A 72,089-nucleotide genomic window follows, 5' to 3' on the forward strand; every position below is an offset into this window, starting at 1 on the left:
TATGAGGAAGTTTGATGGCAAGAATCCATAAATTGGATACTACAGATGGAGCAATATTTTGATCTGAATGGTGTACAATTGTTACAAAAGGTACATATTGAATCTTTATATCTAGAACCAAATCAAGTTTTATGGTATAAAGGGCTTTGTTCTCGTAAAGCACTTGTCACTTGGTCAATTTTCACGGAAGAAATGATAGAACATTATGAGGATACAAAGAGTAACACTTTCTTTAACCAATTGATAAATCTCAAACAAAAGGGTTCAATGGCAGAGCACATTGAGGACTTCCAAAAATTGAATATAAGGGTAAATGATATTCCAGAGAAGCAAAGAATTGATGTCTTCATAGGGACTTTAAAGGATAACATTCAACATGAGATTCGTCTTTGGGAACCTAATTCATTGGAGAAGGCATTCAGGTTGGCAAGAAAAATTGAAAGTGGAATTATGGAAAGAATTAATCCTACCACTCACAACTATAAATATGGAAGTGTTTTTTCTCCTTGCCTTCCACAACCTACAAGGTTTACACGACAACAATTGGAAAAAAAATAGAAAAAGGGCTTTGTTACAGTTGTGATAGCAAATACACTAAAGGTCATAAGTGTGCTGAAAAGAAACTATTTTACATAGATTGTGAAGTGGAGGAAGAAAAGGATCAGGAAACGTCAAAATAAGAGGATATGCACCAGGAACCAACCCTAGAGAAAGAAGAAATGAATCCAACCATATCTTGTAAAGCATTGGCAAGAATTACCACTCCTCAAACTCTCAAGATAGAAGGACATATCAAGAAGAAAAAGGTTCAAGAAGCAAAAGATCACATCGAGCATCAAGAAATGAATCTGACAATATCTTGTAATGCATTGGCCGGAATTACCACTCCTCAAACTATCAAGATAGAAGGACATATCAAGAAGAAAAAGGTAATAGTGTTGATTGATTCGGGCAGTACCCATAATTTTATTCATTGTAAGATAGCCAAGGAATTGAATTGCTTCCTATATCCAGCACCAGAGTGTCAAGTGATGGTTGCAAGTGGAGGAACCATAAATTGCTCTAGAAAGTGCCATAATATCAAGCTATCCATGGGAGAATATGTATTGAATATCCCAAAGCTTTCCATTCCAATGGGTGGTGTTGATGTTGTACTAGGAGTCCAATGGCTACAATCCTTGGGTACAATAGCTTTTAATTTTCAAGAACTTTTGATGAAATTTTCTTCAGAAGGAAAGGAAGTTGAATTAAGGGGTATCATAGGGAAACCAAGAAATATAATCATCTCTAATGGAATGACAAAGATTTTAAAGAAAGAACAAAGAGGTGTAATTGCACAATTATGTTCGCTAGAGGTTCCCACATTGAAATCATATAATTCTACAGATCCTCAAAGAGTCTTGGACAATCATTCCAAGGTATTTGAGACTCCCAAAGGCCTCCCACCTATTTGTGATCATGATCATGCTATTCATTTGATTCCAGGAAGTGTTCCTCCAAACATTAGGCCTTACAGATATCCATATGCCCAAAGGAGTGAAATTGAACGTATGGTTGCCGAAATGCTAGAGGTTGGTATAATTATCCAACCAAATTCGATAAATGAAGCAAGGGATGAATGGAAGAATGATGAAGCAGGGTGGGAACTCATTCAAAAGTTGCAGAAGATCCCAGTTCAAACAATATTGCGAGAACTTGACAAGGAAGGAAAAATCATATTGGAACCTGAAGTAGTCACAGAACCGAGAAATCGATAGCTACGAAATCGATCAATTTCAGAGTATCTCATCAAGTGGAAGAACTTACCTGTTGAAGATTCCACATGGAAGGATGATAATTTTATACAGAAGCATCCAAAACTACTCAAGCGTTGAGGACAACACTTTTTGAAGGAGAGGGGCATGTTAGGTCCCTATACTACTATTGTAACCCCTTATTGCTATTAGTGCAACCCCCTTATTATATTGTTGTGCCCATGTAGTACCCATATTGTTATTATTGTGCCCCCATAGAAGCTCACTATTGTTATTGTTGTGCCCTTACATTATTATTTTATGTCAGCTCTGACTATATTATGACCCCTTAGACTCCTATATATAGAAAGGAGGTCTTGTCATTTGTATCATCAAAGAATTGTTCATTTGTGTAATGTAAAGGAGGTTGCCCTCTCAAAGAGGCTGATTTCTAGGGCGTTGATCTATTTTTTCTATATTTTTGTGAGCTGGTTTCATAACAGACTCCATCACCCAAGTAGGGAAAGGCATTGGGAATCTTCGTGGTGGTCAAAAATATTAAACTTTATATTTTTCCTTCCTAGCTATTTTTCTAAGTCATTTAAGGAAAGCCATTAGGGCTTAGGGCCAAACTCATCTAGGGTTTTTAATTGATGGACATTGGGGTTTTAGAAGCTTGAATTCACCTTGGATAATCCTTTGCACTCAAAATCTAAAAAAAATCATAGTTAAATCACCCCTAATAGGGTTGATGTCATCAAACTTATGTAATTTGCTCCCTAACAAAGCCTAATCTTACTTGAGGCTTCAACTCGGGGCTTAAATTAAAGGCTTTTCCTCTCTTTTTGTTGATTTCATCATTTGCAATCCTTTTCCTTGTGCTTGTATGCATAGACACTCATTTATTGAACTACATCTTGAAACCCTAGCTGCCAATTTCCCTTCAAGGGTTTTGCAAATGGTACATTGCTCTTACACAGATAATTGTGTCCTTTTCCATTAAATAGGTACCTTGATTAGCTTTTGATTCATATCACCTTGACTTAGAATAACCTTTAAGTGAAAATTGGGAAGCCTCCCATGTGGTGAAAAGGGTAGGAGGACGATTATTGAGGTGACAGTAAGTTTGTCCTTCGCCATGTAAGGCCTCTCACAAGGACTTCAGGATTTTAAGGCAACAAGACCATAAACGTGTAACCCCCAAAGCTCCATCAACCATGGATATTCAACCATGAAGAGGGAATCAAACAATAAGCATAATCACCATCCAAGGAGAAGCGAGACTCTCTCATCCAAAGATCTCCATCAAATAATATGGCACCTTGAAGAAAGAGGGTTCCATAAAGGTGATACCCCCCAAGTTGGCCTAGTAGCTCCATGAAAGAAGAAGCAAATTTCCATCAATGTGATGAAAATCACTAGGTGGAACTTCATAAAGTATGAGGTGTAATAGGTTCCAAGGGTGATAAAAGTTAGCACACAATCTTTGTTGGTTTGTAACACCGTGACAAGAGCTTTCCCACCCTTGCACTTTTTATCTTGAAGGGGCCCAAGCCATTAGAGCCACCCATTGATGGGTGGAGCCCAATAATACCCATTTATATTAATCCACTTGTCACTCATTGGGGAAAGGCCCCTAACAACCACGACCAACCCCTAATGACCACAACCATCTCCCTCATATTGTTGGTCATGTAGTTGGTTAGCTCTTTGTTTTGCACATTGGCCCCTTGTCATGCTTTTTTATTGTTGTTATATGACTATGCCCTAAGACTTCATAATGAGGGGTGTTTTGGCTTCAACCACTCTCATGTTTGATTTTTTTTACATGCTAGTAGAGGCTGTGATGGTGGCATGCTCTTTCTTGCTCTATTTTATGTTAAAGCATGTAAATATTTTGTTTATTAATAGTGTTATATGTAAGTTGTAATTCAAGCAAACATCACCAAGCTAATCTCATATTTAATCCCATTAGATAGATCAATGTGGCAAACTTGAAAGAATTGTTGAGCTACCATCATACATTTTTAGGGTCTCAAGTAGAGATTTTTTTACTAGTGCTTGCAAAGTGACCATAACTTCTCTACGATGTATAGGATGAAACAATGACATTATATTCTCCTTGGCATTCCAAATGATAAGGGGCTAGAGTAGGGTTGGAAAAGTTATAACATGGTAAGACATGATTTTATGTGTATCTTAGGTACATATTTGAAATTGAATCTTCAATTTTTAGTATTGGATTAAATTAGTTAAAAGTAGGGTTTCAAGCTTGTTAATGTGATGGGTATCATTGAACTCATATTTTTGTTGTTGTTGATATAATGGATATTTAATTTAAATCCATTCGTGAACAAGATAAGATATTTTCTAGCCAATTGGCTAGAAGTGGTTAACAACTAACTTGGTGGAATCTTAAGGGTTGTTGTCTAACATATATTCATCATTGAGGTGGAAATTGGGGCATCTTTCATAGGGCAAAGCAATGAATGTACACTTTGAAGCAAATTTAATGGTTCTTGCTAGGATTTAGGCTACCAATTGTAAGCCTTGTTATTAGTTATTATTTTTGAAAACCTCCTAGTAAATTCTCTGTAGGTAAAATATTATATACTTCTCATTTTTGTGATGGGTAGTTTAGTTCTCCATTCCACACAAGTGTAGATTTGATTAAAACAATATGTATCATTTTTTTTGGAGTAAATATCTAGGCAAATCCACCTGAAAGTATCACATCCCGTCGGCTTATGAATAGAGCCTAACCCCATAGATGTTGAGGAGAATTGACATCGTGACCTCCCATTAGCAAGGTGTTTTAGCAACAGGAACTCAACCAATTAAGCTAACCCTTTAGTTTCAAAACAATATGTATAATTAAATTAGTGCTTTTTTATTTGATTTGTGATAAATCACCACTGGATGCACATCTCTAGATCCATTTTTCTTTATAAAATTATTTACAATGATGTAATGATGATCCAGAGGTATCCACAAGATTTGAATCTCATAACAAGCACCCTAATTTACCATTCAACGAAAAAACTAGGGACAATCATGTAGTTGAATGGGTCCATCTTAATTAGCCTCACTAGATGTTACTGGTGTAACTTGGCATTTGAATCTAAACTAAACTAAACTTCAAAATGCTTTAATCCAAATTACTTCCTCCTTCGTTTCCAATTTCTCCACAAAAACTAAAATTTAAATATATATTAAAAAAGGTTAAGGCTTCCATTCTTTGGTTCTTAATCTCTAGAAGAGTGGTGCATCAAGGATGTGATTTGAGAGGTAAATTGCTAGTCACAGGGTAAATTGCCAATTAAATACACCCAAAAAATTTCCACCGTCTATATTATGTAATAAAACTACCAAATTTAATAGGTGCTTCATATTTGAAAATTGTCAAACTTAATAGGTGCTTCAGATTTGAAATTCCTACCATGAATACACCGACACACGTCTGATGATTACAATCACACCCACAGTTTGTTTAATGTATCTGAACACTAAACTGGAAGTCATACTGCAATATTGACCAGCGCATCTATAATTTTGGATTTATTACCAAGGGCATTCTTTGTTTTACTCTTGTATGATTTGTGAGATGGATTTTTCAGGGCTGTAAATGTTGAAGAAAGTGTAACTAGGTTCGGTCTTCATAAATAGAATTTTGATCTTTGTACTTCTAAAGAAAATAATTATTATTTTTTGTAAATTGTAAAAATGAGTTTCTTGCTCATTGCATAGGACAAGCACATGTTTGAGTGCTTCTCGGGAAGTCAAAGAGTCAAATGTAATTATTGAAGACCCATGTCGGCATGTTACACTATGTAAACAAATGTATTAGAGTCAAAGAAATATGTTCAGGGTGATCCTCCAAAGCAAAGACAAGTCTCATCTTCAAAGTCGGCTCAAAAATGAATTTTTGGTACACTTCAAGACATGTCAGTGTCACTAGCTCAAGTCAGCCCAAATAGGAGGGACAGTGTCCTATATATAGGGTAGTTCGACCTCACAAAAGTATCACTACTCATCTCTGAAATCAGAGAAGAAGGAAGGACGAAAAAGAGGTGCGAAAAAGGAGCATTGAGGTGATTCTAGGGCAGCGAAGAAGAAGAAAAAGAAACCGAGTTTGGGAGGGCTATTTTAGGGCCTAATTCTGTCACACATGCAAAGAGAGGGCAGTTTTGCAATCACATCAGATCCACAAGGGCAACAACATAATAGAGTTCGATTGGGCTAAGAAGAGACTTCAAATAGGCCTCCATCTCAACCGAAGGAGGTCCCACATCTAGCGAAGGAAGGAAGAAAGTAAAAAGGTCCATCTCAAGCCCTATATCAGTCACATGTGCAAATAAATCAGATCTGCAGTAGGGTTAAGAGGATTAACCTCTAACTCAGAGATACACCAGAAGGAGAGACACATTACCTAGTCAAGTGTCAAGGAAAAGGAAGATTGCCAAGCAAAGGAAAGGAAGGCACAAAAGAAGAAGGGGTCTCTAAGGAGACCAAGGGTTTTTGCAGTTGCCGGAAAAAGAGCTATTAGTTGCCGAAAGAAGTGCGAAGGAAGAAGATCAAGATGCAAAGTAGAAGAAGGCATTGATTGAAGAACAAAAGGAAGAGAGACTATGTTTTGTGCTTGGAGGATCTACAGGTTAAGGGTCTAGGGTTTGGCATTTGTCAATTGAAGCTTCAATAAGAGAAATTTGCAGAAGGGTTTTCCTCTCTAGGAGAGAGAGGTTTTGCCCTGGCTAAGAGCCAACATATTGTGTTCTTGTCTCTTTTGTTTTTGGTAGTTGTTTGATGAAGAAAGAGATCACACACTAATAATAATAAGAGAAATTGTGTTAATAAGAAAAAGTAAAAAGTGCTTCACAAATAGTTATCATCATCAGAAGCATCTCATTATACCTAGATGCCCTAGATTCTTCAATAGTAAAGCCTTAAAATGAAATCATTTCATTGCTCAAGGTCTATCGTATGCAAATTTGCCACAGAAATAGCAACTTACTAGGCCAGAGAGCGAGCTCTTACTTCAAAATTAGAGGTTTGCTACAATCATTATAGGCATTGGTACCATGAAACATGCCAGTACATGGATAATATCGTCAGTTTTCAAATACAGCAAACGTCTATTAGAAATGGCTTACCGATGTTAAGGTTCATCAAATGAAAGAAACAGCTAGATTCACTTAGGGTCGGTGCCAAAGAGGGTATGTTAATCTCTTGCATAAGTTTTTACATTCAATATTCTCTGCGTGGTTTCAAATTTTATAGGGGACATCTTTGGTTTGTTGTGATAGGGTCCAAGAAGTAGGCTCTCCCATCCTAGTGGAATCTCGGCTCTTGCTAAGTCATAAATTCTTGGTATATCTGGCTTACCGGCTATTGCATATACTCTTGGTGTTCTTGCATAAGTTTTTACATTCAATATTCTCTACGTGGTCTCAAATTTTATAGGGGACATCTTTGGTCTGTTGTGATAGGGTCCAAGAAATAGGCTCTCCCATCCTAGTGGAGTCTCGGCTCTTGCTAAGTCTTAAATTCTTGGTTTATCTGGCTTATAGGCTGTTGGATATACTCTTGGTGTTATAGTGGCAGCTGCTAAATTTGACAATGGGCCTTGCCCAGATGACTCCAACGAATTACCTATTTACGATAGAAATAAAATAAAATTCACATTCAAGCTTTGGCCTGATAATGTGAAGTGTATAATGTACTCTTGTGATCACTAATGAAATATTTGATGCATTTAAAAGGAACTCTTGTGATCACTAATGAAATATTGATGCATTTAAAAGGAATTCTGAGAAACAGTTTGATAAACTGTCTAACAGTTCAAACAGATCACTAGTTGAAAGCATTGCTCAAAGCATACTCAGAATAATACTTGTATTGTTTTGTAGGTAATGAAACATTGGTTACAAATGAAATAATACATTTCTGAGAAACATACTTTTACTTCCAGGAAGATACAGAAGTTTGGCTGCCTCAAACAGCTTGTTTGGTTTGTATTTGTAAGTATTTGTAAACTGTCACACCTGCCATGGCAAACATGCCACATTTACTATAAATATGCTAGAATTCTGCATTTGCTATCTTTCAGTTGACAATTTTTCTTATGATTCAGTATGATATAAGCAGCACAGGCCTTCCACATTTGATGCATGAAACTGTAGTCAGTGGCCACGTCATACTTAAAATTTGGTACAAGAAAGAATACGTGAAGCGCTATGAGACCAAGCCTTAAATGGCAATTCAACACAGGCTCTGTTTTAGCCAGTTTGGAACCTACGAGTGTTTTGTCTTGATTGTGTTCTTTTGTCAAAAGGTGGGAAATCACCTTAAAACAATACTTCTATTTCGAAGTGGCTGAGGTTCTTTAACTAATTGGCAACCAGATACAGAAATAAATCCGCTTCTCCGCAGCTCTCTCCTCTTTTTATGAAACTCTGATTAAATGCAGTGAACTATTTATCATGTTGGAATCATACAGCTGTTTTCTTGATATATACCAAGCGCAGGAAGAAAATGTGAAGAGGAAGGGCAAACTGCTTTCCCAAGCTCTTCAGAACATGACATTCTTTCTTCTAATGTATTTCTGTGAAACACTGAGGGATCTTCAAATGCCACAAATTGTTCAGCAAGAGGTTGAGAGGACTGCAACACCCGCCTCTGTGTGGCTGCTCTGTGAGAAACAACCAACCTCAAGATTTAGATTCCTAGATATAGTACTTGATAGAAGAAAAAATGAAGACTTAAGTGATTAATCTAAATAACAAAATAAATATTGAATTGATGTGTAGTTTCTGTCCTTGCTATCAGGAATCATGGAGGGGAGCCATCTTTCCCATATTGGAGTGTGTAAATCTTGAAACATTTCCCTGTACCGTTTCTTGAACCCTTTTTTGTTTTTCCAGAAAATGTTTTCTAAACATTTTTGGGTCAAGTGTGGGATGCATTTTGAAAGGAAAGGTCCAATCCCCAAATTGAACTTATACTTATTTCAGTTGGATATTTGGTGGTTGAAAATTGTTAGTGAAGAGTGCTGGCTTTGAAGCAAATTAAGAGATTTTAAGAGTTGTCTGTCTTTTTCAGTTTTGGGTTGCCTTGGTAACTTTTCCCAGTTTTGCTGCTATAGAGTCTATACTTCTTCTGGAGGAAATTATTTGCTCTTCACGAGCTGTTAAATGTGATTCAAGTCTGCTTTTTGCTGTTATATTCTTTACTGGTGAAGACTCTTGCTATCAATGGGCTGTTCAGTGCAGTTTATCTTTTAAGTGTACTTTTGGTGCTGTATCAAGTAATTAATTGTACACACATAGTTTCTGTACCTTCTTTTTATATACATTGAAAGGTAATAGCAGGATACCAAAAAGAGGAAGTACAGAGGTAGTTCTAGGTATAAATGATGAAAGATTCCCAAAATGCAGGTTCATCAAAAATGTGATACAATTACTCCTTTATTTGACAAGTCAAAACAGCAATTGCTGGTGTACTCGGGAAGAGCCAGTTACAGGATCTCAGTTTGCCATATCTCTTTCATGCGCAAAAGCAAATAAAAAATAAAAAATGCACTAAATCCTATAGAATAAGAATCGTAGGTAAAAGAAGGAGAAGACTCAGAACTTTGGAATCTTTTGGCAATCTGTGCGAGCCCAACCAATCTGGTTTTTCTCATTGTCATAAACAACAAGGTGCCCTTGCAAAGATATATCTGCAAAATGCAAGACAATTTTGTTAATTTATCTGAATACCATCACCAACATGTAGATTAAGAACATGCCTCAACTGGCTCTAGGTACAAGCAACACCAAGATCATTCATGCCATGATTGTAAAAAATCAGCCTGACAAATACACAACCAAAAAGCAGCAAAATAATATGGAATTTCATTACCTCCCAGAATATTTGTGTCCACATTACCCATCGCAGTACCATTCAGGATTCCCAAGCAGGCATTACCTTTTTTCTATGCATTGAAACTCATTCATCAGTAATTTTTTTATAATAGAAATTGTTAAGCTTAATCAATAAATAGCTTCTGTGGCAATATTTTCTTTGGTAAACTCATAATGCTGATCCTTGAATGTTATGTTACAATATCATCTGTTGGAAAGACACAGTTCTCATAAAGTATGTCAAAGCTTATGCATGCTTACATTGACAACCAAATAACCTTCTGGAGAAATTTCCATCTGTTTTTTGGCGCTTACAAATTTGAGTGTTAACGGCTTAAAGTATGTTGCAGCATCTGCAACAGATCTGATAATTTCACAAAAGTCAGGAAGCATTCAAGATACTAATATCTTGCCAATGGCCATGGTTTTTATAATTTAAACTCTAAATAAGCCTGAGATTGAATTATTGAAATTGAAGTCACACTTGACTTTCAAAACTTAAGTAATGCCCTTACTTGAACCCCTTTTTCTTTCGCCAACAGAGTGGTAGGAATGAATCTGATCTATCTTGATCCAACTGTTTTCCAGATAGGTTTTCTTTAACCTGTCAACATTGCACTATTAGAAGGAGACGAAGTCCTTATAGTAGGAGGGAATGGTCAATTGTGATACTTACAGCTGAGAGGAAAGCAGCATAAGCTTGATTTGTGAAGTATGTGTAGGAGCTACCGCTATCAAATATTATTCCTCCTAGCCTTCTTCCATATACATCTTTGTCAAGGGGTTTGTTTGCAATAATCATCTGTGCAGGCCCCACATTATAGTGTTTTCTGAAAAACAAGAGAACAGTGTGTTAGTAGAAGTTCATAAATTACTTTGAATAACAAATTAAATCAAGAAAAATTATTTTAAAGGGCTTTCAAGTTAATTGCTGAGGTTCTCCTGAAAGGTGGTAGAAGGGCTGTAGCTGGTAAGGCGTCCCTGGAAATCAAGCTGTGTAGGCAATGGGCATACTGTAGTAGGTAACCTCAGGGTGTAGATAAGGTCAGTTCAGTGGAGTAAGGTGTACAAAGAATGAGCTTTGTATGCCTGAGGGAAGGTTGTAACCTCAGAGGACAGCTTGCAGCGGTTTAAACTTTAAAGCTGAAGACATGGGAGTTGTTTTAAACTAGAGGCCAAGCCTAAAAAGCAGGATGGTATTGTAAGTAAATAGAAAACTGGCTTTATGAGGGGAAGATACTTGTCAGGCAATATAATTAATTTGTAGGAAATTCTGGACCGAGCTTCAAGAACAGATCAGAATATATTAAAGCTAGTGATGTACTTTTTCAAGGCTTACACAGAATGGAGTTGTATGTTTTAATGATAATGTTTCTGAAGGAATACAATTGCAATGATGTCTCTTACTTCTTCTTTCCGTTAATACTATATGCCAAACGGTATATGATGATAGCAATTGCAGGTCCTAAAGGAATACAGCTCCCACAAAGTGGATCTCAGTTGATTAACAATCATCTCACAATTAACATAGCCTTACATCTGCAAACAGATCAATATAATGTGGAATGGACTGGAAAGCCAGTTGACAACATTTGTTTAGTATTTTGAACCTAAATTGGATGTTAAGACAGAAGTTCTAGCCACTCATTCTACGTATCTATTCAAATGGAGTAATGGCTTCTTAAGCAAGGATGGTGATAGTTGCAGAGAGGAAAGAGAAGTAGGCTCTATTGGAAACCATTTTGCCTACCAGTTTCCCCTTTTTAACCATGGGAGTGAGCTATGAATGAAATAGACATAAGTAATAATGAATGGATAATAGTTATATATACAGAGTTGGGGAAACCATCATCTTTTGAAATGGGAGTTGCACAATGCATATTCATTATTCCTCATATAGGACTCCAAAAAGAAATCATCTCGGTCACCTGAATGCATTATAGTTTATAGGAAATGATTTATGGTCAGATGGAAACTAAGCACGTAAAATAAATGTATTAATAGGCAAGTGTACAGCATGGAGCTAAAACATTTAGCTATGCAACACTATGCATTAGCTACCTATTTCCATATATCAAGTGGTAGACTAAAAATATTAACAACATGAGCCATGGAAATGGCTGATAATATGAAGGAGAAAAATGCAACTCGCTTGAAAACAACAACGGTTGTTCATATATTCAACATTATGTATATTACAGGGGAAGTAAATGCTGAAGATTTTATCATATTGTTCAAATCCCTTTGGAAAAGATGGTCGAAAAGTTCTGAGATTGTTCTTCTTATTTATGATATCCTAAGATGGTCCTCATCACATCTGATAATCTAACTCAAAATAGTTGGTATGCTTCTCTAAGATAGCTGAGGCAAAGAAATTTTTAAGACTTTCGTTAATTGGAACATTAGATATTTACATCATAATGGTCGCAAAGAAAAAGAAGAACCTTGATGAAGATTAAACCTGCTACGTTGTATGTGAAAAAATAACTGGTTAAGATCTTAAGCTGGAACTAATGTAGACACTTGAATGACAACTAGAAACATGGAATCGAGCTCAGTATCCTTCTCTAGGATAGCATGAGGTGGAGAAATGTCTTAAGACGTTTCGAAATTAGAACCTTAGATATTTATATCAGAAAGGTCACAAAGAAAAGGAAGAACCTTGATGAAGATTAAACCTGTTAGGCTGTATGTGAAAAAACGACCAATTAAGACCTTAAACTGGAACTACTGTAGACACGTGGGTGACAACTATAAACATGGAATCTAGCCTTTGATAACCAACTCATTATAATCTAAACAAGATAAAAGATTGCGGTAAACAATATTTATGAACAGCATCTGCACTAAAGAATGGTTAGACAGAAAATGAGATGCCAATAGTTATGGCACATTCAACATGTAAAAAAAATGAAGGTGGCATTATTTATTTTGGGAAAAGCTAATCTGTTTACAAGTATTTCAAATATTATTATTCAGGGGCATGGAAGGAAACTCGAGGAAAATCAAAGAGAAAGATGTAAATAGGTGATTATTCATTGTGATAATCATAAAAATCCAAGTGATTTGTAGATAAATTGCAGAAGAGGAAGATCTATGGTTTATATGGAAAGTTAAATGTGTGACTCTGAGGAGAAGGTAAGAGTTCATACTATCACCTCTCAATGTACTATTATGTGCATTATTCTTAGCTTGAAATTAATGTAACTATTTTATGTCTATGTGAAATCTCTTTTGTACAAGGGTTCAATAAGAAGCTAATGTTGCTAACGGGGCAACTTGGACTGTTAGATCTATGACAGCATAGGCAGGAAGGCAGGGTTAAATAGCCTCCAAAATCTCTTCCTATACAGATTACTGTGGACACTTAGTGAAGAGAGGGGAAAACATAAAGAAAAAACTATCAAAACTAGTTTAGATAGATGAATAGCACATGCAAAGCAGGAATAGGAACTTTTCAAAGGGAAGTAGGATAATGGTTTTGGGGATAGGTCTCAGGATACAGAAACCAGAATTACAAAAATAACTGCAGATGTGTCTGAGCAGGTTGAAACTCTAGAAGACCAGATTAATCTGTAAAATCAAACACAAAATGAAGATGAAGAACAACATTGTGAATATTCTGAAGCCTAAAGTGACCAGGGTGTGGATCTAGAGGAATTTTGTCCCATTCATATAATCAGGGCTGTAAATGAATAACCTTATCCAGACTCTTTAAGGTTCTTGTACTGAAGCATGTGAAATGAGGGCAAACGGGAGCTCAGACAGTTCACTCAATTTTTGGGTCAATGAAATAATTAGCACAAGTGAATTCAAAACAAGAAGGCTCTGATGAATCAGAGTATTCAAGATTAGCAGTTCAGTGAGACTGAGAAATGATGTTTATTCTATGCCCTTCAGGCTGAAATTAAACATGAATTCTGATATGTGATGAACTTCAATTTGGTGCCTATTATATTGATGAAACTTTTGTGTTGAGGATTATATTTAGGAAATATGTTGAGGAAGATTCTACTTGATTATGCTGAACTTTCAATTGAAAAGATAGAGAGAGGAGAGAAAGTGCATTTATTTTGATCTTACGTGGATGGCTTGCCAAGCATGGCAACCCAACTCATGGCTGAGGATTATATTTAGGAAATATGTTGAGGAAGATTCTATTTGATTATGCTGAACTTTCAATTGAAAAGATAGAGAGAGCAGAGAAAGTGCATTTATTTTGATCTTACGTGGATGGCTTGCCAAGCATGGGAACCCAACTCATGGCTGAGGTGGATACAATATCATCACCAAAGAACATGTATCCCCCATCTCGTCCACCTCCTGAAATACAGTGACCTATCACATTCTTGATGAGGCCTTGCTTTGCCCATTGAGATGGAAGACTCACCATACCACTGCCAATACCCAAAACACCATCCGTGAGTGCAGGGGACGCTTTCAAAGATCCCTGTTGGTCATATCCACACCTGTCACAAAAAACATTTATGAACATCACTGATCACCTAGATTTATTTTTATGCCAGTCATGACCAGTAAAATCTGTTATCAGATTCCACAATTCAGTAATTTTCACAGTTTCAGAAGTTGTTTGAAAGGAAGGAATTCCATCTGACACAAACAGACGATTAAATGAACCAACACATACCCAAAAACAGAATTGGCTGTTAACACAGTTCCATTGGTGAGGACGGTCCGAACACTGTCTCTAACAAGGACGCCCATGGAATAGCCTTGATCAACATACTCAACATCATAATCACACTGTTGAGAAGAAGCACTTCTATGGCCACTCCCTGCCTGCACAGCAGCACACAGAGGATCCTTGCCTAGCACCAGGGAGCCTTGCTTTGGCTTGTACAAGGTATGTGGTACCTGCACAGAAGACATAACCCTCTCATGTAGTCTCAAACTGCAGAACCCGAGATAGAATGAGTTCAAGAAATAGTGTCCACTGATGAACCAAAAAGCTGAGAATGCAGAGAGTCAAATACATCCATTACAGTAACTCAAGGATGTGACTAAGACATATCCAAGAGAGAAATGCAGAGAGACAACTAACAGAACATACAACAAATGCGCCCATGATGCAGATGCTAACAAATAGAAAACAACTTTCATATGCATCAATTGGGTCCTGTCAAGCACCATGTATTCTACCTCAAATACCATGGCGTTCACGAATATCTAGAAACCCAATATGCTAATTTCCAGATTGGAATACATGCATAAACAGGCAGAGATACAAGCAAGCAATGCATCGGCTACTAACCCAATAAATGCGGAGTCAACTCTGAGACTCAGCAGGATAATGACTTGGCTTATTCAAAAATCAGGGAACATAATTCAAAAAATTCAGGGAACATATACTTGATAAAGTGGTGACTGCTTGCAAGTGTGATCGGCCTGCTACCAAACCACAATGCAAAGTCAACTCTGAGACTTAGAAAGCTCAAAACCTGGCTTATTAAAAAAAATCAGATAACACAAACTCGCCAAAGTACTGATCATTGTCTGCAAGTGGGATAGATCTACTACCAACCCAAGATGCAGAGTCACCTTGTAGACTCAGCAGACTCATAATTTGGCTTATCAAAAAATTAGGGAACATAAACTCAAAAAGATCAGGGAATAAAACAGAATTCAGCAAAGTACTGGCAATTGTCCGCAAGTGCGATAGGTCTGCTACCTAACCTTTGTACTGCATGAATGCATCCACAATCAACTAAAATTGCTCAAATGAAAAAGCAATGCATAGACTGGCCTAAGCTGCATACCTTGGCACAACTTTTGCATGGAGCATCGCATTGGAGCCAGGTGAGATCACTACCACTGTCCACATCCAGAAAATATTGCTTTGGAGGATTCCCAATTGACAGAGTAACATAATACAGCCTGCAATTCCACCATAATCAGTTGCATATTCAAAAACAAACCATGAATTCAGAACTGAGAATGAAATTCTGATTGTCTTCTACATTACCCATTTGGAACAATGTTCCCTTTGAGAGGAAAGAGGGTAGTTTTAGCTGCCTGCAACCTCCTGCCAATCCTGTTGGTGTCTCGGCTCACAAAGGAGGACTCGGAATCTCCTTCTTCATTACCATCTGCTGCTTCATATTTGGGGTGCAGACGGTATACGTCGGCCTGTTGAGAGAGGCACATGCATACAGAGAAGAGTACAAATCCAAGGAACAATTTTGTGAATAAACCCATGTTGATCTCAATGCCTTAAGGTGCCTATACAACGCTATTGTGCCTTCCCAATTGCATATAATCAGAATTGCCTATACAACAGAGTTGTGCCTTGAAAATTGCCTATAATCAAATTTATAATGTGGGGGAGAGAGGTGGGGATATCCCAACCCCAAATCATTTACCTACAACTCGAGTTAACAAGGGAATCAATGGGGATACCTTTTACCTGTGAAACTTCCTTCTTCTTCTGCTTTTTGGTCAGCTTAACCTCCCTACTTTTTGGTCAGCTTGCAACCCCTTGCTTTTTCATTTCTTGGTCATTGCCGAGTTGCTTCATATATGGGGAATTATGTCAGTTAGTTATTTATTTGTCAAGGTAGAGTTGTCTTTTAATAAGTTGACCACGGCAATATTTATTCCATTTTATAATAAAACAAAATTAACAAAATACATTTTATAATAAATTAAAATTTAAAATATAAATTTTATAATAAATCAAAACTTAAAAAAGATGTTAAAAACATTGCAAGGAAGGTATTTGCTATAATATTCATTTACTAATAAATATAGTTTGGAATATTTATAATAATTATTGAAATATTATTCAAAATCATTATTTTAGTTTAACTATTTAATAAAAATAACATGATTTTATATATATAGATAGGGTATATTTAGTTTTGTAATATAGTAAAATTATTAAATATTAAATTGAGTTAGATATAATATTAATTATAATAAAATTATTAAATATTAAATTGAGTTAGGTGTAATATTAATTATATATGATGGGATGAAACTAATGGTACATTTTCAATAGGAAGGTATAAGAAAGCATTTTATATTACTTTTTAATAATAATTTCATCATTTTTTTATATAAAAAATGATAGAACAAAAAGTCTTATATCTTCTTTAATCAATTGAAACTTACCGACCAAAAAAGGCATTTGCAAAAATGTAAAGTGACAATCAATAAGCAATCCTTATCATGAAGAAAAAGCTAAACATTATAACCAAGAATCTAAACTTCTTCAAGAAGTAAAGATTTTTTTATATATTTAGTCAATGATTATAATCTAAAAAACACATATATTAAAAATTTAATATTAATTTTCAATATTTTAAAATAAAACAAAATTCATCATTGTAATTTATATTTACATATTTTATATTATTTAAAATATATAATTAAATATTTATACTATTATTATTTATAATCTTCTATTATTACTAAAATTTATAATATTTTATATTTTATTAATAAGATTACCATAAAATTAATGAGAAGAAAAATTCTTTATAACTTTACATTTAATGATATGTTAAAAATAATATTTTGCTATTAAAAAATAATACTTATTTTATTATTAAAAAAAAATTATTTATTAAATTTTTTGATTTGGTTATTTAAATTTTAATTTTTCTTCCAAAATCTTAGCAATGTTGTTTTTTTTTTTTTGTTGTTAATGGCTTTTGGCTATAAGATTTAGACTTTCCTCCACCTCTTACTTATGATATTGTTGCTTTCAATACCTTGATCACTAGTGGCCCAAGATTTCAAAGATCGAAGCTTACCTGATTTGTGAAAAAGTTGGATGATGTTCTAAAAATTGTTATTGATGTCAATCAGTCATGAGCAATGTCCCTCGGGCTGGCTAAGAGGGTTCTTATAAAGCAGTTTATGGGATTGTGGCCATCGCCACACTCTCGGAATCAATGGGTGGATAAAAATTGGAGGCCAAAAAAAAAAGAGACAAGTCTCTGTATCCTTCTACGGAAGGGTTTTTTTCACCTTCCTCTTTGAAAAATAAAAGAGGATCATGATTTGATCTTCTACAGCGGGCCTTACTTCATGGGAGCTCAATGTTTGTATTTGGATCATTAGAGTCTGGATTTTAACTCAAAAAATGAAGTCACATTATTTGTACTAGTTTGGGTTAAGTTGTCATGTATTCCTCTTCATTGTTGGAATGAGGAAACCTTCAGAAATATTGGTAATGCTTTGGGTCAATATATCGATTGGGCTAAGCTACGAGAGGGAATGCAATCTTGCGCTCAAATTAGTGTTGAAGTGTGTATAGATAAGGGGCTACCGATAACAATCAATTTACAGTTAGACGTGTGGATTCATTATCAAGAGGTAGATTATAACTAGCTACCATTCAAATGTAAGAATTTCCATGAATATGGACATTTTTCAGATGTACAAAGATGGAAGTGACCATGAAAATTAATGAAGAGGACGATTGGTGAAAACAACTAACATGAAGAAAAGGAGCTCCAAAGCATAGTGCAACTGCAAAACTTTAGGAATGCAATGGATCAAGTTCTAAAACCCCCTCTTCTCCAAAAAAAATGGCCTCTATAAGTGAAGGATCTTCCTCAAGTAAGCTAAAGGGCCCGGGAGGGAATAAATTTGAACCCTTGAACTTGGTAGACAAAGATGGGAAAAATTCCATATTTGACTCATTAAGAGATTCCTTTGGTAGATTCTCAATGCACAAACTTTGAGGGCCAAAATGTTGAGATGCATCCCCAGAGTATATCCCTTTTCAGAAACATATTGATAGGGAGGAAGAAGCCGAAATGGAGGAGGAGGAAGTCCTTCACTCCCCCAAAATACAACAATCCCACAAGGATATTCTATCTTTGGATTGACAGATGAAAAATCAGAAGGTGAAAGGGAAAATATAAAGAAACCACATAGGAAAGTGGAATGACAAACAAATCAATACATGAGAAGTGCACACACAGAGAATGATAAAGAGTTGGGTTCCCAAAGATTGTTAGAAGCAACTATCTCAAAGATTCTCAAGCAAACTAGACAAGGAAGTGGCCCTACCTCTGTACAATAGGGCTTTATATCCACAAGTAAATAATGAAATCCTCTCTTGGAATTGCATAGGATTAGGATTAGAAAAAAGAATGGCAGAAGTTAAGAGCTTGTTTAAAAAATAAAAACTCCTAGTCCTCCTTCCCTAGGAGACTAAATTGGGGGAATGGGATGTTCTCTGAAAATGATCAAATTTATGAAAAGGATGTGAATTTTGGACAATAAATTCACATGGAGCCTTAGGGGTTTTGTTCATTGTGTGGTCTTCTCTTCACTTGTGTTTTGTCTCTTGTCAATCCATTATTCACTAGCTCGTGATCCAAATTTGGAATTTTCATTCTCAAAATATATGTTGTTTCCTCGATATTTATATGTGAGTCCATTATCAAGAAAAAAAAGAATGCTAGTCTTCCCTACAAATGCTAGAGGACTCAAATTTGAGCCATGATTGGATTTTGGGAGATGACTTTAACACTACTCTCCATCCATGGGAAAACATAGGAGGATCCCAAGTTAGAGAACATTTTCAAGAGCAGATGGAATACCTTATCAGTAAATTGGGTTTCATCAAGCCTTACTGGAAAAAAAAATATGTGGAGTAATTGAAGGATAGGCCTGAGTCATATAGTTTCGAGACTAGGCCGTTTTCTTGTAGCCAATTCTTTCTTAATCAAAATCTCTTAGTTTCCTCTAAAATATTGTCTTGGAGTGGTTCCAATCATCATCCTATTTCTTTGGAAATTCAACTTATGGTGGACTATGTCCCTTTAGCTTCTAGATATAATCCATTTTGGCTTCATAAACCCAAATTTTGGGAAGTTGTTTAACAAGCTTGGGGAAATGGATAATATGTTCTCTAATTTTTATTTGGGAATAGAAAATTAAAGATTTGAAATTGGTTTTAAAATAATGGGCCAAGAAAGATTCTTCAAATCTTAAAAATCAAGTTCTCATTCATAAAAATTAGTTAGAGGCAATACAACAAGAAATGGAGAAACTCTCCATCTCCAAGGTGGCCTTGGTGGAGGAAAAAAAACTTTTGATAATTATCACAACACTCTTAAAGAAGAAGAGGAAGAATGGCAACTCAAATCTTGTAGCATGTGGCTTCAAACAGGGTATAAAAATACAATTTTTATCCATTATCAGGGCACAAGCATAGCCTGGAAAAATATATAAATTCAATATATGTAAATGGGAAACTAGTTTTAGATCTCCAACATATCAAAGACGAGGTCGTTTATCACTTTTGTTCTCTCTATAAAGAACCAGATAGGCAGAAGAACAATCATGTTGTGTGTGATATGTTGGAGAATATTCCTCATCTAGTTTCCAAAGAGGATAATGAGGCTTTGTTATTCACTATTAAGAAAGAGAAGCTATGGAATGCCTTACCTTCTTTCAACCAAGATAAAGTCGTAGGTCACATTTTATCAGCAATGTTGGGATATCATTAAATTTGACCTTTGCATAATGATATATTATTCCATCAAGCATAAGTATATTGGAGGGGGTATCAACTCATCCTTTCTTGCTTTTGTCCCAAGCAAGTTCAAGCCTTCCTCATTTTAGACCTATCTCCCTTTGTAATATGTCCTACAAGCTGATTTCTAAAATTCTAGTAGTGTGAGTCAAGTCACTCTTATCAAAGATTGATATCAAAAAACCAAGGAGGATTTGTGGGAAATAGACAAATTGTGGATAACATAGTCCTTGTCCAAGAAGCGATCCATTCAAGTTGTTATTAGTCAGGTTGTTCCCAAAAGTTGTAAGAAAGGGAATACGGCCGAGGTAACCACAGACCAATCTTTTAGATATAGAATCTAGCCAATCTATATCCAGAGAGGGCTCTCTCTTTATGATTTAGCTTCGTTTTTTAGAGGTATTAGGCTAGTTATGAAGTTCAAGGGTTTTGTTTTGAGTTGGGGTGGTGAAATTCAATAGAACAGAGATGTAAGACAGAATAGTTCAATCCATTGGGCATGATGGAGTCAAAGAAGATGGCTTTCTGGATTTGGTTTCTAACAGAGGATGGCATCACAGAGCAAGGTAGTCAAACAGGGAACAAATAAAGGCTGGAATCAGATGGAATGGGCTCAAATGGGTGAAGGGCAGTTAAGAATCCTTCAACATATTGAAAGAGGGAAAATGGATGATTACTGATAAGGAGCAGTTAAGAATTCCTTAGCAAATACTCAACATGAAAGAATCAGGAAACAGGAGAAATTAAGAATTCACTGTTTATGCTAATTCTGAAGAAAACACAGAGAATAATAAAGACTGAAAACAGAGTGTAGTTAAGCAAATTCTGAATTAACCTTTTTCTTTACCATTCAGATTATGAAACACAGGTGATATAATAAACATGAAAACTGTAAAACACAAGATATAAGGGACTTATTGATCCGGAGGTTGATTCAAGAATTCTGTGACAAGTCCTCTGCTTCAATTCTTCATCCAGTAGGTCAAACAACAATTGATTCTAATAGCTTTTTATTCCAAAGTATCTGAGTTACAGCAAAGTCTGGGAAATCCACACACACCCAACCTCCTCACTACCCTAATGGAGAGGGTATATATATGTACAAACAATATCTCATCACAGCTCTGAGATAATATCTAGTTTTAACCTAAAATAGTTTACAAGTAACATAGAAGCGGCTCGAGAAAGATAACTGATGTTGTGCTGGAGGTAGGCCTTTAGGGTTTGGCTTGCAGCTGTCCTGAAGTAACTCTGCACCGACTGTCTATCTTAAATGGGCTTTTTAATTTTGATCTGTTGCTTTTAATTCTGCCCTGACACTCTTTAATGATTGTCTGATACACTTTAATGCTTGAACTGATACTCTTTGACTTGTTTTTGATGCTCTTTAATGCTGAACTGACCCCTGCACATCGTTGTCCATCGTGTTCTGATAGAACAAAACTGCGAACATGTCTTCTCACCGCTTTCTTCTGGCGATTTGTGTTTCTGAAGGTCCACTGGCTAGGGTAGCAAAATATCCCTGTATATCTCTGTTTCTTTTTTCTATGAGCTCGGAAGTCCCTCGGTTCAGTTTAAACTATGTTTGTAGAGGAAGAAACTGTAAAATGGCGAGTCGGCAGAGGCTGCGAGCTTGTTGCTGGAGCTTTTCTGGTCAGGAGGCGGTCGGAAAACTGGAACTATGAACATCAATGGATCTTATGCCTGGAGTGCTGCATGCTGGAAAATATAGCAAAAAATGATGTTTTTACCCTTTAATTGACAAAAATGAATTTTGGTGGGAAATCATGATTTGATGGACGGGTGACATTAGCGGGGGTACGGGACAGATGATGTGGCGGAGACATGGCAGGTGACATCAGCATAGGGACGGATGATGTCAGCAAAGGGTGACATCAGCAGATGACGCCAACAAGGGGATGGTGGTAAGCGGTTTGGCTCGCACCGCTTTTGGGGCTGGGCAGTTTCGGGCGGAGAGGGAGTGAGCAAAGCAGGAGCGCGATGCATGGCAGGGTACAGGCGCCAAAACCATCGGTTCCCCACGACTTAAACATCGGCGATGGAGGGGGTCGCGAAATGATTTTGAACTGTTGGATGGATGAGGTTTGATCAGATGGTGGGCGGGGCATGGAGATGGCGGGAGGTGAATTCGCGGGGCCGACGCAAATAAATCATGTTTTTAATTGTATCGGGGCGGATTTGATTGGTTCGGGGCTTAGTTTGGTTATTAATTAACCAGGGGTTAATTAATCCCATGAGCGCGGTGATGAGGAGTTTATTAACGAAAAAATAAATCCGTTAATTTCTTTCAAATAGTGCTATGGTCGTAATTGACCGGGGTGGGGATATTAATTATTTGGGGTTTTTATTATATATACATATTACGAGAAGGGTAACCATGTACATGGGATTTATATAATAAAAAAAAAATTATAAGTCAATATGATTTATGAAGTAGAAAGCACTAAGTTATATGGTTAAACACTTAGGCTAAAAGGGAAAAGTGGCTTTATATGAGAAATATGATTATTCTCTAAGCAAAATAGATTTTTACTTAGGCAATCATTTTGAAACGGAATGAATGGTTTTGAGTGATATTAAGCAGGTCTTAATACCTTCGGAGGGGAAATTAGTAAGTGATTCAGGAAAAGTATGAAGGGGAGTTAGTTATGAATCTGCCTCGCTTGAGCTGCATCAAAATATCTGCCTTGCACTTGTGATGGGAGTGAAAATTAACATTTTGAAAGACATGATCCATCACAAGTATCATTCTGCAACACCATCTACCTACCCTACCTACATGGCCTAGCATTTTTTCTTCTTTCTTGGGTGCACTTAGACTGGCAAACCCTCATTTAACTTTTCTTTTCTTTTCATGGTAAGCCTACCTAAGTCTGCACTTATTACTTCCAAGGGCTCAGATTAAACAATTGAGCTCCTTTGCTTCTCTACCTATCTACTTATCTGCCAAGATTAAACAGTTTGGACAGATTTTATTCTCTATCTCTAAAACAGGAAATTCAAACATGAACTAGCCAAGATTAAGCTGTTTGGCCATTCATCAATTGTGGCATAAAGTTCAACAAGCTGCACACAATGCTTTATTTACAGAAAAAGAAATAGTAGTGGCAATTTGGACTTGCACACTTTCCTGGTCTTTCTTTGTTTGGGGTTCATTTCTTTCACTTTTTTGACCATTTTATTCTTTTTACCCTTTGATTTTTCTTTTAGGGCATACCCTCTTTACATTTTTTAAATTTTTGATAATATGGAAACCTTTGCAACAAGGAAAAGGATGAACATATTACAGAGCTCAACCAGTCAATCATGAAATATGACACCTATTGGTATAGGAGTACAACAGTGGCTCCACTTGGGGATGGCTTTCCCTGGTGGAAAGTCAAGAATAGCAGGTCAGAGAGCCTTATGAGTGACTTTTACTGTGCTCTGAAATCTTCCTTTGCTGGTTGCTTTATTGTATGTATGAAAACACACTTGTGAAGCTTAGGGCCTTCTCTTCGGGCTTCAACTGCATCAAGTTACTATTCAATCCAAACTGTGACATTATAAAGGATATAATATGTACATGTTACAGTCAGAATTCATCAAAAAACTGGATCAAAGTAATGTTTCAACATTCGACCATTCACTGGTCTTTCTTCTGTTTCTGTACCATCCAGGCTCTTCAGAAAGTAAGTATTGTTCCCTTGCAATGCATGGATAATAAACGGCCCTTTCCCCAGGAAGTCAAACTTCCCATGTTTTCCTTTGTCTTCTTTCCTGGAATCCCACCTTAGAACTTTGTCTCCAATGTAGAAGTCTTCTGGTTTGGTCCTTTTATCAAATATTTTCTTGAGTTTTTCTTGTAACACTTGGGATCTTTGGTGCACTTCTTCTCTGGTCTGCTACAAATGGATGGTCTGATTTATTCTCCTTTGAATGGCATTAGGTTCCACCTGAGCTTCTTGCAGTAATTTCATTACAGGAATTCCTAGAGATGAAGGAAACACAGCCTCCATACCATAGACTAACTCATAAGGGCTAGTTCCAATTGATCCCTTTGTAGTAAGTCTGTCTGCGACAATGCATTTGTAAGTTTTATGTGCCAGTTTTTCTTGTTTTCTTCCAGCAGTTTCTTAATAATACTGATCTGGCTTTTATTGGAAGACTCAGCTAGACCATTACTTTGGGGGTAATAGGCTATGGAATGGCCTAAAGTGATATGGTATTTGCTGCAGAAATTTATCATTTTCTTGGACTTGAAGGCAACAACATTATCGGTTATGATATTTTCAGGACAGCCAAATCTAGACAAGATGTTGGTTTCTAAGAATCCTATAATCACTGTATCATTGGCTTGTCTAGCAGGAATGGCTTCTATCCATTTGGTGAAATAGTCTGTGGCAGTAAGAATCCATTTATGTTGGCCAGAAGAGGAAGGGTGTATTTCTCCAATGAAGTCCAAACCCCATTGTTGAAAGGGCTTTTCAGTGGAAATTGGTCTCAAGGGTAAAGGTAACAGTTTCCTTTTGCCTTCAAAAATTTGGCATTTATGGCAAGCAGTGACAAACTTCTTTACATCAGCGAACAAGGTTGGCCAGTAAAATCCAGCCCTTAGGATTTTTTCTGCAGTTGATTTCCAGTACAGGTGTCCACCGTAGTCCCCTGCATGAAATTCTTTGAGAACTTTGTCAACTTCTTCTTTTATTAAACAATTCAAAAGAATGCATTCATGATTTTTCCAAAAAAGAGCATTATCTAAAATACAGAATTTTGAAGCTTTCATCTTTAAAAACCTTTTCTTTGTTCTGGATAACCCTGTAGGAGCCTGCAGGTTTAATAATACATGAATTATATCAACATACCAAGGTGATTCTAAGAAGGCCTGGCTGATTTGTGGAGTCGCCATCTCCTGTTCGTTATCTAGTTCATTAATATCTAGGGCTTGAAAGTTTGTTTCAGTCATGAGTTTAGCCAATCCCTGTCCTTTTATCAGCTTTGTAGGTTTTATTTCAATGTCATACTCCAATATTTTAGCAATCCATTTTCCTCGTTTGCCTTCAATTCCATCCTAAGTGAGGATGTCTTTGATAACAACATTTGGTACATAAGCTATTACATGGGAGTACAATATGTAGACTCTGAATTCTTGAATAGCTTTCACAAGTGCATAAGCCTGTTTTTCCATGATTTTGTAATTTAGAGGTGCGTCTCTAAGTGCTTTACTGAAAAAGGCTATGGGTTTTTCACATCCTTGATCATCTGTTTGAAGTAGAACAACTGCTATAGTTTGTTCTGATGCAAATGAGAAAATTATGAAGTCTCTGTCAAACTTTGGACCTGTGAGGACTGGTGTTCTAGTCAAAGCCATTTTAATCTCTTCAAATGTTTGTTTTGCTTCTACTATCCATTTAACCTTTGAATTCTTTTTTAACATATTGTTCAACAATCTAATTAATTCAGCCAAATTAGGTATGAATCTTCTCAAAAAATTAATCTTCCCTAAGAAAGCTTGAAGTTCTTTGACATTTCTGGGGTGGGGTATTTGTAGAATAGCTTCTATCCTAGCAGGATCAATTCTGATGCCATCTTTGGAGATGATATGGCCTAATAGTTTGCCTTCTTCTAGACCAAACAAAGATTTTTTAGGATTTAATGAAATACCATATTCTCTGCATTTTAAAAACACTTGTCTCAAATGATCTAAATGTTGTTGATCTGATCTAGAAAACACAGTGAGGTCATCTAGGTATACAACCAGAAAATCATGAATTTCTTTTGCAAAAGCTATGTCCATTGCTCACTGAAAGATTGCCCTGCATTCTTAAGTCCGAATGGCATTTTAACATATTTGAATGTACCTCGTGGTGTTGTAAATGCAGTCTTTTCTTGGTCATCAAGATGAACCAGAATCTGATTAAAACCTGAAAACCCATCCAAAAGTGAAATTCTAGAAGCACCTACTACCCTTTTTAAAATATGATCCATCTTAGGTAAAGGGTAGTTGTCCTTCAAAGAAACCTTGTTTACATTTCTTAAGTCAAAACATAATCTGATTTTGCCTGTTTTCTTCCTGGTAGGCACTAAATTAGACACCCATTCTGAAAACCTGATTGGAGCAATTATCCTTGCATCATGCATTCGTCTGATTTCTTTTTCAATTAAAGGAAGCAGTATAGGGTTGATTCTTCTGAGCTTTTGTTTGAATGGTTTTTATTTTCCTTGAGGGGTATTGTATGCTGAATTACAAAGGTGTCATAAGATTTTAGGTCTTCATAGCTCCAGGCAAAAACATCCTGGAATTCTTTGATCAGTTCAACATACTTAATTTTTTGATCAAGGGGCAAGGATTTGGACAATTTTATCATTTTTGGATTTTCTTCAGTTCCCATGTTGTAGTCTTCCATGTCTGCTTTTGGAGGTTCCATCTGCGGTTTCTTTGGAATATCGTTAAAATCAAAGAGATTTTCCAAAGGAGTTAATCCTTTGGGCAAATGATTGTCTTTCAAATTGATAATTTCAGATTCTCCTTCAATAATCTCATCAACATCTGTTTCTTTAAGATCTTGTATTTCCTCTTTGGTAAATTTCATTGGATGAAGCATTTGAGTTGCATTTTCTGTTGAAATGTTTGTTTCTATTTGATTTTTTGGATCAAACTCACTCACCGTATCTCCATCTGCGTTAGTGCTGGAAAATTCTTCTTCTAGGGTCAAAAAATTGTTGATCTGGTTATCATTGTCAAACACTTGCCAGTTCTTTACATTATCAGGTATGGCTGGCCTATGTCTAATTTCTGTTGTGAATTGATGATTTGGTTCAAATGGCAATTTACAGGTGCTAGCAAACATTGCTAGGCTGTGAGCTTGCAAGTTATGTTTTCTCAGGATTTTGGCAAGCTGAGTTTCCAAAAAGGTGTTGAGGATCTCTATAGCTGTTCCTCTGTACTCTCTCAATCTGGGATCATTTGTCAAGAACTTCCCTTTTATCTGTTGAATGATTAAATCAGAATCCCCTAGGACTGACACTCTAGTTGCTCCCAATTTCTTGACCAGTTTAAGACCTAGCAACAGAGCTTCATATTCAGCCATATTATTAGTGCACCTAAAGTTTAATCTGTAGGCATGGCCTTCAGCATGATTGTTTTCAAGATTGTGCACCCAGATTCCTGCTCCTGCTCCTAATTTGTTCACAGAACCATCAAATTCTAAGTACCAAAGGATTTCCTGCTCATAGTTAGGATCTGGGGTTTCAGGGATCTGTTCAATAGGGAGATCTGGTTTTTTAGTGTCATTTGATTTCTCTGATGTTTCAATATTTTTGGAAATTTCTTGGATTCGGGCACTGGACTTTTCACGTGCAATTTTTTTTGTTTCCTCTTTTGTTGTATGTGGGGGGTCAATTTCAGCATTGTAAAGGATAAAGGAATCCATGTCTGAATGTATTGAGTAGATAGGGAAATTTTGAGGTTTCTCTTGACTGCTTACTACATACTTCATTAAAGTTTCTCTGTATAGTCTCTTTGGTTGACCAAACACTGAAATAGTAGCATAAGGCATGTCTAATTGTAGGGATCCTTGAAGCTTTGCACCCCAAGATCTAGACAATAACATACCATACTTTGGTGGAATATCAGCTACTACTATGTCCATTAATATGGTTTTGGCAGGATATTGGACAAGCAACACACATAAGTCTTTGATTAAACCCAAACATTTGACTTGAATTGAATCAAAAGAGAAAAGGTCTTTATATGGCCTGGTGATGTCAAGGTCAAGTTTCTCCATTACAGATTTGGGCATTAAGTTATGGGAAGCACCAGAATCAAACATGGCGTTATGGAGTATTTTATCATGAATGTTTAGACCTACATAGAAAGGAGGAACTTCTCTCTCTGTTGTTTTTCCATTTACTTCAGGGCCAAATATCAGTTCAGGTTGGTCATCAAAAACGTTTACTGAATCTTCATTCACAGAAATTTTGAGTGATCTGCTGATTTGACTTTTGTAGACATCATGTTTAGCTAATTCTGATAATGGAACAACTATCTTTAGTTTGCCTACTTCTGTCTCAAGATTGAAAGGTTTTTCGGTCTGAGTTTTTGTATTTCGGACAGCTGAATTTTCTACGTTTTTCTCTTCTTCATGAGTGGGATTATGGGCTGAAGTTTTTTCCAAATCAAATTCTAAAGGCTCTTTTCCTTTTCCTTTAGAAGGAACATCAGTACAAGGTTGTATGTTAGGTGGCTAATTGTCTGATATATCTTCAACAATTGGATTATTTGGGTTAGGACCTGTTTTAGAAAGAATATGTACAGGGGGATTATTGATCTTACCTTTGTTGGGCTGCTTGGTATCTTTTTGTTTGCTGATTTCAGGGACATCTATCCTTCTGCTCCTCAGATTGTATTGTTTGTGGACTTCATAAATGGCTGTATCATATCCCTCCCTAAAGTCAAATGATTCACTTGACTGAGTTTGGAATTGTTCATGGATGTGAGCTTCTTGATCCTCTTGGGTCAAGAAAACTTGTTGTTCATTGTTGAGACCCATCAAATTAATTTGAGTGTCTTTTGTTGGTTCGTCAGAAGTTGAGGCTTCAGCATAATTCTCTTGAAATGGGGGCCTAATATTTTGGTCAGGCCCTGTCTTTCCAGTGTTAGGATTTTGGTTTTTCCTGAAATTTGGATTTCTCCCAGTATTGCTTGGTTGACCATCCCAAGGGGATTTTCTCTCAATTGTTTCCACTCTATCTCCAAGTCTGTCCATTCCTTTAATAATTGCATCTAATTTTTGTTCAAAGGCTAAAGGTTCTTCTTTGAAAGGTGTTCTTTTTTCAGCTCTGGCTCTAGATCGTTTAGATATCAGGTTGGCCTCAACACTGACAGCTATACTCTGCATCTCTTCTAAGTTTTGAGGAGCTCTTTTCCTAAATTGGTATGCCATATCAGAATCAAATGCACCAGGGAATTTGATCAAGGCCAAATCTGGAGGAGGTCTAAGATTCTGATGAATAGCATTGTAGATATTATTGAATCTGGTATAGTAATCTTAGATAGTTTCTTGTGTGCCTCTTCTTACGTTTTCATATTCTAATAAAATTTGGAGAGGATCTTTCTTCTTTTCCCATATGTTCAAGAAGGTCTAATAAAGAGCTTGTGGGTCATTGATACTATTTGCAAGGAGGGCTCTAAACCAGGTTCTAACATCTCCAGTTAAACTTTGAACAAATACTTTCATCCTAACATCATCATCAACAATCTCATAACTTTCAAAATAGTTGGTCTTTTTATTGGTATGTTGCTGAGCTGTGTAAGTGCCAATACCTTCAAAAGAAGGGATTTTACTTTGATAGTCTTGGAGCATAGCCCCTGGATTTGCAGGTAAGTTCAGGGGAGTATATCGGTTTGCCATGGTTGCAGAAAAAGATGTGACAACTGGGGGAGTGGGGGTAACAATGGGGATATGTGTTGTCAATGGAGGAGTGGAAAGGATAGTTGGAGGTGCTGATGGTGAACTTGGAGAAGCTGTAGTAATCACAGAAAGGTTTGGTGTTCTTTCAGAGGTAAGCTCAGATTGAATGGAGTTCTGCAAATGTTTGTCAAGGTGTGAACTAGCAGAATTTTCTTGGCTCTCTTGTCTTCTAAGAATCCTAGAAATCAGATTAGGATTTTCAAACACAGGTGGGGGATTAGGATCAGGATTTGATCTGGTGTAATGAATCCTTTCTGAGGCCAGGTTTCTAGGTGTGTTTTTGGTCTTTTTCTTGAAACTGATTTGATAATACAACTTTGACAGTTTCTTCTAGGAAGCTTGGATGTGGGAATTTTTGAAATTTCCTAAAGATTTTATTTGAGAAGAGGAACTGATCAAGTATTTGAAACCAACTGTTCAATACATAAACTAGGCTGAATATAGACTGAAGCAACATTCATTTACTTCTGCAATTGCAAAGCAAAAGCAGTTTCAAAGGCTACCTGGCTAACTTCAGGCTCTGTCTGTAGCTTATAAAATAAACAATAGTAACAAACAATTATTCAGGTCCCCAGCAGAGTCGCCAATGATGTTATCACTCAGGTTGTTCCCAAAAGTTGTAAGAAAGGGAATACGGCCGAGGTAACCACAAACCAATCTTTTAGATACAGAATCTAGCCAATCTGAATCTAGAGAGGGCTCTCTCTTTATGATTTAGCTTCTTTTTTTTTTAGTATTAGGCTAGTTATGAAGTTCAAGGGTTTTGTTTTGGGTTTGGGTGGTGAAATTCAATAGAACAGAGATGTAAGATAGAATAGTTCAGTCCATTGGGCATGATGGAGTCAAAGAAGATGGCTTTCTGAATTTGGTTTCTAACAGAGGATGGCATCACAGAGTAAGGTAGTCAAACAGGGAACAAATAAAGGATGGAATCAGATGGAATGGGCTCAAATGGGTGAAGGGTAGTTAAGAATCTTTCAACATATTGAAAGAGGGAAAATGGATGATCATTGATAAGGAGCAGTTAAGAATTCCTTAGCAAATACTCAACATGAAAGAATCAGGAAACATGAGCAATTAAGAATTCACTGTTTATGCTAATTCTGAAGAAAACACAAAGAATAATAAAGATTGAAAATAGAGTGCAGTTAAGCAAATTCTGAATTAACCTTTTTCTTTACCATTCAGATTATGAAACACAGGTGATATAATAAACATGAAAACTGTAAAACACAAGATATAAGGGACTTATTGATCCGGAGGTTGATTCAAGAATTCTGTGACAAGTCCTCTGCTTCAATTCTTCATCCAGTAGGTCAAACAACAGTTGATTCTAACAGCTTTTTATTCCAAAGTATCTGAGTTACAACAAAGTCTAGGAAATCCACACACACCCAACCTCCTCAATACTCTAATGGAGGGGGTATATATACAACAAAATATGTACAAACAATATCTCATCACAGCTGTGAGATAATATCTAGTTTTAACCTAAAATAGTTTACAAGTAACATAGAAGCAGCTTGAGAAAGATAACTGATGTTGTGCTGGAGGCAGGCCTTTAGGGTTTGGCTTGCAGCTATCCTGAAGTAACTCTGCGTCGACTATCTGTCTTAAATGGGCTCTTTAATTCTGATCTGCTGCTTTTAATTCTGCTCTGACACTCTTTAATGCTCGTCTGATACACTTTAATGCTTGAACTAATACTCTTTGACTTTCTTTTGATGCTCTTTAATGCTGAAATGACCCCTGCACATCGCTGTCCATCGTGTTCTGATAGAACAAAACTGCGAACATGTCTTCTCACCGCTTTCTTCTGGCGATTTGTGTTTCTGAAGGTCCACTGGCTAGGGTAGCAAAATATCCCTGTATATCTCTGTTTCTTTTTTCTGTGAGCTCGGAAGTCCCTCAGATCAGTTTAAACTGTGTTTGTAGAGGAAGAAACTGTAAAATGGCGGGTCGGCAGAGGCTGCGAGCTCGTTGCTAGAGCTTTTCTGGTCAGGAGGTGGTCGGAAAACTGGAACTATGAACATCAGTCGATCTTATGCCTGGAGCACTGCATGCTGGAAAATATAGCAAAAAATGATGTTTTTACCCTTTAATTGACAAAAATGAATTTTGGCGGGAAATCATGATTTGACGGACGGGTGACATCAGCATAGGGACAGATGATGTCAGCAAAGGGTGACGTCAGCAGATGACGCCAGCAAGGGGATGGTGGTAAGCGGTTTGGCCCGCACCACTTTTGGGGCTGGGTGGTTTTGGGCGGAGAGGGAGCGAGCATAGCGGGAGCGCGACGCGTGGCAGGGTATAGGCGCCAAAACTGTCGGTTCCCCGTGACTTAAACATCAGCGATGGAGGGGGTCGCGAAATGGATTTGAACCGTTGGATGGATGAGGGTTGATCGGACGGTGGGCAGGGCATGGAGATGGCGAGAGGTTAATTCGCGGGGCCGACGCAAATAAATCATGTTTTTAATTGTATCGGGGTAGATTCGATTGGTTCGGGGCTTAGTTTGGTTATTAATTAACCAGGGGTTAATTAATCCCATGAGCGTGGTGATGAGAAGTTTATTAACAAAAAAATAAATCCGTTAATTTCTTTCAAATAGTGCTATGGTCGTAATCGACTGGGGTGGGGATATTAATTGTTTGGGGTTTTTATTATATATACATATTACGGGAAGGGTAACCATGTACATGGGATTTATATAATAAAAAAAAAAAATTAAAAGTTAATATGATTTATGAAGTAGAAAGCGCTAAGTTATATGGTTAAACACTTAGGCTAAAAGGGAAAAGTGGCTTTATACAAGAAATATGATTCTTCTCTAAGCAAAACAAATTTTTACTTATGCAATCATTTTTAAACGGAATGAGTGGTTTTGAGTGATATCAAGCAGATCTTAATACCTTTGGAGGGGAAATTAGTAAGTGATTCGGGAAAAGTATGAAGGGGAGTTAGTTATGAATCTGTCTCACTTGAGCTGCATCAAAATATCTGCCTTGCACTTGTGATGGGAGTGAAAATTAACATTTTGAAAGACATGATCCATCACAAGTATCATTCTGCAACACCATCTACCTACCCTGCCTACTTGGCCTAGCATTTTTTCTTCTTTCTTGGGTGCACTTAGACTGGCAAACCCTCATTTAACTTTTCTTTTCTTTTCATGGTAAGCCTACCTAAGTCTGCACTTATTACTTCCAAGGGCTCAGATTAAATAATTGAGCTCCTTTGCTTCTCTACCTATCTACTTATTTGCCAAGATTAAACAGTTTGGACAGATTTTATTCTCTATCTCTAAAACAGGAAATTCAAACATGAACTGGCCAAGATTAAGCTGTTTGGCCATTCATCAATTGTGGCATAAAGTTCAACAAGCTTCACACAATGCTTTATTTACAGAAAAAGAAATAGTAGTGGCAATTTGGACTTGCACACTTTCCTGGTCTTTCTTTTTTGGGGTTCATTTCTTTCACTTTTTTGACCATTTTATTCTTTTTACCCTTTGATTTTTCTTTTAGGGCATACCCTCTTTACATTTTTAAAATTTTTGATTTTTTGATAATATGGAAACCTTTGCAACAAGGAAAAGGATGAACATATTACAGAGCTCAATCAGTCAATCATGAAATATGACACCTATTGGTATAGGAGTACAACAGTGGTAAAGCTTGAGATGAAAAATGGATGACTATATTTGGGTTTAAAGAATAGGTGTTGTGATCGGTAGAAACTTGCATTTCAATCCCTCGGATCTCTCCTTTGGTTAATGGGAGACCCATGGGATTTTTTAAAGCTAGAAGAGGCCTGAGACAAGGTTATCCTCTTTCCCTTTTTTTATTCATCATAATGGTAGACTACTTGAGCATAAGGTCAGACTTTGAATTGCAAAGAGAAAGTCTTCTAAGTATCCACTTTGGTCCAATTATTAAAATATAAATCTTGCTTAATTTGTTGATGAGACATTGTTATTTGGGGGTGCCTCCATTATTATAGCGTCTAGATTTCTTTCAGTTATGGATAAATTTATTTAAGTCTACGAGGGTAGATTAACAAAGGTAAAAGTTAAATATATTAATGGAATGCCAAAAAATCCCTCTTGCCCAGATAAAATGTATTATGGGATTTTCAACAACAAACACTTGGCAGGAGTTTAAGTATTTGGGTATTCCTATATGCGTAAATTCCCACTCTTCTAATTCTTGGGCTATAATTATTTCTAAATTCAAGTCCATATTTGACAAATGGGGAGCTCAATGGCTTAATCTAGCTATATATGTGGTTCTTACTCAAGCCATTTTGTTAGCTTCCCTTGTTTCCATTCTCAACCCTTTTAGCTCCATTCGGAATTCAAAATTTAATATCTCAAGAGATCCACAAATTTCTATGGCAAGGAGGCCAATATAACATTAAAAAAAAATCATCTGGTCAAATGGTCATTGTCCACATTCCCAAATTGCATGGTGGCTTAGGCATTAGAGATCCATCACTAGTGAACATGACTATTGGGGCAAAATTGGTTTGGAGGTTAATATCTCAGTTCGATGATTGGTGGAATAAGGTTCTTAAATTTAAATACTTCTATGGGGATTAGCTGCAATGTTTGTATTCTCATATTTATTATCAGGGAGGTTCCCCAATTTGGAAGATTGTATCATCAATCATATTTCTCATTAAGGAACATCTAACCTATATTCCAAGTAATGGGATGAAGATGGAGAAGTGGGAGATTTGGCAACCCATTGCTAGCCTGAAATCTAGAATTTAGGTCTCTTTAAGATTGGTTGTCCTATTAAGGTAAACATTGATTTGCGGACATCTCTCATTGAATGAATGCATAATCTCCATAAAATTAATATATTTTGCTAGAATTTATTACATAAGAAGATATTAACTTTTTTTTTTTTACATAATCGGTTGTTGTTTGTATTCAAAAAAGATTGGTGAGGCTAAGCTCCATTGTTACAAGGCGATATGCATGAGAAGCAAAGTAAGGAAATGTAACAGGACAAAATTCCCCTTTGCTTCTGTCATTCTTAACTTTTTGAAAGCCCAAACTAGTATAGATTCTAACAAATTGAAACAATAGGAGGCAGAATTTGCAAGACATGTTTAATCGATGTTTATATGACTGATTTGGTGGGCCGTGGATTCTTCAGGATTGCCTTCAACACCTGCATTCCTTAAATTTGTTGAGCTGGTGCTAGGAGCATTACTTTTTTCCATGATGAACTTCAGGATGTCGATGGACTCTTGGACATGACTGCATCTGTTTGAGAGGTCATTGAACTGCTCCTGAAGAGATGTAACTCTATGAAGAAAGAGATTGAGGTCGGCCTCATGTTTCTCCTTGGTGATCTGGGCATGGGTATCGATTTTAGCGTCCAAGATCTTCTGGTGAGCTCGAATTTGCTCCAGTTCTGCCTGGAGATCAACACAGTGCAAACAATCCTCGCTTCTCGCCATTGAGTTTGGCCGAACTGAAATATCAGTGCGCAACAAATACAGGTGGCTACTAGAGCGATGTTCAAAAGAGCAGGGGTTCGGATTGGAAGGTGAAGGGGGAGCTTGGTGAGGATTAATAGAAGTTAACTTGAGGAGGGATGGTTGAGGGCTCAAAGCAGCATGGGATCGGCCAGGAGCAAACATGGAGTAGATCGAACGCAGCAAAGGGGAGAGAGAGTTGTGATTCTGGACGAAGGGGAATGCAAATAAATAGGAGAGCTCAGACAGGGGAATAAGGTGGAGCGAAGAGGGAGTCACGGGGAATTTGAGTGATAAGTCACGGGTAAGGTATGGAAGAGTCAGAGTTCCTTGGGGGAAGGGGCTGAAGTGAGTTTTTCGGATTGAATTCAGAGATGAAGTGACAGTGTCATCATTATGAGATTCAATGGAGATTTCTATTGCAGCAAGGATCAAATTCAGCTTAAAGATATTGCAAGCGACAATGGGGAGGTACCCGATGTTGCTAGATACCTCTGCGGGCGATCTGAAGATTGATTCGCTTCTGGTCATGGCAGGTAACATTGAGATTCGATGGCGTTACATCGGAGATTGCCTATGGGTTTGGAGCAGGCTCTGTTTGCACAAGTGTCAGCCTCCTTGTTGAGGGAGCGAAGTACATGGAAAAAACAAACTTCTTTCATTTTCTGGGTAAGTGCTTGACAACGACTTATTGTTTGTTGTAGGAGCACATTGGAGGCGTTTCGATTATATACCATCAGACTAATGATGATGGCCGAGTCTCCAATGATCGTTGCAGTGCTTATGTCGAGTTTTTGAAGCTGAATGAGCCCTTGGTATAATGCGAGAGCTTCAGCCCTGTTATTAGAGAGGGGGCCTAATCCCCATTCATAAGCAGATTTGATATCTCCATTGGCATTGCAAATGATTCCGCCAGCCCCTGCCATTCCTGGATTAGACTTGGAGGCCCCATCAAAGAAAAGATAGTGAGTGTTACAGTTTCTGAGCCAGATGGAAAACTCCTCATCTTTCATTCTTATTTTCCAACTGTGATTAGAGTTGTTGCATTGACTGCTAATGTCACTCCCGCTTTGGCCCCTGTTACTTTTATCCAACAAGTACCCTATGAAATTCCTTTCTTCGACACAAAAATCAGCAATGTCGATTTTCTTTTGACTTTTGACAGATATTGCTTCCAATGTAAGGCTCCTTGCCTTGCTACATAATTTCCTGATGTTGGTTTCTTTGTCCTTGAAGACCATACGGTTTTGTGCCAGCCATATGTTCCGTAGAAGCGAGAAGGGGAGAGTATTCCAAACTCTTCTAGCAATATTGTTCTTCTTCTTTTGCTGCCACAGGTAGTGCCTCTTCCAAAGATGCAAAATTTCAACAATGGAGTTGTGGGAGCCCTAGGGGAGTTGGGTGTTTAGAAAAATTTCCTTCCAACAGGCAGTAGCAAAGGGGCAAACAATGAATAGGTGTTGGATGGTTTCTTTAGCTGCTTGGCAGTTTGGGCAGCAGGATGGACCTATTATACCACGTTTTTGCAGATTATCTGAGGTGAGGACTTTCCCTTTTAGGAGGACCCAAATGAAGAATTTTATTTTTGGAAGGGTCTCTGATTTCCAAGCAATTTTCCAATGCGCCCAAGTGGGCATGGGATATTCATTGTTACATATATGCTGATAGGCAGCTTTGACTGTGTAATTTGAGCCTGAGGGGTCCCAACGGAAGCCATCATCACTGTTTTTTTTTGTAGGGGCAATGCTATGGAGATGGGTTTGGAGATTAGCAAGACTTGCTTCAAGATCAATGGGTATTTCTGGGAAGATCCATCCTGTCCAAAGCTGTGATTGAGTGTCCCACTGAGATATCTGATCCAAATAATGGAGCCCCATGCTGTCAAAAAAGGATAAAATCTGATTAGTTCCAGGTTTGCTGCTAATGGGCTGCTGGCCCATTATTCTATCTGCCCCAATTCTGATATTGTTGCCACCCTTGGGGACTTTGGAAATATTTTGGACAAGAAAGGGAATTGCTTTCTTACACAGCCTCCAGATTTTAGAGCAAGCTCTGTTAGGGATATCATGATCCAAGAGGTGCTGCCTTGGAGATTTGAGATATTTGGCTTCCAGCACGTTTTTCCACCAAGTGGATTGGCCACTAATGAGTCTCCATACAATCTTGCCACCAAATGCCAGATTTAAGAGCTTAGGTGATCTGATTCCTAAACCTCCATGTTCCTGAGATTGAATGACCTGTTTCCAATTTATAAGGTTGTATTTCTTTCTTTCATTTTTCCCCCCTTGCCAAAGAAAGTGACAGAGGATGGCTTCCACTTTGTGATGAAAACTGGCAGGAGCTTGCAAAAGTGTAAATTGATATAAGGGCAAAGAAGAAAGACCTATTTTTAAAAGAATAAGGTGGCCTGCTGGATTAAGCCAAGAGGAGCCCCATTGCTGCACTTTCCTTTTCATTTTATCTATGATAGTGTCCCAAACTTCAGCTTTTAGAGGACCAGCGCTCACTGGCATGCCCAGATAAGAGAAATGCTCCTAGTCTACCTTGCAAGGGACCCCAAATGTGCTGGAAATGTTATGGAGAGCTTGAGCATATGTGTTCCAACCATAGATGCAACTCTTGAGATAGTTGACCATACCTCCTGAGTAGCTCATATATTTGTCTAAGAGGGTTTTGAAATGACGAGCTATGATATTGGAGGCTCCTCCCATTAACAGTGTATCGTCAGCAAATTGAGAGTGATTCATGTTTTTGACTCCATTCCCAAATTTAATACCTATAATAAGACCGACCCGCCGATTATAGTCCAAGGCCTTACTGAAGGACTCAGCCATCAAAATGAACAGGTAAGGGGAAAGGGGACAGCCTTGTCTTAAACCTCGTGAAGATTGAAAGGAAGGCCCTGGTCTACCATTGATGAGAGGGGAGATCCAAGGACCTGAAATGAAAGCTTTGACAAGGTCAAGGAAGGACGCAACAAATCCCATTTTCTTTAGAACCACAAGGAGGAAAGAGTGTCTAACTCTGTCAAAGGCATTGGCTAAGTCTAGTTTTAAGATGAAACCTTTTTCTTTTCTAGATTGGCTGGAGTGTATAGCCTCTTGGACAAGGAGAATGGAGTCAGAAATTTGTCTATTGGCCAGGAAGCCTCCTTGATTCTCAGAGACGAGTGAGGGAAGGAGAGGTTTAAGACGAGAAGCGAGGATTTTGGTCAGAATTTTGTATGAGGAATTGCAGAGAGAAATGGGTTGGAATCGGGAGAAGGAAGAAGGTCGATTCTCTTTAGGGAGGAGGGCAAGATGGGTGGCATTAGTGAAACCTCCGATTTTTCCCTTACATTGAGCCCATTTTATCATCTTAACAAGGTCTTTTTTTATTATTCCCCAATAAGTTCTGTAGAAGCAAATTGGGAAACCATCTGGGCCAGGAGCCTTGTCTGGCTGAAGCGTCCAGATAGCTCTTCGTATTTCTTCTTCTTCGATTTCCTTGATTAGATTTTCATTAATTTCCTCGCTGATCTCAGTGGGAAGGTGTTGCAGAAGATCTGAATAATCTTCAACTTCTTTTGTTTCAGTTAAGAGGACACTGTAATGATCTGAGGCAGCCTTTTTAATAGCATCTTGTGTGGTTTGGAGGTTTCCTTCAGCATTGATGATGGAGGTGACATTGTTTCTGATTTTCCTGACAGTGGCCTGCTTATGAAAGAAGGCAGAGTTTTTGTCACCTCCTTACAGCCATAGCTGTCTTGATTTTATTCTCCATTTTTGCTCCTCCGCTCTGTTGGCTCGATATAGCTGGAAGTAGAGATCGCCTTTGAGAGATTTGTATTCCTAGGAGAGCCCTCGTTCCTCTATCATGTTGTGAACTTTCTCCAATTTGCTTTTTATTTCAGTTTTATCCTTCTTAGGTTCCTTATAGTAATTTTTTGCCCATTCCTTCAAGGCGCTTTTGGTCCTTTTCAGCTTGTTTTCCCATATGTATCCCGGCGACCCTTCTATGTGCTGACTCCATGTGAGTTTAACAATATGATCGACAATGGGAATGTTGCTCCACAGTGGACTATATTTAAAAGGAATGGGCCCTAAGGGACAATGGGCTTCGAGAACAAGAGTTGTGGGGTAATGATCAGATGCTGAGTAGGGTAGTACAACAGCATAAGCAATGGAGTAAGATGAGAGGAGCGAGACATTCACCAAAATCCTGTCTAGCCTCTCCATGATATTGCCTTTACCCAGTCTGCAATTATTCCAAGTGAATCTGCGATTTTTTGGTACAACATCAACTAGATCGTGGTCCTGCATGATGGTTTCCAATCACGTTCTGCAAGGGTCATGAGAAAAACAACCTCCTCTTTTCTCGTTGGAGTGGAGTATGAGATTGAAATCTCCACCAAGAATAATATTATTGTTTTCTTCTTCATCTATGTCTGCTTTGAGGGAAGTCCAGCATTGTTCTTTGTCTCTATAGTGATTTGGCGCATAGACATTGTAGATAACAATCCTTTTGTTATCTGTTAGGCTATCTAGTGTGACTTTAATCCAATACTGGCTAACTATATCTGTTATGTGTTCCCATATGTTGTGGTTCCAAAGGGTTGCTATTCCCCCGGAGGCGCCCCTTGACTCGCTTATGCATCCTTCATACTACTTGAGCTGATCAATGATTCCTTTCATTTCTTGGTGTCCTTGTTTTGTTTCTTGGAGCAATAGAATTTCTGGTTTCTCATGAATTATCAGATCTTTTAGGGAAACAATTTTGGAGGGGTGCCCTAGTCCCCTGCTATTCCAGGATAGGGCTTTCATCATTTAATGTGAGGGGTACAAAGAGTTGCTTGCCCTCCTTATGTGTTGCTTCTTTACTATTTTGCCCCAAAATGTAAGTTTCTATGGGGTTCTGCGTACCCATGGCAATATCATTTTGAGAATTTTCATCTCTCTGCTGCTTGGAGGACTTCCTTGTTGGCCCTTGAATTTTTTGAGTGTCCAGAATTACACCGTGCTCTTTAGAGGAGCTCCTAGTTGATCTAGAGGAGGGAGGATCTTGGGAAAGGGAAGAAGAGTTTAGCAGGGTGGGGTGGGATCAATAGCATCAGCCTGGGGTATGGAGAGGGGGGGTTATCTTCAAGGGGAGAAATGGCGAAAAAAGGGTTGGACGAAGTAGGGGGGGGAAGCGGAGGGGCGGGAGTGGAGGAGGAGGTGTTGAGGAAGGAAGGATCCAGTGGGGAGGTGGAGGGGGAGGCTGTGTGATTAGCCTTGGGAGGGGCAGCTTCAGGGTTTGCCTTAGGGTTGAAAGCAGTCTTCTTTTTCTTAACAGTTTCCCATTGCTCATCTTGTGAATCATTTTCAACATCAACTAATTTAGGGCAGCGATTGGAAAAATGGCCATATTCGTGACATACCTTGCATTTGAACGGGATCTGCTCATAGTCTAGCTATTGGATGTGAGTCCAATCATCCACTTTGAGCTTGATGGCCTCCGGGAGGCCTTTGCTGAGATCAACTTCAACACAGATGCGGGCGCAGGCTTGCATGTTGTCTTTTGGCTCACTGCGATCAATAAACTTTCCAACAACATTCCCAATGGCTCGAACCGATTCATCTCCCCAACAATGGAGAGGGAGATGAGGGAGCCGAACCCAGACCGGGACCACACTAGGAACATCCAATTCAGGATCAAAATCCGGGGTCCATTTGTTGAGGTACAAGCCTCTGGAGTCCATGAAATAAGGTCCGTTCCTAAAGATTAGATCCTTGTCTTCTCTTGATTCGAAGTGGAAGGTGAAGTACCCTTTTCCACATAAGTGGATGGAGATTTTGCCTTGTATTTTATCAGACTAGTTTCGCTCGACCCACCTTTGCACCATCTTCGGAGAGGGCCAGAGACCAGTAAATTGCCCTATGAGACCTCGTTCTGCTAGAGAAAGTGCTGCCATGCGAGGAAGAGCAGGAGGAAGAATCACCTCTTGCAAAACATCTAGCTTTTTAACAAACTTTGAGATTGCTGGGCGAGGGCACTGAGGCAGTAAGGATTTTACTAGGGCGGAGAAATCCAGTTGGGCAACAGCCGCCTCTGGGGTTGCATCCGGAGGGGCCATGGCAAAGGGCCAAAGGCCGTAAGCTCTAGAAGTGCTCAGCAGTGGCGGCACATGACCTAGCAGTAGATCCGCAACAGCTCTTTCAAAATCCCCAAAAAAATCGGAAGATATTAACTGTTGAAAATCTAAAAAATAGGGGAATAACTAGTCTTTCATGGTTCCCTATGTATTCTTCTTTGGAAGAGTTTATATTTCATTCTTTATTGGAATGTCCCTTCATTCATTTGGTATGGAAAAATGTGTTTCACCATCTTGAGGGTCGATTGATTTGGCCAACCATAATAAGTGAGTACTTCACCTCTCAGGATCGTCTTTATTCAGGATCAATTCAAGGTAGAACTTTCTTCAAGCATAATTGGGTTTCTTTACCTAAATATCTTTGTTGGAAAGTTTCTCTAGTTAGAAATAAAAGTGTAGCTATCAATGCCATGTCCCTTTTCAAGGAGTTTTGGTCTCATAAATCTCAGCCATGCCCTTATTCCAATTCATTGGATGAGTGGGAATTTGGATGATGTGAAGCAAATTCTCTTCATATTTCCGTTCATATTCCTTTCATCTTCCCTCCTATAAATCTTAGAAGCGGTTCCTACCAAAAGATGAATTTTCAAACTATATTAAATCAAAATATTCACATATGTTTTTCTTTGATGGAACTTCTAAAAATAATCCATGGGTGGTAGGATCGAGGCATGGGGGGTGATATTTTTCCCCAGAGGAAACAAAGAATTGGACTATGCTCAAGGGTTTGGGCTCATTGTCTAATAATATAGTAGAAGCATATGCTCTCCTATAGGGACTTTCCTTAGCAAAGAGTAAACATATTATGCTCTTATTGGAACGGGGATACTCTCAGTTGATCATTCAATATATTGTTGCTAATTGTCTTCTACAAGACAATAAACTATGCCATGTGATCAAGAGAATTAGAAGTTTATAGGCCTATTTCTCCTGTTCAAAATTCTTTCACATTCTTTGTTCGACTAATCAATATGAAAATTCCACAACTAATAAAGGAACCTTGTAATTGGAGAAATAATTATTAATGGACAAGGCACTTTTTGCTCCATCCCATAACCTTCACTCATGAGATTTTTATTTCAAGCATATTAGATAGTAATTGGTTTGTGTCACATGCTAACATCCCTTGCAAAAATCAACTTGTTTGTTGGAAGCAAATATGGAGCAATGCACAAGATCATTTCAATCTCTCTTATAAAAAATTGAATTCTATGTTTTGAAATTTTTTAGAGTATGTGGAAAGTGTTTATGTGGAAGTTATTTTTTTAGTTTATATCTTAAATCAGTTGGCCAATAATTTGCATAATTATATTTGATATACTTGTTGTGAACCAACCTCAATTTTTTATAATGCAAATTATAATTTTCGTTTAAAGAAATATTTTATTTTATTAAATATGATTTTTATAAATTACAAAGCGCATACATTTATATAAATTAAGTTCAAATTGCTTGCTTGGGGTAGCTCAATTAGCAATGGCCGATGAAATGAAATCTCATCGAACCAAAAGTCTTGGGTTAAAATCTTGTGCTATCCCCCCTGATCGGGGTGAGAAGTTGGACATGATGAAGATGTAGTCCTACCAAGCTTACAAAAAAAAAATTAAGCTCAAATTATTATATGAAAAAGAAACCCCACACACACAACATTTATTAAAAATCCCTATTAAACTATCATTTATTATTATTAATATTATTAATATATTACTATATTTTCAATAGTAATACTTTTTTAACTTGGGATCTCCCTTGGTTGAAAGCTCCTTGCGTATAACATATTAGCAGGATACACTGCAAAATATTTCTCAAAAAATTGATAGTTGGGCATTTAGAACACTTAACTTGGCAGGACGCCTAGTTATTTTTAAATCAATTCTTCAAGCACTCCCAATGTACCAGTTATTAGTAATGGTGACTCCTAAAGCAATGCTCTGAGCCATCAAAATGCTTTATAGAATTTTCCTATGGAAAGGGGCAAAAAATGAAAGAAAATAATCATTGGTTGCTTTGGAGAAAATTTGCATTCCAACAATGGCAGGGAGCTTGGAGATCCGAGACCTTGACATGCTCAACAAAGCTATGAGAGCTAAACTTTGGTGGGGATGGATTTAGGGAGGTACTGGGCTATGGAAACTCCTCTCAATCAACAAAAATGAGAACTTTGGAATTCCCGCAAGGATCCTCAATTTGGAATTTGGAGTGAGGGAACTAGAGCTTAATCCAAAACCATGCCTTCGAGGAAATCAAGGAAGGCCATATCGCTCTACTTTGGAAAGATGGATGGAAAAAAATGCCTCGTTTGGTAGATTGCGAGGAGTTTCGAGAGTTAGAGAATTACACAACAATGCAACATGATTTCCTATTTCTAGAAACCATCCCCTAGATCTATTGTATGGAGAGTGTGGAAGATAGATGAAGACTAGACAGAACCCCCCAGCTATAATGACCTAGTCAAAACTAGTTCAGGAGGTAAAGAATCACAAAATTCCTATAGAGCAAAGTTAAGGCAAACTCCAATGGGGATATCAAACAAAGGGGATGTTTACCTTAAAGGAAGTCTATACCTTTTTATCTGATAAAAAAGACTTGTCGAAACAGCCTATTTGGCATAAAATCGGGAAATGAGGACACTACCCCAAAGTCACCAAATTATTGTGGTTGATCGCTAGAAAGAAGGTACTTTGATGGGACCAAATTCAAAAGAAAAGGTTTCGAGGATCCTTTGATTATCCCTCTATGCAAGAATCAAGAGGAGGACATGGAACAACTACTTAATGTATGTCCCTTCTCAACAATATTATGAGATCCAATTCTACTATTATTTGTTCACTCGGACAAGAACTACAATAGCCTTACAAAAACAATGGTTCAATGGAAACAAGAAATTTTTAACAACCACATCCTTAATTGAGCCTAGATATTGATTTTAGGATTCCTCATATGGTTAATTTGGAAGGAAAGAAATAAGAGGATTTTTAAACAATTAGAAACCAAGGAAGGGGTGGCATGGAAATTTTGGGCAATTTATCAAGCAAAAAGTTAGGGAAATTATTCTAGTTGATGATTGGATGTAGGAATACTTGGAAGGTAATCAACATGAGATGGGGATTCTAAACAAGTGGAGCTTCCCCCATCCATTGTCACTCAACTAACGACGTCATCCTCATGTAGGATAAAAGGCTCCTCTCTAACCTTTTCACCCCCCCCAATGGGCTTTGTAAAGCTGAATTTTGATTGCACTTCTAAAGGGAACCCAGGTCAATCTAGATATGGAGGGATCTTCCATGACAATGAGGAACATGAACTATTTCTCTATGTAGATAAATAATAATAACATTGTTGAATTTTTTACACTAGAGACAAATTTGCATATTGTTAAGAATAATGGGTACTCAAAAATTCAGGTGGATGGAGACTCCTAATTAGTAACTACTACGAGGAGAATTTTAAACAAGACTATCCTGGAGAAACTTTGCAAGAGTTGGAGGTTAGATATTTTTTTTATCTCACATCCAAACCCTGATTCGATCCTTTTCTACCATAATCATCTCCCATTCCTGTCGATTTGGAAATAAGGCAGCATATTTTTTATCCATTGTGGGTTACTTGGACCAAAACACCAATCTAGCAGCAGCATGGCAAATGAGTAGTGGAGAAAATGGAGAAACTAGTTGCAATTCCTAAAATATCAAGATAAAACATCCCCAATTGGTGTGTTGGAAACAACACAAGTGGATAGGGTGGAATCCTACCATCTCAGCACCTCCCGTTGCATTTAAGAGGGGGGGTGACATGGTTATTCTACCCCATGTAGTCACACATGTAAACCATTTTCACATCCCTCTGCATTAAGATGGCAACTCCCAATGTTATCATGAGCTCTTGGATTTTTCTATCTTGGCTTTGTGTTATTCAACAGTCTTAATGGTGTTTCCTAACTATAGGTGGGTTATTTTCCCCATGACATTGGCTTTGTGGAAGCTCTAGTGCATGGAGGTCCCGATCCCCTAAATATTTGCCTTCATTGTACACCCTGTGTGTTGGAAATTCATTCTTAGATCTGAGAGATAGTTGCAATGAAAGAAAATCCTGGGATTTTGGAGGCAGTCGTAGTGGGGGTCAGAGTTGGAGCTGGAGGTGGATGGAGAGGAAGCACATATCTTTTTCAACATCTCAATTCCTAGTGGGCCAACTGTCATGGGGTATATTTTTCTATGTCCAATCTTCAAAGAATTCTCAATCTATTTGTATTTGCGTAGTGGAATCTAGTTTATGGTCCGCAAGAAATCTTGGTGGTGTGGAAACTAATTGGTGTGCCTTGGGTTTTATGGTTGCTTGATCCTTTCCAAAGCTACTCTTTGTATGTTCCTTCTCTGTCACTACTAGCTAATACCATTCCCAGGTCAATTTGGAAGACAATCGTCAAGTTTTTCTGGCACTATCCTGGTTCCTTTTGGCTTTCCTCACTGATATGCCCCTTGATTGGGGGGTATCTTTCACTGGGACTATGTTTCTTTTGGGTGATATTCCCCATCATTATATGTGCTCTCGTTGAGGTTTTGGAGGTCGAGGCCTCCATGGTATACCTTGAGCTCAAACACAATCTCAGACAGTTGTGATTATTTTCCATTCCTCCACTCCTCTAGAAATCCAAGAGGAAATCCATCAGTTAGAATCCTTAACCACTAATGATCACCAAGCCTAATCTAACTTTGAAATCCAACTAACATTGCTAATTGAGTTCCATACCCTAGACATACCAAGTCAAGATGAAGCTAATGTCTCAATTCCATCACCCTCCATTGGCAAATGAAGGCACTCCTGGGAAGGGTCCTCAAAGAAAAGTGTGAGGACTACAATGAAATTATAGCATATCTTAATGAAACCCAATGATTTCAATGCCACCGGTGCTCATGCTTAGTTAGCCTTGACACTCGTCTAGTTCACATAGAAGGTAATCTACAATGCGACCTCAAGCCTGTAAGAATAAGCACCAAAGATCTAGCCCTAGTCACATCCTCTGATAATTGATGTTAGCCCAACCTTTTGGCTTATGTATTTTTACTAACAATAAATATGTTTATTTTAGCAGATTTATAGCTAGCTATAGCTAACAATTGATGTATATTTGTCTTAGTGCATATTAGAAACTTGGATGCAATCGAGTTCTATTTTGGATGGTTTTGGATGATAAAAAATAGATCTTAATGTTGGCATGTTTGGTTTCCCTTGAGGCTAACCATGATAATGTTCAAATCTAACAATGACCACACACCCCCCCCACCCCCCACCTAACCCATAACCCAACCAAATTTAAGAGATAGACACTATGCAAATCCATGGGAATTCTTTCTCAAAACAGAGAGAGTTGCAACAACTCATAAACAAACAAAGAATCTCCTCTCTTAGGCTTGACTAGCCCTCTCAACTAGATAACAATGATACAGATTTATAACTCAAGCACGTATTTAAATAGATATTTACATCAGACATATAACTACAAGGGATGGAAGCCAATCTCCTTCCCTTCAGTAAATAACACAAAGATCAGCCTTCCAACTTTACACTACTACTAATGAAATACACACAGAGACCATCTATTTCTCAAACTGGAGATCATAGAGATTATAACTTCTGAGTATACACAGAAATCAACCTTTCAACAAGAGTTATTACAGGGAATCCAACTTCCCCTTCTACAATCAAGAAATCACATTCCTTATCAACAACATAGACATATAACTCATATAATGAGCATGTGCACATCATTAACATGAATAATCAATAAAGATACTCATGCCAACATTTTTGTAACAATCAATACTCTTTGCATGCCATAATAGTAGTACTTCAGACCTACAATGCAATGTATTCCAAACCCACTCTCTAACACATGCAATCTATCAAGGTTCTCAACCCAAACTTAATTACATTTATAGCTACAAGAAAACACATGGAATAGAAGATTTATCTATGTGAAATATTATCTCTTCATGTACACAACAGAGATGTGCTATTAGGTTAAATCCATGAACATAAACCAATTCATTAAAGCCTATGAAACAGTACCATTGTACAATGTTAGAAGTTATAAGAGCCTACAACAAAACAAGAATCATGCCATTGTAAACATGAATGGATCTCCATGTTGCTTACTGTCAAAAGGGTAATCAACACACATATATTAATTGCAAGGAAACTTTGGGTGAGCATCATAAATACAGTCAGCTCACAATTCATCAACAAAACAAGAATCATGCCATTGTAAACATGAATGGATCTCCATGTTGCTTACTATCAAAAGGGTAATCAACACACATATATTAATTGCAAGGAAACTTTGGGTGAGCATCATAAATACAGTCAGCTCACAATTCATAATCTCGTTACTTGATTCCAACAACTCTTCAATAACACTAAGGAACATACCAGTTAGCCTATATAAGCAATAAAAATCAACCCAACTTTCAAACAAAAATAGCATCAGCTCACATTGGAAATATAAATACTTATCAATGGCCCCTAAGAACATGAAATACTCGTATTCATTCACACATCATTACATGGATCATAACCAACCATTCAACAAATAAACACAAGTAAGCCAGACCTGTCATGCAAGAAATAACACACCCTCCATCTACACTGCAACATGATGTCCACACAAGGGTATGTACAAGGAAACTTATTTTGGATTACAATGAGGATGGGAAACTGAGTTCGGGACTTCAGCTCCCCACCCAACCATATACAAGTTACAGCCAAGCTACTTGCATCTGTCACCCCTGAGCCAGATTCCAGGGGTCTGATGTGGTCTTACTCAAGGGAATAAACACCATTCTTCCAACTGAAACAGGGACTCAAGAGGTCCTTCTTCCTCCACCCACCAACTACTTAATAATGGCCAAACAAATGCATAAGGAGAACTAGAGGCTTGTTGATGTGTATATCATCCTCTTTGTTGTCTCTCTTTTTTTATTTTCTATCTGTCAATTCTCTCTTAACTTCAACCTTTCTCTGGTTTTCCTCTAGCAATCTCCACTACTTCCTCCTGTAGGTCCCCTAATTTCTCTAGCAGCGTCGCTGCTTCCTCCTTCCTTGCTATTTGTACCTTTATGTAGAGTTTGACTCCCTATGTTCTGCGAATACCATTTCTTAGTTGAGCTCCCTTCCCCCCACTATCTTTATGTGGCTCCTAGTTGTTGTGCATCCAGTGTTGTGCTCTCCCCTCAATGAATTTGAGCTCCTCCTCTCTTTTCCGCTCTATCTGTGAATCAAATTCAACTCTTTTATTTCCTTGTTGTGCCCACTATTATTGTGCATTAACTCATTTCATCCTTTGTTGTAATTTGGGTTTCCCAAATGAGCATGGGCTTTGTCCCTTGTCTTCCAATTAAGCCTCAACAACCAACCTTCAATGGTTATCCAAAACTATCCAATTTCTCCCTTTAGCAATTAAGTTGAATTTCCCAAGAAATTGACCTCCCCAGACCTCTTAGAATTAGTGTGCCTCACTCATCCCATTTAATCTTTTAAAATTCAATTACATGATGAAATTATATGGCCAAATCAATTCATTCATGGTTTGGGATGTTACAAACCCCTCCCCCTTGGGGGAACAACATCCTCGGTGTTTTTTGTCCATATACACAGAGAAAACATGCTAAATTAAGAAACATTAACATATTGCCTTTAGATATTTATATCCACAATTCTTTACAATATTTACATGTCACGCATTCACAGTTTCTTTCCCAACAACTAAACAATTATAAAAGAAAAATTTTAATTAGATCAACCACTTTTTGTGGTTATTTTGCAATTTCTTGGTGCCTTTGCTGCACCAAATCTAGCTTGGATCCTTTCCCTTTTCTGGAGGTTAGTATGCCTCCAATATCCAACACTGTTTTCCTTCCACTCATGTTCCTTCAGTGAACATTTCCTGACTCATTGCTTCCTGATACAACCCCAATATGCTTCTAATTCCAATCAACTATGCTCGTGACCAAGAAACCCAATTTATTTTTCGGCCTTCCCTTCTTTGCTTCTCAATCCCTCAGGAAATCAGGTTACTCCCTCTTCATGCAATCACTCACCTTCCAAGTTCAGGAATCCCCTTCTCCACTTCTCAGTCCCTTGGGCAATCCATCCTTTGGAAAGGCTTCCCCATAACGGAAGGGCCCACAACCAAGGCACTCCCGCATTATCACAATTACACAGGTCATAACATGCTTCATGGGAATAATTGACATCATTGGTGTTAGTGTATCACAATGGCCCCATTCTTGAAATATTTAATCAATGTGCCACTACACACTTTGTTGTCTTTCAGTTGCAACTATCTATCTTGCGGCCAAGTCCATCCACCCAATTGGGCGATTTCATACTTCCCTGCATCATAACACGTATGTCTCCATGAGTTCCATCATTAAGGAAATGCAATAAATTTAAGTCATACCTCACTATTAGCTTATCTTATGAGGTGAACTTGGAATTTTCCTTTAATTCCTATCACAAAAAACTAGGTTAGCTCATAGCACAAACCATCATAAATTGGAACATTGAATTTAGATTCATAAAACAGAATTTTCAAAATCCATGAAATATTGATACTTATCTTGATTTTCTCCTTGCTACTTCCTTTACACACACTAGGTCGTTAGCCCATCTAGCAAGCACCTAGTGCCTTCTCTTCGCTTTGACCACGTACACACACTGGATTGGTTGTCAATTTGGCAAGCACCTAGTGCCTTATATTCACTTTGACCATGTACACACATTGGATTGGTCGCCAATATGACAAGCACCCGGTTCCTTCTCTTTGCTTTGACCACGTACACACATCAGATTGGTTTCCAATATGGAAAATACCTAGTGATTTCTCTTCACTTTGACCATGTACACACACCAGATTGGATACCAATCTAGAAAGCACCTAGTGCCTTCTCTTCACTTTGACCACGTACACACACTGGATTGGTTACCAATCTAGGAAGTACCCAGTGCCTTCTCTTCACTTGACCACATACACGCACTTGATTAGTCCAGTTTTTCTCCTCTTCTCTTTGACTTCCACTCCAAGGTGGATATATATATAATCCTTTTCACTATCTTGTGAATACAGGCACTACCATCTAGGTGGTATCATGTCGATAGGAGGTGTACTTGTTACCAGTAATAGGTTCCTTTCCACCTAAACAAGCACATATAATCCCATATATGTCTAGCCTGAACACAGGCCCACACTAACCCACACATAACACTTTACACATAAACAACACACAGTCTCAGACAATCCCATACTTGCCTATCCTAAACACCTTGCACATACAAACTTATACACATGGTATGACACAACGCACATATAGCACAACACAACTTTACCCTATTCCCATCCACAACACATGCACGTGTACAACAAAAACACATACAAAAATAATGTGTCACATTACAAAAATATCACAGTAATCCAAAGACCACCTTGTCTCTTATGACATATCACCATGTCACAGTTAATCCAGAGACCATCTTGTCTCTCATGAAATATCACCACATCACAGTTAATCCAGAGACCATCTTGTCTCCATACATGTGAATTAGGCCATACTGCTTCATTTGTTTTTCCCATGTTTTTAACCTTGACATGGGCACAATGTAAGAGTGATGTTCACATAATTATAAATTAGCAGAATTTTCCTTTTTGCCCAATAAATTCCTCATCACCGTGGGAATCTTTTCATGCCATCCATATCACCAAATAATTTTTTGAGTAGTCATATTTTCATTTGAATGACCTTTGACAACACTGCCAGACACACTGGAATTTTCATAGGTGTGTGTGTGTGTGTGTGTGTATGTGTGTGTCATCAAGATCATGTATGCAATATACCACCATCCATCAACATAATCATGGATGCATTATACAAGTATCCATCAACATAATCATGTATGCAAGATATAAGTACACACGCAAGTATAATCAAGGGTTAAGAGAACTCCCTTCTTGTCATTTTCCTTGTTACACATATATCTGTCCATTATTCTCATGGATGTTGGGTGCGTGTTATATTCTTTTCGCGACTAGCCCCACGCGTGAAGCAAGGGGGGGGGGGCAACACCCCCCTTGTTGCGCCAGGTGCAGCAAGGGGGTCATAAGGGGGGTGACAGCCCCCCCTATCGGGGGGTTTGCAAGGGGGTGGTAGCCCCCTTGCATGGGGTCTAGGGCAGTGCCCCAAGGAAAAATGTTCTGGACCCTATATTAGGTGGGCAGACCTACCTATGGATTTGGGCATGATGGTTTTCTGCCCATGGTATCTTGTATATCTGGTCAAGGGAACTATGGCTATGTTCTAATCTAGGGTTAATGGATTGGGGATTATGAATGCATCAGCATGTATATATATGTGTTGTAACATTGAAAGGAATATAATGAAAAATCAATCTGGTAGTCCTGGTTTTGGGATCTGTTGTGGCCACCAACAACCCCCCTCCTTATTTAGTATTAGCAATAACACTATGTAAGTGGGGACCCTTAGTTAAAAAATTCAAAAAATCAATTAGTGCTCATATATGTTACTCCTTAAGAAACATCGCATCGCGCAAAGAATGATAGGACATTTTCTTATGAGTCAAAATGGTAAAATGCGAGATTGCGACGCAAACTCCATCGCATCGCATGCATTATTAAAAACTCACATTGGAAAACCTTAAAAATTGTCGATATGCGATATCGTATATCGCATATCGCAAAATTGCAGGAAAGACACATAACGATTAAACGATACTGCGATCCACGATCTTGCGATACTGCGATCCGCGATCTTGCAATAGCGCGATCAAACAACCTTGCGATACCACAGCACGAAAAATTGCGAAATGAGATACTGCTATGAAAATCGCAGAAACATTCCATCGCAGATTTTCCTGGCTCAATATTCAAGAAAACGTTTTCCATAAACCAAGAACTGGATATGCCCTTTAATGATAATTAATGAGTTATATGCCAATTGTTAATGAAATATGGTTTTGTGTTGTTCGAAGAGCCAGTTCACGTAAAGTGGCGTGTTTTTGCATATCCATAGCATTTAAAGCTTTCCTGTCGTTATTTATTATCATTACTCTCTCCTCACTTGTGAACTGCAGGAACGAGGAACAAAAGTTACACAAAGCAATGTGCAGGAAGCTATGAGGAAAAAGGGTGAAGCTCCAATGTCTAAAGACGGAGAAAAGACGCCCTTACAAACAGGTACCGCATGCAACAGAGCCGCAGATTTACAGAATGCTGCTGAGCCATCCATTACAAATCTTTCATTTACAGCCATGGTTAAATGGGTACTGAGCGATGCTGATATCAGAGACAGACAGTTTAATGTTCAAAGTCAAGAGCTCACGAAAGCATCATTTTTACAAATTTTGAGCTTTATACTCGGTAAAGAAAGAGGCGCAAAAGGCAAAAAACGCATCAGAGATGCCTGGATCAAAGAACAGAGGCAGTTTTCGATGCGCGATCGCTGAGAAAACTTGCTCAAGAAGGAAAGCTTCTAACTGCTCAGTCACCTGTAAGCCCGAAAATCGCAAGAAAGCAATGATAAAAATAAAATGGAAACAGAAAGCTAAAGAAAAGGCAGAAGCGATTCAAGGGTTAACCAAGTTGAACTTGGATTATTACTGGGCATACATGGTAAAGCCACAGAGTCAGTGGATGACTCTCAAGTATATCACCGATTTTGCTGGGAAGGTGGTGCCAGCTCTTACCATTTCTGTTTTCTTAGCTCAACCAAAAGCGGAAGACAGTCAGCCGACTCTACTCAGGCAAATACTGAATGCTTGCAACATTAAGGAGCAAATGCAGAAATAGTTAGATATTAGATTTAATTTTAGAAATAGTTTTGTTTTATTTTTGCTTAGAAAAAGGGTGGTCATTTAAACCGTATCCTGAATCTGTGTAATTAAGTTATTTAGTTAGTAGTATTTAAACCCTTCTCATGCATTTAGAGAAGGGTCCATAAATTTATCAAAAACTTGTCCTCAGAACATGCACTTTTGCACCCTCCGAGGAGGTTTTGATGAATGAATGGAACAAGATTTGTTGATGTTTGCATTTGATATCTGCTACTGATGTTGCACTTCTGTACTCTTAGTGGATGTTAGAGCAAGGAGAGATAAATCATTGTCGCTTGAAGCTCATGAGTAGGACTAGTCATAAATGGTACTTTTATCTCTTGACCATTGCTACTTATGTGTTAAAGTGATATACAGTTTTTAGTTGTTTATGTATTATTGCATGAATGCTTGAGTTATCATTTGGCACTTTTGTACGGTGATAACTATTTATTTATGCTTAATGTATGAATAGCTCATTATGCGATATGTTTTTCACAACTGTTTCGTCTAACTTTTTATGTGAAGTGGTTCATCTTTATTGATTTCCTTTCTTATAATAGCTGAATCATCTTTATTACCAGTTGTTATTTGAAATCTTTTTAGATTGCATAATAGAAGAATTACATCCCGGGTTAGTATAGACTTAGATGTCGCTGTTTTTTTAGATTACAATAGTATAGAATTAGATTAAAGTTAGAATTAGAATATCTTAATTAGGAACTGTTAGATCAGGAACATCAAATTCTACACACACACACTCATAGATTGGGAAACTAGTCCCATTATCCCCAGTCGGACCCACTATACAAAACGGATAAGGAGCTGCCAACCAAGGTCCAGACCGGGCGGGTATCCCCCTTGTTGTAGACCCGATTTTCAAGGCTTCAACATATTTGGCGCTAGAAAGAGGGCCTGAAACATGTTGTCTGTTGGGGTTTGTTTTCAATTGTAACATTCGAATTAGGATGGCCTCTCTTAAACTTCCAATTTGGAGTTGTATCCATGTTCGTGCCTCTTCCAACACTCCACCCGAAGTGGTAAGACTCTTGTCTCAGGTAAAATTCAATGGTAAGAGAAATTCTTCTGCTTTTAATCATGCCCTTCAATTTATTCAAAATGTTTCAAATTCAAATTTTCAAGGAATTGATGAAGGCATTTTATGTAGAATTTTTACTCTCACATTTGTAGCGGAAGCTAGAAACTGGTGTAGAACCCTTCCGGTTGCCTCAATTCACAGCTGGGATCAATTTGTCATGGTTTTCATTTGTAAATTTGATTGCTATGATTATGATCAGGTATATGATGAAATTGAATATCTACGAAAAGAAGATGAGTCTGTTAGAGATTTTAATATTCGATTTCATCTTAATTGTTTGAAATATGATGTTGAAAATGAACCCATAAGTGAAGAATCACTAGATTGTGTTGATCATAATTATTCTCTGCCTCCTATTCCCGATCCAGTAGAAATTAGTCCAAGCTTTGTTCAATTTCCTTCTAATATAAATGAGAAATCCAATTTGGATGTGCAAATAAATTATGATGAAGAAGTTTCCCAAAGCTTGGAGGATATGTCTGATCCAATACAAGAAGACAAAAGCGGCAATTTTGGAAAAAAGGCCACCTTGGAATCGGAAAGCAACTTTGAGGAAAATTCAGAAAAGATGATCGTAACTCAACAAATGCAAATGCCAAGGTTAGAACAGCAAAATAATCTTCTTCCAAAAAACATGAGCACAGAAAGGTATGATCTAAAACCTGAATTTTACGATGAACATAATGCACAAGAATTCTCAAAAAGAGATATTTTTAAATGCATTATTTCAGAGTCACATTTTTCTCTTTATCCTAATATTTTTAATGATGGTAATTTTCCCCCCTCAGTATTAATGATATTTCAGAAAATACAAAGGCTAATCTAAATGAATCACCATTAGGTTTTCAAGATAGAGAAGCAGCTATAGAATACCCTGTTGTCATTAACAAACATGAAAGGATTGTCCCTCCTTGTTTGAATATACTAAATGAAAAAGAGGAATCTGGAGAATCCTGTGAAGTCATTTATGATAATTACTTTGATATTGAAGATGTTGATCTATCTCGAGAGAATCATCAAAAACTTCAAATAACATCTGAGAATGAGAGGTATTCTAATTCAAAAATCATTTCAACCGATCCTCATTCTAAAGCAGCAAGTCATCTGCATGATTTCACTATCCGAGAGAATATTCCAGTCTATGATTCATATCATGATCAAGTCTTCACGCCTGTTCACAATCATAATTTGTTTTTTACTTCACAAGATGGAATTCGAAATTACTCGAATCCCATATTTCTGGCCAATCCTTGTGAAAGAGAAAATATTTCAAAACGATCCCAATTGTGCTATAACATTAGTTGTACAGATAGTCATTGCATTCTTTTCCGTTTGCACTCATTTTGCATAAAACCAGATTTAGCTTTAGATTTTAATATTCTTGGCATATTACTCTGGCATACTGAGCGCCTTACTATCAAACATTCGAGTGATGTATTACCTTTTTGGAAAATTGAAGTTTTTCGAAAGAATGTAGAACTATTTCAATTTCAATTCCAATCAATATCAAGGTTTTTTGAAAAGCTTCTATCTTATCCAAAACAATATCAACAAAAGAATGCATTTTTAGAAAATTGCCAGCAATTTAATTTAATTGATAATTTTCCTTTGAAAGATTTCTATCCATTCTTCATTGATCCATTCAAAGAGATATATTTGGAAACTTTTCTTTCACTAGAAATTGTCAAAGGCTTAACTTTCACACATAACATTAATAATATGTTACAGGCTGTTAAATCCAAAAATTCATATCCTCAATCTGGCCTGTCATCGCTTCCATTGAACGTTTATCAATCCATAATGGAAACCCATCCTGATTTTTATGATCCAATAGGTATTCAATTGGAAAGAAAATTTCATAAGAAGGAGATTTCGAGTAAAATTCTAACAATAGTTGCGCATTCTAATTCCACATTTAATGTTCTCAGTTCAGAAAAAACTTTATTGTTAGTACTAATCTCTGAAATATATATATGTGCAGGAATAAAAATGAGAAAATGGTTACACTAGAAATATGACTATACCTAGTCAATTTTATGTATATAGTTAAAATAGGAGTAGAATTAATATAGTTAGTTTGATAGTTTATTTTTGACAGTCTGCAGGAAAAATAAAGGAAGTAATTAGCCCTCTTCATATCATATAAATAATTCAAGGGAATAGTTACCTCTCATTTTCCTTAAATATATTTTTCCATAATAAAATCTGCTGTCATTAACTGCATTTGGCATTTACGAAAAAGACACCAATTCTCTTTCAGATTTTGAACTTTTCGCTTGTATAAATAGCAAATCTTTTGGAAAATTGATCTTTATTATTGATAGATATAGTTAAAGACTCGAGCCTAGATATGATACTAGTTTCAACTTTATAAAGTTTGATGAAAACAACCTTTAGTGAAGAAATTGATTTATCTCAGTGCAATGAAAGGTATCAATAACAAAATAAAGATTCTTTGTAGAACATCTGTTTCCAAAAACTCTATTATTGTCGTCCAGAGCTATCTTAAGGAAACAATGACTTCCTCCCTGCTAAGGAAATCACAACTTTCAGAGGAACAACCCAAGGATACACTTTATCTTGAAGAATAAGAGGTCTCATCACGAGCTGACTTATCATAATCACAGATATTATAACTTGCTGACTTTGCCAATACTGTACACCACAACAGGGCAATGACTCAAGATTGTTGCAATCAAAAGACAAGGGGTCTCATCACGAGCCAGCTTGTTCAGCAAAGTTATAAATCAAGTGAATGACTGTGTCATAATTTGGCTACCAAACCAAGACATTGTTCTTTAAGAATAAAAAAGAAAATCAAAGCAATAAGTGTGGATATGGATTTTTCTTTGAAAGTTGTAGGCTGCCTTAAGTAGGATACAGGATCATTGCTGGGTAACAGGTAACCCTGTCGAGGCTATAAACGCCTGCTGGCAGCAGAGGCTCTACCTACGACAAATGAGCATATTTAAAACTGTTTACAGAGAAGACTTTGTTTTATCTTTACAAGACCAAGTAATGACTGATGTAAATACAAGGACTAGCCTAAGGAAGCAAATAATCAAAGTGAAAAATAGTTGAAACAAAATATCATTGACAGGTTAGAGCATAATGTACTTTATCTTTCCATAATAAAGTTTAATTTTCTGAAAAAATTTCTGTTTTGGAAGTTTAGAAAATTCAATAGAAAAACAGAGATAACTGGTTCTTCCAAGTGAATTGCCAATTGTTGTGGCCACCAACAACCCCCCTCCTTATTTCGTATTAGCAATAACACTATGTAAGTGGGGACCCTTAGTTAAAAAATTCAAAAAATCAATTAGTGCTCATATATGTTACTCCTTAAGAAACATCGCATTGCGCAAAGAATGATAGGACATTTTCTTATGAGTCAAAATGGTAAAATGCGAGATTGCGACGCGAACTCCATCGCATCGCATGCATTAATAAAAACTCACGTTGGAAAACCTTAAAAATCGTCGATATGCGATATTGCATATCGCATATTGCAAAATTGCAGGAAAGACACATAACGATTAAACGATACTGCGATCCGCGATCTTGCGATACTGCGATCCGCAATCTTGCGATACTGTGATCCGCAATCTTGCGATACTGCGATCTGCGATCTTGCGATAGCGTGATCAAACAACCTTGCGATAACACAGCACGAAAAATTGCGAAATGCGATACTGCGATGCAAATCGCAGAGACATTCCATCGCAAATTTTCCTGGCTCAATATTCAAGAAAAAGTTTTCCATAAACCAAGAACTGGATATGCCCTTTAATGATAATTAATGAGTTATATGCCAGTTGTTAATGAAATATGGTTTTGTGTTGTTCGAAGAGCCAGTTCACGTAAAGTGACGTGTTTTTGCATATCCGTAGCATTTAAAGCTTTCCTATCGTTATTTATTATCATTACTCTCTCCTCACTTGTGAACTGTAGGAACGAGGAACAAAAGTTACAAAAAGAAATGTGCAGGAAGCTATGAGGAAAAAGGGTGAAGCTCCAATGTTTAAAGATGGAGAAAAGACGCCCTTACAAACAGGTACTGCATGCAACAGAGCCGCAGATTTACAAAATGCTGCTGAGCCATCCATTACAGATTTTCACTTTACAACCATGGTTAAATGGGTACTGAGCGATGCTGATATCAGAGACAGACAATGTAATGTTCAAAGTTAAGAGCTCACGAAAGAATCATTTTTACAAATTTTGAGCTTTATACCCGGTAAAGAAAGAGGCGCAAAAGGCAAAAAAACACATCAGAGAAGCCCGGATCAAAGAACAGAGACAGTTTCCGATGCGCGATCACTGAGAAAATTTGCTCAAGAAGGAAAGCTTCTAACTTCTCAGTCACCTGTAAGCCCGAAAATCGCAAGAAAACAATGATAAAAATAAAATGGAAACAGAAAGCTAAAGAAAAGGCAGAAGTGATTCAAGGGTTAACCAAGTTGAACTTGGATTATTACTGGGCACACATGGTAAAGCCACAAAGTCAGTGGATGACTCTCAAGTATATCACCGATTTTGCTGGGAAGGTGGTGCCAGCTCTTACCATTTCTGTTTTCTTAGCTCAACCAAAAGCGGAAGACAGTCAGCCGACTCTACTCAGGCAAATACTGAATGCTTGCAACATTAAGGAGCAAATGCAGAAATAGTTAGAGATTAGATTTAATTTTAGAAATAGTTTTGTTTTATTTTTGCTTAGAAAAAGGTTGGTCATTTAAACCGTATCCTGAATCTGTGTAATTAAGTTATTTAGTTAGTAGTATTTAAACCCTTCTCATGCATTTAGAGAAGGGTCCATAAATTTATCAAAAACTTGTCCTCAGAACATGCACTTTTTCACCCTCCGAGGAGGTTTTGATGAATGAATGGAACAAGATTTGTTGATGTTTGCATTTGATATCTGCTACTGATGTTGCACTTCTGTACTCTTAGTAGATGTTAGAGCAAGGAGAGATAAATCATTGTCACTTGAAGCTCATGAGTAGGACTAGTCATAAATGGTACTTTTATCTCTTGACCATTGCTGCTTATGTGTTAAAGTGATATACAGTTTTTAGTTGTTTATGTATTATTGCATGAATGCTTGAGTTATCATTTGGCACTTTTGTACGGTGATAACTATTTATTTATGCTTAATGTATGAATAGCTCATTATGCGATATGTTTTTCACAACTGTTTCGTCCAACTTTTTATGCGAAGTGGTTCATCTTTATTAATTTCCTTTTTTATAATAGCTGAATGATCTTTATTACCAGTTGTTATTTGAAATCTTTTTAGATCGCATAATAGAAGAATTACATCCTAGGTTAGTATAGACTTAGATGTTGCTGTTTTTTTAGATTACAATAGTATAGAATTAGATTAAAGTTAGAATTAGAATATCTTAATTAGGAACTGTTAGATCAGGAACATCAAATTCTACACACACACACTCATAGATTGGGAAACTGGTCCCATTATCCCCAGTCGGACCCGCTATACCAAACGGATAGGGAGCTGCCAACCAAGGTCCGGACCGGGCGGGTATCCCCCTTGTTGTAGACCCGATTTTCGAGGCTTCAACAGGATCCAAGGGAAAATATTTGTGTATTTGTTTTGTGTTTCACGCCATTGTATATTTTCTATTTTTTAAGAATTCATTTGAAGGTAATTACTGTATAGGGTTAAAACCTACAATGGACTCAACCAACCCATTAGGTTGTTATAATCCTTAATCATGGCCATATCAACCATTAGCTTGTGCCAAATAGATCCCAGGTTTAGATGACTCCCTGATTGAGTCCAAGCAACCATATACACACTTTTCACACTGTTATCTTTTCAATTCTTACTTGTTGTTTTATTCATGTCCATTTCCCAATAACATTCCATTTTTTTTTCTAGAAATTTACTCGGCATGATCTCCTTCATGCCTATCAAACATTGCCCCCTTTTTTATTAGGGGTTTGTGGCCTTCTTGCCACTCCAACCTCCTTATTCCAAGATTCCCCAAGCATGGAATTCGAAATTCAGAAATCAAAGGCCAATGCAAGAGGAAGAACAAGGGAAATCATTGCAAAAGGACATGAAATTCACAAAAATAGTCATATGTAAAGCCACAACAAAATAACATCATAAACAAGACACAAAACAACATGATAACCAAAACCAAAATCCAACATGACCATGCAGAAGTCTAAAACAAAATGATATCATTCCATGAAGTTGATAAATAAAGCCACAACACATAAGCATCAAGTAAACAGTCACCAAAAATCAACTCAATCTTCGTGAGTCCAACATCCATGGCACTCTTAGCGATCATACAAGCGTATATATGTACACTTGTATACCAAATCAATTCAAGGCTTCTTTACAAGGCTAGCAACAACATTTAAGTCTTATGTTCCCAAAAAGTTCATAACGGATCTTTCAACGAATACATCTGTCTGTTATTGAGCTTGAGGGAGTTTCCCCTCCTCCTTCTCGATGTCCTACATTGTTGATTCATGTCCTTGTGACTCATAGGGGCTATTGTCTTCCCTTTTCTTCTCACGGGGACAATCCTTTTTCATATTCTCTTCTCCTCAGCACCAACAGTAGATTGCCATCTCCTCCTTTTCAACCTCACGAGGCCTTTTCCTACTATTACCATCCTTCCTTTTGGAGGATTCAACTTGGTATTTCATTTTCTGCAACCGCTTTTGCAACTCATCATTCCACTAAGCCATTTCTTGTTGTTTATTGGTGAGCTTTTTAAGTTCTACCCCGCATATTTTTAGCTCAACTTCTAGGTCCTTGAGCTGGACCTCCAAATCCCTAAATGTTATTTTCCTTTCAGGAAATGTCCCTACTCTTTGTCCTCGATGGACTTGGTCCATTTTCTATTGCACCATTCCATGATACATGTTTCTTTCTACTACCATTGAGTCTTTCTATGTGTTGTCACATTCAGTTAGCTATTAGTGCACAATTAAATAAAATAGTATACCAATTGCCTTACTCTGTTGTACCCAGCATGCTACCCTACAACTAAACACATTTCTCAATTTACATATTAGTCACATGCCTCAAGATCCAAGACATAAATAAGCACATTTTATTTCCAACAAAAGTTTTTTCAGAAAACCAGAATTACTACATGTACATGCACATATCAACTTATTTATAATTATTCTTTCTTTGTCAGGTGAAGCCAAGATTAAAAGAAATTACTGTGCCAAAATAATCATTATTAGTTTCATTCAACCTCTTATACTGAGATGAACAATGACTTAAATTCAACCTTTGAAACAAGGCTAGTACTGCAACCTTTAAGGACACTAATTAGGAATCAAGCATCACATCAACATCATATCATGAACCATCATGCCTTACAAGAATTAAAACTCATCCCTAACTATTATCATCATCATTCTTTAAACAACAAGGCATTAACCATAAGAACAAGTGCTTACAAGGAAAAACATAGCAACCAATGTCACACGAAATCAACCCTCTTGATTCTAGTCAACAATCACATGCATTGCAAAGGCATTTATCACAATAACATGACAAACATCATTGTAGTTAATATGAAATTCCAATCAACACCATGAGCAAGATACCATCCTACTCACATCAAGGCCTTTGAGCTCCATCCCAAAACCAGGGATCCATGCATTATTACCATGCAAGCGGTAAACCAATTTTAGATCGACTTTTAACACCTAAACATTAGCTTAGCTAATTTACTAAAGATCATTAGGAAACCCCTTTTTCGGGAATTCCACTATCACTTACCCATGATAGATCCCGTCCAATCCAAGTGTTGAACATGGATGCTCTGTTACCACGTAGTGTAACGTCCCCCTCCTAACCCACAACCTAACCAGAGTTAGAAGGAGGCAGTCACTATGCAAATCCAAGGGAATTCTTTATCAAAACATAGACAGCTGAAACAACTAATAAACAAAGAATATCCTCTCTCAAGCTTGACTAACCCACTCAACCAGATAACAATGACCTAGATTTATAACTCAAGCACATATTTAAATAGATCTTTACATCACACATATAACTACAAGGGATGGAAGTCAATCTCCTTCCCTTTAGTAAATAACACAAAGATAAACCTTCCAACTTTACATTGATACCAATGAAATACACATATATACCATATATTTCTCAAATTGGAGATCACAAAGATTCTAACTTCTTAGTATAGCCCTGTTGATGCCTTGAAATTCACTACACTAACATGGGGGATAACCACCCGGTCCGGACCTTAGAGCATCTCCTTTTCCGTTTGGGGTAGTGGCTCTGACTGGATATAATGGGACTAGTTTCCCAATGAGAGGTGATAAAATGAATATGAAATGCTTATAATGGGATGGAAAAGATGGATTTGGAATGGTTTATGACTAAAAGATAAAACATATAAAATAATCTACTTATTACCCGGGTTATTTCTTAACAGTTTGATTGTGATCTAGAATAATTTTCCTTAGTAGATGAGTAAGAAATTAATCATTTACTTCAGAATTGAAAAACGATTTAAATTAATTCTTTTAATTAAGAAATTAATTAAAAGAACTATGATAAGCTTATATCACAATCAAAATATTATTAACTGTCTTTGATACATGCCATTAAAATATTGCAACACTTAAACATATTCAGAAATGAATTTATGCTAATGTTGTTTTATAGAAATGCATATAACAGAAAACAGAGAGAAACTACAAACAATAAGAGAAAACATAATCGCTTTAAAATACTGATAAAAATACCCATATCCAAAAATGCTTGCTTTAAAAAATTAGCAATCTCGGCCTTTTCTCCTTTGCTCCAATGCTTTAAAGTAATACAGAAATGCAACAACTCTCAAGCTTTTTTGCAAAAATAAAAGAGGCCACGATCCGAAAATTTTATTCAAATAAATACTCAAGAAGGAATACAGAAATGTGAATTCTTCCTTAGGATTTCTCTGTCAAATTTTGGACCTTTAAATCGATCCATCATGTTTGTTTAAATAATAATACAATTTTTTTAAAAATAGTAGGTCTGCGCATAACGCTGAAAAATTAAATGAAGTTCCTTGAATCATGAAAAATAAAAACAGTTTGCCATTTTTGGCTTATTATCCTTGAATTTCGATCTAAATATCCTCGCTTTCTGTATATTCTAAGGAACAAATCTGCCTTTTCCTTTGCATAGCTATCTCCTCCTCGTTGTTGAGCTTTGTGTATACCTGGAAGGATAAGCCATGGATAAGTAAATCATGAATCGAGACTGTATTTTCATATAAAATTGAATAAAAATGGGTTGGCCATTTTAATGCAATAACCAAAATCGCAATTGCAATCACTTGAGAATCGGGGGCATAACCTAGAATAATTGCAATCGCTTTTTAGATCGGGACTACTCCAAACAAAATCTAAAGGGGGCCTTCTCAAATCATATCGCAATTTCTTTGGAATGGGATGAGGAGGAATATGGTACGTGGCCTTGAATCTTACGATTGCAATATCGCTATCGCAACAACAAAAAGGCGGATGGTTATCGGTTCTGAAAGATTTGTGATTTTCAATCTGCAAGATGGTGTAATGGTGACGTGGAGATGACATGGTGGATGATGTGGATCTAATGTGGAGGATGACGTCATGGGTGAAGTGGAAGAGGAATGGGTCTTGTTGGGGCTTCCTTTGTTTAAACATTTTTTCGTTTAATATTTATTTTCATAAAAATTGTGTTTCGCATCGGGAGAATGGACTTGGAGTGGAGCGGCATGTATTTTAGAATTTCCGATAGCCGCAAATGTGGGGGTTTTATGAATTATGGTTGATGACCCTGCTGAGTTGGGCAATATCATAAATCACAATGGAGTCAAGGTCTTCAGGACTTAGGTTGCAGATATTGTGATCTGCAGATGCAATAGCTTACAGAATTGCGTTAACACCACCGTTGGGTTCGTTCTTAAAATCACAATCACAATGGAGTTAGCAGAGGGGGAATTAAGCCTATGGTTCTTGCGATTGCGCAGACGTGGGATTTCAATGAAGTGGAGTTTACAGTCCTGTCTAGTCTGGCTTATTAAATTGCAATCACAATTGGTCAGGGGGCATCAACCATGGCTTATTTATTATGTTGATTTGCGATGTGGGGAGCGGGATTTTGGATAAGTTAGAGTTTTAAATCATAACTCATATTTTAATTGAACTCCGATTTATTATTTTTATTTTGATAACCCAATGTTTAATACTTAAGGATTTTAAAGCCTAAGTGTGAGTTTTGGTCTCAGGGGCTATTTGGATTTTTTTATTTTTATGAAATAAAATCAAATGGTTTTAAAACTAAAAAAATGTTTTATTCAAAACAAAATATATATATATATATATATATATATATATATATATATTTGTTTGTGTTTTTGAAACTTAAAAAGGGTCCTCTAATTTTAAATAATTAATTTCATAGGAAAATATTATATAAAAATTGGGGGTTGTTGAACAATACAACAATTGGCGATTCATTGGAAGAACCAGTTATCTCTGATGAATAATAACAAAATTCTCCAAAAATTCAGTAAAAATAATTTAGGAAGTGGAAACTACTTTTCGAAACATTTAGATAAATAAAATTACTCTGACTATAAAACTCATTAAATTGCAATTTCTTTAAAAACCTTTCGTGAATGAAAAACACCTATTTACTTGTATCAGTCATTAATCAGTTATAGAAATAAAGTAGGGGGCCTTTTACGACTTAGCTTCTGATGTACTCGTTCGTCACAGGTAGAGCCATTGCTGCCAGCAAGCATTCATAGCTTCGAAAAGGTTACCTTTTAACCAACAATGTTGGGTCCCTATAATACTAGTGATTACCCCATTAATATTGTAGTTGCATCCCTTATTAATATTGTTGTGCCCCTATTATCCCCATATTGTTATTACTGTGCCCCATAGAATCCCTCTATTGTTATTTTTGTGGCTTTATATTATCATTAGGTCGGCTGGGTTATATTGTGACTCCTTAGACTCCTATATATAGAAAGGAGGTTTTGTCATTTGAATCATCCAAGAATTGTTCATTTATGTAATGTAAAGGAGGTTGCCCCCTCGAAGAGGCTGAATTCTAAGGCGTTGATCTATCTTTTCTATCTTTTCTTGAGCTGGTTTCATAACATTTGGTATCAGAGCTTTGGATTCTAGGGTTTCGCTGCTCCAAACAGGTCATCGTGGAATTTTCGCTATAACTTTTTTTCCTGCAATGTTTCAAAAGCTAACAAAAAACCCATTTGAGAAGAAATCGTGCTAAATCTCGGATCCAAATTTCAAAGCTTTTCGTGCTATATTTGCAGAGATATGATCTGAGGAAGTTGGTCTTCTTGTAGACTCCTGAATTTCATTCCAAACAGGTGACCTGGGGAAAATCGTCATAACTTTCTCTCTGAGCATCTGATTGAAATTTCGTAAGAAGGTACAGAAAGAGGATGAACTATAGTTTCTTGTATATATTTTTTAGAGCCAAAGGTCGAAACAGTGACTCGTGGCACGTCGTACAAGTTCGCTCTACTGAACTAGTCTATAATCAGGTCACTGTGGGAGATTTTGCATAACTCTTCCTTGGAGAATCCAATTTGGATCAGATTGGTGGCATTGGAAAGAGGACACAGAGGGCTACTGCAGGTCGCAATTTCAGAACTGGATGATCTAAAAGTACAGAGATACATCAGAGGCAATATTGAGATCCTACAAAGTGAAAAAAGGTGTGTAGATTCTTTTAAATTTTTGCTTAAGATTGGTTTGAAAATTTATTTTGAAGGAATTCAAAGGGCATAGTAGAGCATTATTATTGGTAACTGATACCCCGAGGAAAGAAAATGCAAACAACTAGTAAGCAACCTGAAAGCCCTAGCATGACTCATGAAGAAGAGGAAGAAATGCTACATGATATATCAAAATTACAAGAACAAGTGCAAAAAATGTCACGCTCACAAAAGCTAACAGAAGCTAAGATAAATGGCGTGGAATCTAAGATAAAGGGCGTGGAAGCTAAGATGGATGATTTGAAGATAGATTTGAAGAGAGACATGGCATATTTTAAGACAGATTTGACAAATTTTCTACAATAAATACTTACTAATGGTGAAAAGGTTGTAAAGGAAACTCATGATGCGAACAAAAGAAATGTTAATCATGTTTTCATAGAATCCAATGTGGGATCAAAGACCCACCATATTCAAAAAATCGATATGAGGAAGTTTGATGGCAAGGATCCTGCAACATGGATATTACAGATGGAGCAATTTTTCGATCTCAATAATGTGCAAAACACACAAAAGGTACATATTGTAACTTTATATTTGGAACCAAATCAGTTTGTATGGTATCAATGGCTTTGCTCTCGTAAACAAATTATCACTTGGGCAATTTTTACGGAAGAAATGACAGCACATTATGAAGATACAAAAAGCAACACTTTTTTTAGCCAATTGATAAGTCTCAAACAAAAGGGTTCAATAATGGAGCACATTGAGGAGTTCCAAAAATTGAACATAAGGGTAAAAAATATTCCAGAGGAGCATAGGATTGATGTGTTCATAGGGTCTTTAAAGGATAATATCCAACATGATGTTCGCCTTTGGGAACCTGATTCATTAGAGAAGGCATTCAGGTTAGCAAGAAAAATGGAAAGCAAAATTATGGCAACCAGGAAGCATACCACTCACAACTATAAAGATGGAAGTGTTGTTTCCCCTGTCTTCCACAACCTATAAGGTTGACACCACAACAATTGGAAGAAAAAAGAGCAAAAGGGCTTTGTTACAGTTGTGATAGCAAATACACTAAAGGTCATAAGTGTGTTGAGAAGAAATTATTCTACATAGATTGTGAAGAGGAAGAAGAAAAGGAGCAAGAAAGGTCAAAAGAAGAGGATATACTCCAGGAACAAAGCCTAGATAAAGAAGAAATGAATCCGACCATATCTTGTAATGCATTGGCTAGAATTACCACTCCTCAAACCATCAAGATAGAAGGACAAATCAAGAAGAAAAAGGTAATAGTGTTGATTGATTCAGGAAGTACCCACAATTTTATTCATTGTAAGGTAGCAAAAGAATTGAATTGCTTCTTATATCCAGCACCAGAGTGTCAAGTGATGGTTGCAAATGGAGGAACAATAAATTGCTCTGGAAAGTGCCATAATATCAAGCTATCCATGGGAGAATATGTATTGACTAGCCCAATGCTTTCCATTCCAATGGGAGGTGCTGATGTTGTACTAGGAGTCCAATGGCTACAATCCTTGGGTACAATAGCTTTTAATTTTCAAGAACTTTTCATGAAATTTTCTGTGGAAGGAAAGGAAGTTGAATTAAGGGGTATTGCAGGGAAACCAGGAAAGATAATCAGCTCTAATGGTATGACAAAGCTTCTAAAAAAGGAACAAAGGGGTGTAATTGCACAATTATGTTCGCTAGATGTTTCCACATTGGAATCATCTATTTCTCCAGATCTCCAAAAAGTCTTGGACAATCATTCCAAGGTATTTGAGACTCCCAAAGGTCTCCCACCTATTCGTGATCATGATCATGCTATTCATCTGATTCCAGGAAGTGTTCCTCCAAACATCAGGCCGTACAGATATCCCTATGCCCAAAAGAGTGAAATTGAACGTATGGTTGCAGAAATGCTAGAGGCTGGTATAATTCAACCGAGTCAAAGTTCTTTCTCTGCTCCAGTAGTATTGGTGCACAAGAAGGATGGATCATGGCGCATGTGTCCGGATTATAGGGAGCTCAACAAGCTCACTATTAAAGATAAGTTTCCCATTCCTGTCATTGATGAATTACTGGATGAATTGCATGGATCAATTTACTTCACCAAGTTGGATCTTCGTTCAGGATATCATCAAATCAGAATGAAGACTGAAGACATTCCGAAAACAACATTTAGAACTCATGAGGGTCATTATGAATTTTTGGTCATGCCTTTTGGCCTTACCAATGCACCTTCAACATTTCAAGGTTTGATGAATTCCATTTTCAAACCATTCCTTAGAAAATTTGTGTTAGTATTTTTTGATGATATACTAATCTACAACAAGTCTTGGAAGGATCATGTTGAACATGTTGACAGGGTGCTACAACTATTGGAGGAGAAACAATTATATGCAAAAAGATCCAAATGTTTCTTTGGAGTACAGGAGGTGGAATATCTGGGTCATATTGTATCTCATGAAGGAGTTAAGGTAGACCCTAGCAAAATTAAAGCCATTAAGGAATGGAAAATCCCCACATCCATAAAGCATCTGCGAGGATTTCTTAGGTTGACAGGGTATTATCGCAAGTTTGTTAAGAATTATGGGAGAATAGCAGCACCTCTAACAACATTATTGAAGAAAGATGCATTTTCATGGACTCCAGAAGCAACAAAGGCCTTCGAACATCTTAAAGAGGCAATGTGCCAAGCACCGGTCTTAGCTACACCGGACTTCACAAAAACCTTTATTGTGGAATGTGATGCTTCAGGAAATGGAATTGGTGCTGTTTTAATGCAAGATGAAAGACCCATTGCTTTTGAAAGTCGTCCAATCAAGGGAAAGTTTTTACACAAAGCTATTTATGAGAAGGAAATGTTGGCAATACTCCATGCACTTAAGAAATGGCGACCCTACCTAATGGGAAGACACTTCAAGGTAAAAATAGATCATGATAGCCTTAAATATTAGAGCAAAGATTATCCTCTGAAGAGCAACAAAAGTGGGTCACAAAGATGTTGGGTTATGACTTTGAAATCATCTACAAAAAAGGGAAGCAAAATGTGGTGGCAGATGCACTCTCAAAAAAGGATGAGGATGTGGAAGCATTGTTGTGCGCCATTTCTATTATCCAACTAGATTGGATAAACGAAGCAAGGGAGGAATGGAAGAATGACGAAGAAGTGTGGGCACTTATTCGAAAGTTACAACAAGATTCCAGTACGTCTGATACATTTAGCTGGAAAAATGATTCTTTATGGTACAAAGATCGCTTATACCTCTGTAAGAATTCCCAACTAAAACAAAAGATTCTTATGGAATTGCACACTTCTCCCTTAGGAGGGCACTCAGGATTTTTAAAAACTTACCACAGGGTTAAAAAGGAATTTTTTTGGGATGGCCTTAAATCAGATATTCAAAAGTTTGTGGCAGAATGTTTGGTTTTCCAACAAAATAAAGTTGAAACAATTAAGACCCTGGGTCTATTACAACCTTTATCCATTCCAAGCCAACGTTGGGAGGAGGTTTCAATGGATTTTATCACAGGTTTACCCAAGTCTGAGGGAAAGAGTGTCATCATGGTGGTAGTTGACAGACTTACCAAGTATGCACACTTTTGTGCATTATCACATCCATTTAAAGCCAGTACAATTTCTACTGCATTTATGGAAACAATTCAAAAGCTACATGGAAACCCAAAGATTATTGTAAGTGACAGAGATCCCATTTTCACTGGAAATTTTTGGACAGAATTATTTGCTTGTCTTGGTACTCAGTTAGCTCATAGCTCATCTTATCATCCTCAATTTGATGGGCAAACTAAGATAGTAAACAAATGTTTGGAAGGATATCTTCGTTGTTTTGTATCTAATAAACAGACACAATGGGTCAAATGGTTGCCTCTGGCTGAATGGTGGTATAACACTTCCTTCCATACAGCAACAAAAATGACCCCATTTATGGCACTTTATGGATATCAGCCACCATCCTTCACATCATATTTAAGAGAAAATTCTAAGGTTCAAGCAGTGGAACATCACATCGAACATCAACAACAAGTCCTCCAACTCTTAAAGGATAACCTCGTGTTGGCACAGAATAGAATGAAACAACAGGCAGATCAACAACGTAGCGAAAGAAGTTTTGATGTAGGTGATTGGGTATTCCTACGGCTACAACCATATAAGCAAATGTCCCTCAAGCAAGCTAAGAAGGATAATAAATTATCACCAAAGTATTATGGTTCGTACAAGGTGTTGCAAAAGATTGGTACTATGGCATACAAATTGGAGCTTCCTGCAACTTCTCGATTGCACCCAGTTTTCCATGTTTCATGTTTAAAGAAGGTTATAGGCGACAAGCTCCCAGTTCAAACAATATTGCTAGAACTTGATGAGGAAGGAAAAATTATATTGGAACCGGAAGAAGTCACAGAAACAAGAACTCAACAGTTACGAAATTGATCAATTTCGAAGTATCTTATCAAGTGGAAGAACTTATCCGCTCAAAATTCCACATGGGAGGATGAGAATTTTATACAGAAGCATCCAGAACTACTCAAGCGTTGAGGACAACACTTTTTTGAAGGAGAGGGGCATGTTGGGTCCCTATAATACTAGTGATTACCCCATTAATATTGTAGTTTCATCCCTTATTAATATTGTTGTGCCCCTATTATCCCCATATTGTTATTACTGTGCCCCATAGAATCCCTCTATTGTTATTTTTGTGGCTTTATATTATTATTAGGTCGGCTGGGTTATATTGTGACTCCTTAGACTCCTATATATAGAAAGGAGGTTTTGTCATTTGAATCATCCAAGAATTGTTCATTTATGTAATGTAAAGGAGGTTGCCCCCTCGAAGAGGCTGAATTCTAAGGCGTTGATCTATCTTTTCTTCAGCTAGTTTCATAACAAACAATAATCAAGTATCCCATCCATTTAATAGTGCAATAATTAGAGGTAAGTTTTTGTATTTATATTTTATTTTCTTTTTTGTTTTAACTGATGCTAAAAGCCATTACCCAGGTTTTGCGACTAGATAATGACAATGCCATTCAATGGTAATAATCAAACTGAACAAGCTGGCTTGTGATGAGACCCCTTGTCTTCTAATTGAAACCATCATAAGTCATTACCCTAATTTGGTGTTTAGTATTGGTCATGTCAGTTTAATTGGTTCCCTATGATCATGGTAAGCAGGCTCATGAAGAGACCTCTTATGTTTTAGATTTATTATATTATAGAATTACACTCTAAAAATTCTTTTTTTAACGAATGGGGATAATCATTGACTCCTTAAGAGTTCTGGATGACAAATCTGAGTTGAAAGTGCTTAGTCGTAAGACAGTCTTTACTTTTTTAAAGATAACCTTTTTTACTGAAACTAGAGTAAAAGGATATAATTTTTGAGGTTCTTTAAAGATTTCACAACTTAATGGAAAAATTTCAGAGTTATATAATTTTTATCTAGTTTTCAATTTTGGTAACCACTTCTTAAAAAATTCCTACCTTCAAATTGAAAAAATGAAAAATAACTTCGAGAGATGTTTGAAAAGTCAATAGAGTATTATTTAACATTTTTATTAACAAAATTTGTAAAAGGAAAATAAATTGCAGTGGGATGTACAATGGAAGTGATCTTTTATAGACTCTCTCTCTCTCTCTCTCTCTCTCTCTATATATATATAGAAAACTTGAATCTTTAAGAAAATAATTTCTTTATGATGAGCCCATTTACAGGAAGAGAATCTCTCTTGCCTGATACATTTTACAGTATAAATGTAGATTGGACTATCTGTTCGACAATCTAGAATGGACCAAGCCACAATTTCTGAAATTTCGTATGTTTCCCTTTTTCTTCATGTGCTTTGTCCCACTTGAGAACTAGGTCTCCAACTTGGAAGGATTTTTGTGCAACTGAGCTTGCATCAAAAGAAGCTTTCACTATCTGTTGATGTTTAGCGTGTGTGAGTTTGGCTTTCTCCCTTTCTTCTTCTAGTTTTAGGATTTGGGAATGTATTAATTGTAAAGAAGAAGTAGGCATTTCTTCAATGAATTGAACTAGGGCTAGTGAGGGAAGAGCTAAATGTGATGGAATAATGGCTTCCTTCCCATACACTAGGTTAAATGGAGAAGTA

At 37.2% G+C, this 72,089-nt stretch overlaps 1 protein-coding gene across 1 annotated transcript; it reads right to left on the reverse strand.

Annotated features, from left to right (window-relative positions):
• Positions 1 to 7,608: 7,608 nt before the first annotated feature.
• On the reverse strand, positions 7,609 to 16,018 carry LOC149204091 (aspartyl protease APCB1-like). Its single transcript, XM_089394637.1, has 10 exons — positions 15,618 to 16,018; positions 15,412 to 15,529; positions 14,283 to 14,509; positions 13,864 to 14,103; positions 10,311 to 10,464; positions 10,150 to 10,238; positions 9,896 to 9,998; positions 9,633 to 9,705; positions 9,363 to 9,450; positions 7,609 to 8,421 (listed from the first exon to the last, which is right to left on the reverse strand). The coding sequence occupies exons 1-10, from the start codon at positions 15,848 to 15,850 to the stop codon at positions 8,211 to 8,213; spliced, it is 1,536 nt and encodes a 511-aa protein (XP_089250763.1). The 5' UTR covers positions 15,851 to 16,018; the 3' UTR covers positions 7,609 to 8,210.
• Between the last annotated feature and the right edge of the window lie 56,071 nt (positions 16,019 to 72,089).

The sequence above is a fragment of the Pinus tabuliformis genome, chromosome 1_2 (assembly GCF_031772625.1).
Source record: "Pinus tabuliformis cultivar Carrire ecotype Pingquan chromosome 1_2, CPIR1, whole genome shotgun sequence".
Taxonomy (NCBI): domain Eukaryota; kingdom Viridiplantae; phylum Streptophyta; class Pinopsida; order Pinales; family Pinaceae; genus Pinus; species Pinus tabuliformis.

Coding starts and splice junctions, on each gene's coding strand:
- LOC149204091 (XM_089394637.1), bottom strand. CDS start 15,850: ATGGGTTTATTCACAAAATTGTTCCTTGGATTTGTACTCTTCTCTGTA. Junction 10,465..13,863: donor ATGCTTGGCAAGCCATCCAC/GTAAGATCAAAA, acceptor CTTGTTTTTCAG/AAAACACTATAATGTGGGGC. Junction 9,706..9,895: donor AAGGTTATTTGGTTGTCAAT/GTAAGCATGCAT, acceptor TTCAATGCATAG/AAAAAAGGTAATGCCTGCTT.